The sequence below is a fragment of the Lactuca virosa genome, chromosome 7, assembly GCF_052849685.1.
Source record: "Lactuca virosa cultivar CGN04683 chromosome 7, Lactuca_virosa_CGN04683_v6, whole genome shotgun sequence".
Lineage (NCBI taxonomy): Eukaryota > Viridiplantae > Streptophyta > Magnoliopsida > Asterales > Asteraceae > Lactuca > Lactuca virosa.
The window spans coordinates 127,556,783-127,628,871 of NC_136432.1; the positions used below are offsets into that span (position 1 = coordinate 127,556,783).

Below are 72,089 nucleotides of genomic sequence, written 5' to 3' on the forward strand. Positions count from 1 at the left end.
GTCTTTGTCAACAGACATTTGCTGGTTCCGGTGATTGTTACTACGATTAGCATAACCGGCACCGTTTCCGCTTCCGCTGGCGTTATTAGCATTGAAATATGCCATGACGGCTGTCACAGCAGCTGTGACCGCAGCCTGAAAAGTGGCGGAGTCTATTTGCAGAATTGGTGACTCGCCTGTTGGTTGGTTTCCTTCTTGTGAAGACATGATTCAGTTGCATGGCGAAGAAAGATCTCATGAGTAATGATGGTCATCACTAGATGTATCCCATCAACTTAAATGTATTTAAACAATCTCACGCTTTACTGGATTATTCTGAATGTTTTTGTCAACATTCCTGAGATATGTCCATGATAGTAAGTAGAAGTGGGTATTGTACGAGTGATATTTGAACTAAGTTATCCTTGTTTCCTAGTGTATCTGGTTCTGACTTTCATAGGGTTCTGTAAAATAATTCATAATGGAAGTCCGTATATAAGATAAACTCCATGAATCAGAAGTGGTTATCCTCGAATGAATTTTTGTGAACTGATTATCTGTTACTGGCTGCAAGAAAAGTAATAATCTTAACACATAGTATGAGTAGTGTATTCACTAACTCACTAAGTCAATTAAGGTTATTATTTATTAGTGTGACGCATAGGATGTTTTAGTTTTCTCTGGCTAATCCTTCTCTGAAAACTTCTCATAAATCTATTTCTTGTTCCTCATTGACTCTTCTGCTGACCGCTATGAGGAAGTGGTTACATCCATCTGGGTTCGTCGTGCGAGAATGGAAATGTCTAAAGAACTTATGAGTTTAAGTGTAACATTATGGGGTGATCCTTTACAGGTCTTCCTATAATTGCGCAATGTATACAAGTTGTATATAATTTAAGATTAAATAGACCTTCGAATAAGTGATCTTACTCCAAAACCACAACCAAATATGGAACAAAAAGTGGAGCATAGATAACAAATTCTAAGCCTATAAAATCTCAATTATATATAAGACTTTGGAAGTACACACTCCAGAATCATAGACCTACCAGAAGGGTCTTTTAAGTTCTCACATAAGTTGTTTATAGTGCCTAAAATACTCCTATAGTATTTTAATGTATTGAACTTGATATGTTTTATACTTGTTGTTGCCTTATAGGATCATAAAATACTTCCATAGTATTTTAACTTTATGTTCTGATCTAGAAATCCCTTGAATAGAGTTAAGTAAGTTTTAAGGTTGTTGCAACACCACATCACTCGCAAACACATGTCGGTCTCATCTCAAATGAATATAGTTGATCAGGCTATATTGATTCCAGATGTGATTACATAATTGTACAGGTTTGACCGCAATGTTCAACCTTTAAATACTTTTGTTCTGTTCTTCTTGTGATACTTGCTCTAGTATGTATGTATACTGTTATAAGGTATTGCTATACCTTTAAAATATATTATTATCCAGAGCACTTCGGCCCCATTGTATTTTTAGTTGTATATCTTTTATAGGTTGATATACTTAGTTCACTATAAACAATGCTCTGATACAAATCTCTCACACCCCCAAACCGGAACGGCGGAAACGTTCGGGGGCGGAGGACGTCATGTTTAGTATCACAAGACATGCATCATAGTAATCAAAGTAATAAACAACCATTGTATTAATACTAAAGGTTTTACAAAGTATGTGTTTCACATAAGATAGATTACAAAAGTAAATGACAAAACAAGACATGAAGCTACTATGCTCCATTTTCTGAATCCCAGCACGAGTACCTGTCTACTAGTTACCTGAGAATACAAGTTATTTTGAAAAAGTAGATCAACATTTAAGCTGGTGAGTTCATAAGTATTTAAGTGATGTATTAGTAAGTTGAAAGCCCTTTTAGAAAAGTTCGTCTGTTCCTCAGAATATCCTATACCTTCTGATATGATGAAAAATAAGTATAAATGACTCTACAATCCAACTAGTAAGGCACAAATCCTGCATATAGACTCTACTACTTTTCAAGCTGCGGTCACGGCAGCCGTGATAGCCGTCATGGCGCAACTCAATGCTAACAATGCCAACGGAGACGAAGGCGGTGTCAGCAATACTATCCGCAGTAACGGTCAAGAACACCAGCGGGTGTCTATCAACGAAGGTGCCTCAGGTCACAAACCTAAGAGCAAGAAACGAGAGTTTTGGGACAAAAAAAAGCGCAGCCTATCTCAAAAACGCGCTAAAAGACAAAAATTTGTGGCTGCCCCTGCAATTACAACAGCAGTCACGACACGTGCCTCGACATTAGCCACAACATATGTCACTCAAGCACCGGCCAGACGATATATTGGGACACTTCCAAAGTGTAACAAGTGTAACTACCATCACAAGGGGGTTTGCCGAGTGTTGCACTGTAAAAACTGCAACAGGAACGGGCATACTACCTGCTTCTGCAGGACCCAGACCCAGCACATCGCTTCAATCACCAATACCGGTGTAAGTCCAGTATGACACCTATGCGGCGAAACGGGACACTTCAAGAGGGACTGTGCAACCGAGAGGAATGACGGAGGGGCAGGAGGAGTGTGAAAAACGAACCAACAGAAGCAGCAAGGAACCTTACCAGGACTTTTTGGGGATATTTCAAAAACAAGAACATTCAAGTACCATATGTTTGTAATGTATATGGTATGTTGCTAAGATTACCGTCTTTTAAAGAGTAGTTAAAATACTCTCTCGTTCAAACAAATCAAAACACTTATATACATTGAGCGATCATAGATAAACCTGTTAGGGATCATAATATGAAGTATCATGGCTAACTATCAGAACACATTTACTATCAGTACTAGTTGCTGCAATGCGAATCATCTGCAGTGATAATAACACCGACCAACACAGAACGTACTAACAAGAAGCATAGGATGCTCTAACAAACATTTCGTACGAATACGACTTAACACATGTTCCACTGAGAGAATTCGATGACGTCATTCGATATGGGTTGGTTTGGTCATCACCCTACCAATTGCATGTGTTACAATAAGACCTTTCGCCTAACCAACTGAATATCAAAACCCTCGTCTCTCATATCCATAAATCTGACTCTGACCTTCGTGTCATCCCTTGTTAAGAAACCTCGAAGTACTCAAGAGAGGAGTATTATGCCATCCGAAACCTTTCCAAAGTAGTCCCAGCAGACCCTTCGGGAATATCACGCATGCAGCAGATAAAGATCAAGCACAGAGGCGTGGGACGAATGCAGTCAACCTATCACTACTAAGTGTATACGCAAGGACAATATATAATTAAGATTTTACGAACGTGGGATGTGTGTTTCCGTCCTAGTTCCTGTTCCTTGTCTGGTTGTGGACTTGGGGAAGAGTCACCCATTTGACTGTCTTACCAATCTTAATTATATACGACCTATATGCACGAGTTAATGATAGATGGACCAGGTATGAGTCCTACCATGAACTTCGGGACAAGGCTACCCAAGAGTACGAGTGGACGTTCTACCATTCGAATGAGTCTAGTCGCGTAAACCAAACGCTAAAGCAGGCCCTATGCAGTGCTCCGAGGAGAAGACATTACTTATGCCTCGAGATGACTAAAGACATACGGGGTCGGCTAGGTCACACATAACCTCGAACTAGGAGCAGTAGTATTCACCCTAGAGATCTGGAGGCACTATCTTCACGACACGAAATGTACAATTGTCGCCAATCATAAGAACCTAGAAGGCAAGAGCGGAGGGGCACGTTATCCCATGAACCAGATCTGGACACCGAAGTTGGTGGATTCGGAAACGTCGTCACAAACGACACGCACAAAACTCGCTACTCCGTTCATCCAGGCTCAGACAAGATGTATCTGGGCCTCAAAAAGTGATATGGGTGGCCGAATAGGAAAGCTGACATCGCTACATATGTGAGCAAGTATCTGACTTGTGCCAAGGTCAAGGTAGAATAACAGAAGCCTTCGAGTTTCCTACAACAACCAGTGATACCCAAAAGGAAGTGGGAGCGGATAACCATGGACTTCATGACCAAGTTACCCAAGACAATGGGTGGTCTAGATACCATTTGGGTAATCGTTGATAGGTTGAACAAATTTGCGCACTTCTTACCAATCAAAGAGATTATATGACTGCATGATGTGTCAATATCCATTACCTCTGACAGAGATAGTAGATTCATTTCGCGATTCCGGCAGCCCTTACAGGGACTAGGCTAGGCATGAGTACGACCTATCACCTACAAACCGACGGACAGAGCGAAAGAACTGTCCAAACCTTGGAAGATATGCTAATAGCTTGTGTGATTGACTTCGGTAAAGCCTGGGATACCCACTTACCGCTCATTGAATTTTCATACAACAACAGTTGTCACCCTAACATCAAGGTCGCTCCATTCGAAGCTCCCTATAGCCGCAAGTGCATATCACAGCTGCGTTGGGCTGAAATGGGAGATTCACACCTAGCAAAAGGGGCAAGTCCCTAACAGCACTCTCATTGGCCTTGAAATCGTAAGGGAGACTACGGAGAAGATCGTACAAGTTCAAGAAAGACTGAAAGCATCTCGAGAATCGACAAAAGATCTACGCAAGTAAGCGACGCAAACCCTTGGAATTCCAGGTTGGGGACCAGGTACTACTGAAGGTCTCAACAGGGAAAAGAATGATACATTTTGGTAAACGTGGAAAACTAAATCCAAGGTACGTTGGGCTGTTCGAAATCCTTTCCAGGATTGGCCCAGTAGCATACAAACTTCGACTACCACAAGAACTTAATAATGTACATCCGAACTTCCATGTGTTAAATTTAAAGAAGTGCTTGTCCGACGAGACTTTTGTTATTCCTCTTGACGAGATTGAAATCAACGAGAGTCTCCACTTCGTGGAAGAACCGGTAGAAATCGTGGATCGAGAGATCAAAAGAACAAAACAAAGTCGCATCCCTAGTGTGAAGGTCCGTTGGAACGTTAAAACAAGGACCCGAGTTCACCCGGAAACGCGAAAACCAAATACCCACATCTCTTCCCCAACTCTTGAAGTCCCGGTCAAAGTGCTAATTTCGGGACGCAATTCCTTCTAACGGGGGGATGATGTGACAACCGTCACGTTCTGGTCAAGTCAAAGTCAAAGAAAGTCAACAAGTCAAACCGATCAACTCAATTAACCCTTGTATATTAGGATTTACAATATGTTTTCTATTGTACAACGCACCACCTTAATACAAAGTATCGCTTAGAGGTTTCATGTGTTAAGGAAACCTAAGCCCTAATCAGAATAAGTGATGTAACGATTCGATAAAACACAACTACATACCTTACGAGAGCGTATAACACTCATACCGAGGCTTAACGGGGTTTTCAAACCATACATTTCGAAGCTAAACACTCACGAAGGTCACAAACATGGTCTCTCTCAATCTCTCTTACTTTATCTAAATCTCTCCCAAATCTTTCTCAAAATCTCTTTCAACTTTTTATAATCACCCGGGGAATCCCGACCCTTAACTTAGTCAAAAATCACTTGAAACGAGAAGTTTATTTGAAAATCAGCCATATAGAACTGAAACTAGCTTTAAGGACCGAAGCCCTAATAGAACTGAACCTCCCTTAAAGAACCGAAGCCTCCTAGACCCGAAACCTCCTAAGACCTAAGTCCCTCTTAAGGAACAAAGCCACCTTCGGTTTCGCCTCCTTGCAGTTCGGTTCGGCTCCAAGCAGTTCGGTCCATTTCGCCTTCGGTTCATTTCGCCTCCTCGACCAACTTCGCCTGCGAGATCCCTCGGACAGAAGCTACTTTCGGTTCCCAGCCCATAGACCGAACCTACCTTCGGTTCTAAGCTCCAAGGACCGAACCCTCACCTCAGACCTCGGAAGTTCGCCTCCTTTTCTCGGTTTTCGACCATTTTCACGTTTTAAGCCCGTTCTTGGTAAATTCAACGCGGGATTTTCATATAAATCCATATTTTATCATTTTCAACCCTCTAAGATCATAAAATATCCATATCCTAGATATTTCTAGGATATAATCCATAAAATTGTTTAGGATAAAAGTGCAAAGTACAAGAAGGTACTTTGACTTTTCCCATATAGCTATGACAACAAGCCATCTCCCATACCCACTCTATGACAACCTCCAGTCACTATTCACATCAGCCTTAGTCAACTATTTGTACTTTCACACCCTTCTCCAACAAGTTACATTAATCAAGTCTTGGAAAATCCTTATCTCTCCTCCAAGACTTCACTTCTCACCAAAAACAAACTCACTTCTCTCTCACCTTCTCTCTCTCTCCAAGAACTCGAAAAATCCAAGGCTGATCTTGAGCTTTCTTCCTCACTCTTGGTAAGTATCTTCACCCTACTCTTGAATATTCTACACTTCTTCACACAAATCATGGATTCCTTATACAAATATCGTCATATTTGTTCTTAGATGTTCAAATCTTCACGCAACTTCCAAGTGTTCTTGACTTAGAAACTTCTTTTCTTCAACATCCATCCCACAAAATCACTCAAGGTGAGTTCATACCCATACATTTTCATGTTTTCTTCGAGTTTTAGGGGGGGGGGGGGAATACAAGTTAAAACACCAACAACTTAACTAAACTCAAACATCAGCTTTCAACAGGAAAGTTTAGTCCTATTCACGGACTGTTTTGACCACGTTAAACTTAATATCTTTCAAAACTGTTTAATATGCGAGTAGTTCAGGTTTATATCTTTCTAATGACTACTTGCACATCTACATACGATTTTTCTACAATTTATGGTGATTTTTACAAAACTGCCTATCATTTCAGAAACGAATTCGGACCAGTATGTGAATATGAACATTTTCACACAAGTTAGAGACTTCTAAAAATCATAACAAAAAATATGAATAAACTAGACACATTTTCTAAACTCTTCGAGTTTACGGACTCAGTTTTCAACTTCGTATGATTTTTCTATGATTTTTCTAAAGCAGTGCAGAAAAGTTAAAAACTAGTTACATAGCTTACAATATTAACAACACTTTGTAGCATGTTGAGCAAATTGTATAACAATAAGTTTATAAATTTTGAATGTATTTCTTGTTAGTCTAACATCATAAACAGAAATTAGTCATTCATGATAAGGGTTTTTTATACACTTTAAATAAGTACAATAAACTATAATAAGTATAGTTTATGGATTTTTACAATACAATTCTACCACAGAAAAGGGTTTTACTCTCAATACAAACGGGTTTTCATTTACCACATGATAGACTATAATAGGTATAGTTTATGGATTTCACATTACAAACATACTACACGAAAAGGGATTTCAATTCTACCACATAAAAGGTTTTACACGCATACTACACGTAAACTCGTTATCGTAATTTGTGAGACTAGTCTTCATTGTACTCTTAGAGTACGAGTTAAAATTTCCTGAACAGTTATAACCAGAGTATCTTGTAGGGAGAGCGTGATAATTGTGTATAGATATATATTGGGATTGACAACCCACACCCATTCTGCTTGCAAAAGCCCGATCGGCCGATCGGGGGTGACAAATGTCATTTCGATTCCGACGCCTGAAGAACGTCGCAGCAGGCATCTCTGTTATAGTATGGTTATAGCGACTCACATAGGGAGATAACGACACATATAGTTTACGGGAATTTCTACTTTAAAAAGGGGTTTTACCTATTTTGAAATTGCTTACAAACACATTACAAGTACAAAACACACATACATTCAGTCTTGGAATTTAAGACTACATAACATTTTTATAAGGAAAATATTGGATTTTTCTTGAGTATACGTTACATTTACAAACAAAGGTTTTCAAACTCTACATCCAAAAGCTTATGAACTCACCAACTTAATTGTTGACACTTTTTTTGAAACTACTTGTATACTCAGGAAATCAGTAAAACAGGTAAAGTGCAACTTTTGAGGATGGGACGCTAAGGCGTCAAACAGTTCATTTTGTCATCATAGTGTAATTGATTTTAAAACATGTAAACTCATACTATGGTGTACATTTTTCAATTATATTATGATGGTTGTATTTGCTTTGGTCACTATTATACTCGTTGTTATGATACTATACATGAAGTCCGCCACCCCCGGACGTTACTGTCATCCTTGGTTTGGGGGTGTGACATAAAATTCTTGAACGTATTGGAGCCGTAGCCTATCGCCTCGACCTTCTAACATTTTTCAAACTTTGTATTCCGCATTTCGCTGTTATAACCAAGCTACACTCAGCAAGGGTTAGAAAAAATTTCACCTAAATGGATCACTGAAGAACCAAAACCAACATATACTCCTAAACATATCATGCATACCCGTACTTTTGCTAGCGTTCAAACTCAAGTACTCATCAAATGGCCAATCCGGACCTCTCATAATCTACATAGAAAGACAGTAGCGAATTAGAACAAAGATTTCCTAACCTCATGGACGAGGTCGTTTCTCATAGGGAGAGTATTGATATGACCCACATACAACCCAACCAAGAAGTACCAGTAGCAACTAGCCCAAAGATGCATCTTCGGCTCAAACACAATGTGAAAAAGCCTGTCTAATTTTTGGATTGATTCCCACATGATTACTTAGTCAAAGCTCGTGTGCTGTTTCATTTATTTTCTGAATAGACATTCCGATTAGTAGGTTAAAGCTTTATTGTTGCACCCACGATCTCTAAGATTTGTGTTAGCATTCCGTTTTCAATATATTTAAGTTTCATATTGCATGAATGAAAAACATCAAAAAATTGTGTGAGACTCTGTTTTTCTTTTTCGTATTCTTAGGAGATTAACCATCTTAAATAGCTCATTTTATAATAAGAAACAATTATCGATGAAATTTGCTAAACGTTAGATGCATTATTGTGTTTTTTTACCGAGTTTTACTTCTTTTTTGACTAATTGGGCCGGTTCATTATGGGCCTCCATGTTGGTAATCTTTTTAAGCCTATTTCTCTCATTCAAAATTAGAGGTGGCAATGGGTCGACCTGGGTTGGGTTCGGGTTCAACCCATTTAATAATTGGGTTGAAAATTTCAACCCAACCCAAGCTGTTTATTTAAATGGGTTGATATTTCCAACCCAACCCAACCTTTTAGATAAATGGGTTGTCACCGGGTTGACCTGTTTATATAGTTCCCGACGCAACCTATTAAATAAATGGGGTAAACTTGGGTTAACCCATTTAAAATCAATTAAATAAATTATATAAATAAATATTATACCATTTAAATTATAAAACGTAAATAAAACTTCATAATTATGAGAAAAGCACAACCCTAATTCATAAATACAAATAAATTGTTCAAATAACATGAAAAATGTTTAGTTTTACCGTGATTTTGGAGAGTGACCAGTATTATCAGCGCTAAAATAGGATGAAAATTAGGATTGAATTTTATTAACATAGATAATAATAATGCCACATTATAATTTACAAATTAATACTTATATTAATACATGATAATAATTAAATAATATTAAATTAAATATATATATTAAAGTTAAATGGTTTGACTGGTTGAAAACAGGTTGATAATTTTTACCCAACCCAACCTATTTAATTAAATAGGTTAGACGGGTTGACCCATTTAAGTTAAATAGGTTGAAAATCTCAACCCAACCCGCTAATTTTGGGTTGGTTCAGGTCAGTGGCGGATGTAGTGTAGAAACAGTGGTGTCCATCGCCCCACTTGAAAATAGGACGCATCTTATATATTAGGAAAAAAAAATTATTCTTTTAAATTTGTGCAGACTTCTCTTGGCACCCTCTTGATCATCTTCACTTATTTAAAAGAATAGTGTAATGGATATATTTTTACGCAATTTCAGTTTTCACCATTAGATTTTTTTCATTTTTTTTGAAAACTCATCAAAAATTTCATCTATTTTTATAACTCATAAGAAACCACATCAATTTGTTGCTTTCTTCCTACTGCCACCATTGCCGGAGGAATGCTACAGTTGCCGCCTAAGGTATATTCGGCCACCGTCGCCAGAAGGGACTATTGTTAGTTATAGGTTGGACCCCGGTTGATATTTATCCTGGATCCGCCACTGGTTCGGGTTGGGTTGGCGGGTTGGATCGATTTTTGGCGGCTTTATTCAAAATACATGTCAAGTGAATTAGCTTTCGGGGCACGTGCCCCCATATCTTAAAAGCAGTGCGTCCGCCCGTTGCTTACTTCTCCTCTCCTTCTCCTTCTCCTATCTGGCTATCTCCAGCTTCGAATTAACGCCTCCACTGATTCTACTACTTCGAAATTTGTACTTTTAGTTTTCTCCTTCACCTTCTCCGATTTCAAGCATTTTTATTTTTGTTTTTGCGTATCTGATACTTTTATCAGTATATTGAGATTGAGATTTATCTGATACTTTCAGTATATTGAGATTGTTACAGAAATGTTTGGATAGTTTCAGAAATGTATGGATTAGTTCAGAAATGCTCCAGAATTTTTAGAAAATTGGGGTTTTAATCTGTTGCAGTTTATGAGTTTTAAGCACGTAAATTTTTAAAAAATTTAGAGATTTTACTGTGTTCGGGTTTAAATCTTAGTAGCTTACTGTTTAATTTGTTTCAGAATTTTTAGATTGTTTCAGAAATGTTTGGCTTTTAATAACGTATATAGTTGTAGAAATAACCCTTCTGTTCACCCCATATTTATACTAGAAAATGTTGAGAAATAATGTTTATCATTCTTACATCATTCTTTTGAAGCTTTTGAAGTATTCATGGAAATCGGATCTTGCATTAAAGTTCAAAATGGCAGCTGTCCAACATTATACTTAACTCGTGCAAGTTACCTCCATGAACAATCTTATTCAACCCAAAACCGTATTTCAACTCCTTCATCTTATGTGACACTTCCTCGCAAAAATTGCACTTGCAAAGCAACTTTAAAGGAGGCCAATAGCAAGATTGAAGCTGTAGAAAAGGTAAAACCTTTTCCTAATTCCTATTACTTTATCTATTTACTATAATTTCTACATATGCTTCTTGTCTACATTTCCTGAAAAGTTACATATAATTTCAGGTAAAAGTGAAGCCTTCTGAATTTTCTTCTGAGCTTGAGCTCTCGAGTTTAACTGCTAAGTCTCTTAGATGGGCGTTATAGGAATAAAGTCGAAGATCTCGCCCACTATTTGAGTGAATATGGTCTTATCTACTATCGCACCCTGGTTGAGGTATCATTGTGAATAAACAAAATCCAATTCACTCAAAGTAATATAAAAATTTGTTTTGATGTTTTACTTTTTTTATACCTTAGGTAAAGTGGCTACTAAAGCTCTCACAGATTCCTCAAGTATCTGAGGTTCCAAGCTTTAGCAATGAATCCCAAAAGAAATTACAAGAACTAATTGATGGATTTAGCAATGGTGATGCAAGGCAAGTGAAGAATATCGAGAGAATAACTAATCATGATGTGAAAGCAGTCGAGTATTTTCTTAAAACAAAGTGTCAAGAAGATCCACAGATAGCTAAGGTCAGTGTCAATGTCAATGTCATATCTTTTAGGTTTAATGCAAGAAATATAACATTTTACTCTAAAAAACGTACAGGTGCTTGAATTTTTTCATTTTGGATGTACATCAGAAGACATAAACAATCTAGCTCATGGTCTAATGCTTAAAGAATCATTAAACTTGGTTATTCTTCCAGGGATGGCAAAAGCCAATGCTCACATTCCTATGCTTTCTCGAACTCATGGACAGGTAAAAAAAATCTTTTTTTTTTTTTTTTTTAATTATAACATCTATAAATTTAAAAGGGTAATTAATAATTTGTTTTATATGTTGTTCTATAGCCAGCTTCACCTACAACTTTGGGAAAGGAAATGGTGATATTTGCTGAAAGATTAAGCAGAGAAAGACACGATATTTCAAAAAGTAGAAATTTTGGAGAAATTTGCAAGAGCAGTTGTGAACTACAATGCACATGTTGTGGCATATAATGATGTAACACAAGTATGCTTTATTTTTATTCCTTAATCTGTATTATGTATACTGTAGTTGCTTACATTGTTTCTAAAACAACCCTATTTGTGACGCAGATTGAATCTCATGATTACATGGCAAAACTTTTCCATTCATTTATTCGATTTAATAACATCTTGCTTGATTTTGATAAAGACATATGGGGATATATCTCTGTTGGATACTTCAAACAGGTAAACTTTCCAGAATCTTTGTGAATTGTGATAAAGTGATAATCAATTGGGTCTTTTGACATTTTAAAACTATTGTGTAGGTGACTAAAGCTGGTGGAATCGACTATGCCTTACAAAGTCAACCCAATACATTGACTTTGAAAACAGTGAAGGAAATCTTGGAATTGCTAATGCAATTTTAGACCATTTAAGCATGAAGTTACCTATCTCCCGTTGGCAGGTATATAAATTTATGAGCAAATTGCAAAATTGGTCCCTGTGGTATTCCAAAGATTGCAGTTTGAGTCCTTTTTTTTTCTTTCGCATGGTCAGTCCAAAGTTGAAATTTCCATGCAGATTTGGTCTCTCGAGTTAACTGCCGTCTAAAAAGAAGACTCAAACTGCACTTTTTGGGATACCACAGGGTCTAATTTTGCAATTTAATGAAAAATGGACTCAAACTGCACTTTTTGGGATATCACAGGGACCATTTTTGCAATTTACTCCAAATTTATCATGTAAACATATTTTTTACCCTTGACCCCCCATTTTCGTTAAAATTACAGCGTGACTTGACTGATTCTACTGTTTTGAGAAACATTGGTGTGGGATTACAAGAGTGCACTTGCTGGAATCAGGAAGCTTCAGGTAATAAAATGAACAATTTATTTATTTATTTATTTTTTTAATTGGGTTAAGATTTTAATATTTTATTTGTATTTGAACATCTTTATGTTTGTGTGTTGTAGGTGAATGAAGCTGCCTTAAACAAGGATCTGGACAACTCATGGGAGGTTCTTGCTGAACCGATACAGACAGTATGTATCTGTATCTGGCTTTCAAATTTTATATTTTAATCGAAAATAGTTTTTATTTATTTATTTATTTTTGTGTTTGTGTGTAGGTGATGAGAAGATATGGTGTTGAGGAGCCTTATGAGAAACTGAAGGAGCTTATGAGAGGAAGAGTGGTTAATGAAGAGAGGATTACTGAATTCATTAAAGGGTTGGAAATACCGGTTGAAGCAAAAACAGAGCTTTTAAAGTTGACACCACATAATTATGTTGGGGTTGCAGCTCAATTGGTGGAGGAAGCGTGTTTTAGGGCTAATAATAATGGGATGTGGTGAATAGGTTGATTTTGAGGTGATTTTATTGGATTTGTGGTCAATGTGGTGATCCAACTGAGGTGTATGTTTAGAGAATGTTTTTGTTGCAAATGAGTTTGTGGTCAATGTGGTGATCCAAACCCGGGGTTTAATCAGTACTGTTTGACCTGTTAGCCAAGTGAAAATCGAGGGGAATAAGTTTAAAACCAACACGAGTTCCTTCACTTTGTTGCCATTTCCGTTATTTAATCGAGGGGAATAAGTTTAAAACCAACACGAGTTTCACATATATTGACAAACCCGTTATTTAATCAGTACTATTCAACGGAATTGTTTCACTACATCTTAATCCTCAACAATGGTATTTTCAGACGAATTCCTTCACTTTGTTGCCATTTCCGTCGCCACCAAAGCAATAACCCATATTTTGTGTTCATCGATTTCCTGCAATATCATGTAACTGACGGGATCTTTCATGCAGTTGGGAGATGTCAAAGAAATTGGGGCTAATATGAAAAGTGTAATCTTTTTCAATTTAATATTCATTTATTAAATAAAGCGGTATACATGTCTTTGTATTTATTATTATTATTATTATTATTATTTTAATTATCAAATCCTTCGTTCTTGCAAGATGTTGATGGAACCAAGTTTAGTTTACACTTGAACTTGCTCCATGATTTGTTTTGATTCCTGGAACAACCCAATGCTTCTTTGAAGCCTCACTCTCTCTTTGCCCGTGGATGATAGTTCCTCGGACATTTTTTCTATGCCTCCGCCATGCATCATCATCTCATTCACTATCTCCATCTCCATTTCCTTGTTCACCACTTTTTGAATCATAAACCGAAGCCGAAGCGCAGTACGATCCACCATTCGTTTCAGAACAATTTTCCAATAAGCCGTCATTCTCATTTTTAAATCAAATGCTTGATCCCTTGTATTTTCCGGAATACTAAATAGATGCTTAACGTTAACAGTGCCATCATGACCTTCCATACTTAGCTCTTCCAAATGATTGCACATTGCCTTCATAAACTTGTCGCGGTTGCTAATTAACATGTTCCAAGAAGCAACAAAATCAGGGTCACATGTATAGTATGTGGTCTTCTCCATCTCTATCATTTCAACAACTTTCTCCATAAACTCAAACTTCATTTTCTCGATCACATTATGAGTTGCTTTCCTCATGGAGGAAAGTAATTGTGGATAATCCCCATAGTGATCAATTAAAATTCTAGCACAAACAATTTCAAGATAACTCCACACTTGTTTCACGAAAAGAATGGCAAAAGTAGAGACATTATTCATTTTCCTCCTAATCCAAAATGAGTGAGGAAGGAAATGAGGCAACCAGATTCCATTAGTTTCCTCTAAAACCTGCATCTCCTCAACTAGGAAACTTTCAGAGAATTGGACACTCGAATGGAGGTTTTTTGAAAACTCATCTAGCATGTCAATTAACCGAGCATTGCAATGCATTTTCTTAAAATCCACGTACTCATTGTATTCTCCTTTTATGAACATCATTTGAAGAGTTTCCGTGAAGGACCTAATGATATGCATAAATGCAACCAGTCCATCAGCTTTACTCATAAAATTGTTGGGTAATTGGTTGAGCTCCAAATCCAAAATATTGATCCCCTCATTGATCTTATCCACAATGTCCGGAAAACATTTCAATATGATTACTAACTGAATTTGAACAAGCCTACTGGCCAAGGCAGGAATACCCACCATGGACTTTTCAATCTTGGACAACAAGGGGTGAGCTTCAAATAGTGTGGCTTCTCGGATTTGAGCTTCCTCGTGAGTTTCATCGTCAATTCTGTTTCTAACAAAGTTATACCCACCACGAACCTTGAGTTTAGTAAGAGCCTGAAAGACATCATCATCATCATCGAGGAGTTGGTCACATTTGGTAATTACGGCCAGCATCCTCTCTTCAGTATTGTCCACACTTCTTGACATGCTATATAACCATTTAGATGAGAGTTTATCATCCACAGAAGAAACACTTAAAATGATACTCTCCTTTGGCTTTATATACTCCATAGTGATATCTGCAGCAATAAAAACCGAATGTGCACAAACGTAAACATCAAATTAAGGTTATATTTGACTTTTTCAAGCCGTGATATAAACTTTCTATACGTTCATCAACTATCAAGATATGGAACAGGTTACTTTTGTAAGAATATTATTTACGATTAATTACTAATGAAAGTATGAAAAAGATGTCCACGTTACATAATTTTTATAGGCATGCAACTATTTAACCGTTAGTGTTTTCTAAAATTTTAATGCCATGTAAGCATGTAAGCGGCTGATGTACAAACTGCATATCACCAAAACTACCACCTCTTGGTCTTCGTCTCTAAATAAAAACGTCCTGCTGTTGTGATTTATCCTAAACCTGTATGTATATACCGTCTTCTTCCCTAGCTCCATATTTGTCCTTTGTGATCGTCTTCTACATCCTTGTCTCAAGTCGAAATGGAAGCTGCCACGCCATGTCCTTAATTGTCATCGTCTTCAACTTCTTCAAGAATTTCAATTTGAAAGATTACCCCATCCACCGATCCTAATTCCGTGTTCACTATTCTTTGTTTTTGAAATATATATTGCTTCAACAACATACATGTTTCCTGATAGAAATAGGAATTGCTGATTTTCGATTGAAATTAAAAATGTGGTGCGTAGGGAGATCAGAGAAGCCTGAAAAAATGGAATGGTTCCGGTGTACTGCAATGACGATCCTACATCTATGAATAACTATGCTTACCGGCTTGGACTCAATGTGTATTACTTCAATTTACAAGGTGTAAACTTATTTTATTGTTGTTCTCGATAATTTGTTTTTCCAATAGTTATGTTGAAAATAAGTTAGACGTTAGGATATTCTGTAACATCGTGATTATTGGAAACGTTGTGTCGGTTGGAAAGTGAGTTATGGTAGCTACTTAACCACCAAACATATGAACGGTTTTTCCGTTTGGTTCCCGTACATATAAGGGTATAATATGATTATACTGTATGCAATTAAAGGAAGGATGTTTGAGATGGTATGGACATTTCTTAAGGAGGATACCATCAACGCCATTAAGGAGGGTAGAATCAATTGTGATTGAGGGTGACAGGATGAGAGGACGCCCAAGATGGAAGTGGGAGGATAATGTGAGACTTGACATGGAGGAGTTTTCTCTTACCGAGGACATGACCTTAGATAAAGTGGTTTGTAGGCGAAAAATTAGGTTTGATGGATAGTCTCGCTTCTTTGTTTCTTAATCTTTACTTTTGATAACAGTTTCATGCTCTTATGTTACCTTTCTAGTTATTCATGATCTTATGGATACCCGAATGGTAGTTAGTTTTCACTAACTAACCAAGTGGGTAACACACTTCTTTTCTAGATATATATGTCATCTAGATGTATGTTTATTATTATATTGGGTTAATTTCGTGATAAATACAATATTATGATTTATTGGATTAGAACCTGTAAGGTTGGGATTGGTTGAGAGTTGTGGTGAATTGATATGCATGAACATTATAGTAGGTTATTGTTATGTGAAATTATAACGACGTGGGAATTTGAGAATCGATTTACTCTATGCAGGAGTAATAATAAAAAAGTTGTAGTTAACTGTGATACAATTTCGTGGATATAAAGCTTATCAAAAACGGATTTCATATGAGAAAGTTATGGCCATTCGAAGTTGGAATAGAAACTATGTTGCCATTCGAGAAAATTTGGCAAAAACCGAAAAGCGCGGTGTGCCTTTTTAAAAGATGTGGTGTGTCTGGTGCTGAGTAATGAAAGCACGTGTAGATCGAAGATTACACGTGGCAGTTAGGAAGGTGACAAATAGCTCAAGTCGCAGCACCACCTTATGGAAAGAACAACGCAGATCCCGATTTCTCAACCTATAAATAACGATAATTTGTCATTCATTGGACGTTTTTCTGAAGAATGCTCCAAGCAGTCACATGTCAACGTGTAGCCTTCAAAAGGTCGTTTTAACTTCAGTATGCAAGAGTTGAGATTTGAGTCGATGAGCGACGATTATGGCTTAGATACAGATGTCTAACAAGGGTACGATTGTCGTTTGGGCTAAGGTATCCTCTCGATTGTTAATGCGTAATTTCTTTTATGTAAATATTGAGTCATGAAGGGTTGATAAACCCAATATAGTATTTGAAACTCTTAACCCAATGTTGTTATGAGCTGACGGATAAAGAAATAGATAAAGAGTTTATGTGGTGGAACTCTCGATTGGATAATGAGGATTGTAAACCCTAGTTCACTAATTTGCCCGACACCGATTGTAAGATTGGACTATTGGCTTATGGAGTTAAGCCATTTGGTAATGGTTTTTAGGAGCTTAGTGATTTGGTAACAAATGGTTACCAAGCTGTATTAGAGATCAGGAAAAGGTCATTGTAATTGATATGATAAATAAGCTCCTAAGTGTATTAAGACAAGTTCTGAGGAACTTGGTATTTGTCCAGATAGGTTGGACCAGCGTTTGAACTAAGAGATAGAGTGAGGCTAGAAGCCAAATTGAAAGTTAGTCTTCACTAACTAGCGAGGTGAGTACATGTGGATTTTTCCTTTGAGGTACATGGCATATTAGTATAGTTTTTCTGTGAAAATATTTCTTGCTTCAAAAAGTAATAAATCCAAGATAGAAAGTAAACAAACTCTTTTTCTAAAGAGTTAGTTAAAGATTTTGAAAGGAAAATGTTTTCGAACAAATGAGCTCTTTTATGATCTATGGTTAGCTAGCTACGATTTGTTACATAAATTGTTGAAAAGGATTAAAGAACTACATTTTACAATTAGAGCATGTTCGACTATTTTACTATGCAATGTTATTAATGAAAGTGCATGACCATAACATCAATCATTTGTGTGTGATTGAGTAAGTAAAAGAAAGTAGTGATCATGCATCATGTGAGTGATTTGTATAGTCATGAGAAAGTGACGGCTAGTCCAAGGGGTCAGCGTGAGGACCAAAGTTGCCTAGTGGTTCACGTGGGAATCAATTACGGGGCCTTACATGGGTGATTTGATCCTCGATAAAGGCTAGAATTCTGAGTCACATATGTGACTAGCTCGTTCAACGTGTATTCAAGGGGCCTTAATTATTCAGTATATTCTGATGATGCTCAGCGTATCTGAGCCTAGGGGTGGCAAATCGGGCCATCGTGTTGTGTTTCTGTTTGACACGACACGACACGATAAGGTTTCATGTAAAACGAACACGACACGATGTCGTATTTTTTTAATTAACACGAAAACGAACCGATTAAAAAACAAAAAACACGACACGACACGACAAAGATGTCATAAAATAGCAACTGATTTATTTAATTAATATTTAATCATACAAAACACGAAAAACATGACATATAAATGCTAAATCGTGTTGAATCTTGAACACAAACACGAAACGACACGGCATTGTGTTTTTTACACTTGACACGAACATGACACGAACACGAATTCGAATTTCAGTTTCGTCGCAATTTCGTTTCGTGTAGTGCATTTTTGTTGTGTCGTGTCATCAATTGTCACCCCTATGTAAGCCTAATCTAGGGTGTTTATGTGCTGCTTTATGTGACCAGCCCAATTAGGGGTGTGAATGTTCTTGTCACTTATGTGACTAGCCTAATTTGGGGGTGGTCCTTATGGGTATTAGACTTGACAGATATCTGAGGCTCGGGAAGGCCCGAGAAGATTTGTAATGAGTGAGGAAATACATATCATGGGTTGCCTTTTGTTTATAAATGCATGTGAAATTATAATTTTATCAAATGATTTTGTGTCTAAACCCATGTAGCTCACAAGAAAGTTTTTGTCTTACGTATTTTTGCTTGAAACGTCATGTATTCTAGGTATTAAGATACAACCTAGAGAGCCGAGTAAAATAGCAGAGAGACAATGGATAGAAACTGGGCATAACTTTACTATGGTTTATTGTATCAGTTGTAATACCCAAAGGAATCTTTTTACTAATATATTTATAAATGAAATGAGAAAATTTTCGGGACCATATTTTATAAATGGGTTCCGTTGACAGAAAATGTTTTATAAGCCATAGTATTTTAATATAAAAGATCAGGTGTTACAAGTTTGTACCAGAGCCATATTTTAAGCGAATTAAGTTTGGTAAGTCCATACCTAGGCTTAAACCATGAGGTGCAAGAAGGAACCAGAGTGGTTTAGGGCCATTACTAGTGATATTAGTAGGTCCAATGAGTTATATCAAGGTTGCTCTTGTGTAAGAACGAAATGTCATTTTGCAAAATGAAATATGAGTTGGCTCTCCTCGTAAAGATATTGTGATTGAAAAAGAGGATTGATGTTATTCTTATTTTGATAGAATGATACATCAAAAGTGATGTGTGTCCTAGTGTGTGGATAATAAAGGATTGGATAGACATTTCTATCTCATTGTTAAGTGTTGGTAACTAGAAAGTTGCTAAGAGGACAGTGGGAGGCAAATTGATCTTGAAGAGCTTCAAGAGTAAAGCGATGAAGGAACCTCTAACACTAGCACTCAACTTGAGGAGGAGACTCCTGTTGAACCAGTTGACGAGTCCTTACCTCTGAGACGTTCCAGTAGAGTTAGTGTTCCACCTGTATTATATGGTTTCCATATAACTGCTGAGGGTGATACGTTTATTAGTGATAGTACACTGAGAAATATGGATGAACCTAACAACTACAAGGAAGCCATGGCGGGCCCAGAGTCTACGAAGTGGAAAGAGGCAATGGACAACGAGATTTCGTCCATGTATGACAATCAAGTTTGGAACTTGGTTAACAATGTACCGGGTCGTAAGACGGTCGAGTGCAAGTGGATCTTCAAGAAGAAGACCGAAATGGATGGGAAAGTGCACACGTTCAAGGCACGACTGGTTGCGAAGGGTTTCACTCAAACTCTAGGAGTTGACTATGATGAGACCTTCTCACCAGTGGCCAAAATCAAGTCTATTTGGGTCATGCTAGCCATAGCTACGTTTCATGATTATTAAATATGGCAGATGGACATCAAAACTGCTTTCCTTAATGGGAAGTTGGCTGAAGATGTTTACATGAGTCAGCCAGAGGTTTTTGTAGATGCGAAGTACCCGAATAGAGTGTGAAAGCTTGAGAAATCCATCTATGGATTGAAACAAGCATCTCGCAGATGGAATCTTTGTTTCGATGAGAAGGTCAAAGGGTTTGGTTTTTCGATCAGCGAGGATGAGTCTTGCGTATATGTCAAAACTAGTGGGAGTATAGTTAGCTTCCTAGTATTGTATGTGGATGACATACTGCTCATAGGAAACGACATTCCAACCTTGCTGGAGGTTAAGTCCTGGCTTGGGAAGTGTTTTGCTATGAAGGATCTAGGAGAGGCGGCCTATATTCTGGGGATAAGGATCTTGAGAAATCAGAGTAAGAGACTAATAGGACTTAGTCAAATTACTTACTTGGATAAGGTGTTGACACGTTTCAACATGGAGAAATCCAAGAAAGGGGAATTGCCTATCCAGAGCAATGCCAAAATGAGTAAGGATCAGTGTCCGAGAACTGAAGAAAAGATAGCGGATATGAGTCAAGTGCCATATGCTTCCGCCGTTTGCTCGATCATGTATGCTATGACATGTACTCGCCCTGATGTGGCTTTTTCTTTGAGCATGGTTAGTCGATATCAAGGGAACCCTGGTAGAGCTCACTAGACAGTAGTTAAGAACATTCTTAAGTATCTGCGAAGGACGAAGGACTAGGTCCTCGTACTTGGTGGAAGTGAAGACTTGAGAGTGAAAGGGTATAGTGACGCCAACTTTCAGACCGACAGAGATAACTTCCGCTCTCAGTCGGGTTGGGTATTTACCCTGAATGGAGGAGCAGTGACTTGGGAAAGTTCCAAGCAGGAGACCGTAGATGATTTAACGTGCGAATCAGAGTACATAGCAGCAAGTGAGGTGTCGAAGGAGGCGATATGGTTGAAGAACTTCATTGGAGACCTTGGAGTTGTACCAGCCATAAAGGAGCCTATGAAGATTTTCTGCTATAAAGAGGGAGCGGTTGCCTTGTCCAAGGAACCAAGAGATCATGGTAGATCCAGACACATCGACATAAAACACCACTTCATCAGACATCGGGTAGAAGAAGGACTCCTCGTAGTCAAGAGGGTATCGTCATAAGAGAACCCATCAGATCCCCTTATGAAGGGACTGAGTAGGGTTAAGCATCTGCAACATGCTAGGAACATTGGTCTGAAGGACGATATTAGTTTTAGTGATTAGATAGACAGTTAGAAACTTGTGACATTATAAATGTAATTTACATTTGATGATTAAGTAATGGATGATTTATTTATGAGTAAAGTTTACTATCTTCTGTCAATTGTTTATTTTGGGTTTCATTTTGCATGTTTTACTTCCTGAATAATAGGATTATTCGGATTATCCACAGCCAGACATAGCAAAGGTTGCTGCAACGTTCATGAGTACTCCTGAAATAAGAATTTGAGTATTAGAATAAACTCACGCTCATATGAATCACTTAATGGAATTTATCACGAGTGATTGTGAGACGATAATATCGTATATTCTTTAAACCGAGATATATTAGTTGTTGTTTACGAGTTGGTTGTACATTGATAGTGTGTAAACACATCAGTAACTTGATGTTATAAAATGCATTGTTGTGTACGATTTTATGAGTAAATAGTGCAAGCATATAAGTCAAAGTTTATCTGTTCCTTTTATCCTAAGAGGTTAAAAGCGATATCTTGGGCCCCTCGATGATTTTGTGTTGACTTATGTGCTGGGCCCGGTTAGGACTGAATTGATGTGTTCAATTAAGTTCTATGTCAAACAAATCAGAAATCGGGAAACAAACTGTTGGACATTGAGTATGACTCTATTCCATGTCTTTGTCCACCGGATATCTTGAGAACGGAGGATTATATGATCCCTTATCTAAAGAACGCGTCATTGACTAAGTCATAGTTCGACAGCGGCTTTTGAGAGTTACGATTGCTAATCGGATTTTGAATTCGTACTTTCAGATATAGTTATTAGACTTATCCAAGTGGGAGACTGTTGGATTAGCTGTCTAAGCCCATAACTATAATTGTTTTGTACTTGACCCAATAGTAGTATGGTCCTTTTGGGTTGCCTTCACCATAGCAATTTGATAGGATGAATTATGGAGAAAGAGGTAGTTTTATGATTTATTAATATATTATAAGAATAATATATTAATTGAGAAATCATATTATATAATTAGTATTGATCAGAAATTAATTTGGAAATAATTTAGTGATCAAAAGAGACTGATTGAAATAACGGGGACTGATTATGTAAATCAGTAATAGTTGTAGTTTGGGCTGATGGACCCTATTGATATGGGTTGGACGAAAATCTATGGGAAGCCCATAGAGTTTTCGTCCAAGGCCTATCATGTGGGGGGTCTGTGGATTGCTTAAGGCCTAAGCAAGGAAATTAGGGTTTCCAGAGATAACCCTAAGCAACCTCAACTATGAAAGGAACCCCAAGGCACCTAAAATCAAAAACTATGCTTCCATAAAGAACCCTAGCCGATTTTAGAGCCTCCCTCCTCTCTCTCTCTCTCTCTCTCATTCATCCATTGTTACTTGGTGTTTGTGACTCCATTAGAGGTGCAACAATTAAGGCACTAAGCTCTTGAAGGTCAAGATCAACAAGATACAAGAAAAGGTAATCTTCTAACTATGTTTAGTTATCAATTTCGAAAATTGTATGCTAGATTAGGGTTTGCTTTGGATAATTAATTTGCATGTATAACTTGAGAAAAACTTAGATCCAAAGCATTAGGGTTGCATGTGCATCATATGAATGTTGTAGTTCTCAAAACCCATCATTTATATCATGGGGCATACCAAGACGAATCTTTGAGGGAGGACCGAAGCAATGCGAGGGATTTTCGTTTCGACAATATATTATGGTAATATGGATAGAGAAATTCAAGGGAGGTTACAGATGGTTTGCTTCAAAGCTTTGATTTCTTCATTGTTGATATAAGAAATTATCATTGGCATCATACCCTATTGATTGGGCCATAAGTCATATAAGTAAAACTTCTCTATGTCCATCGCATCATGTTGCTTGGATCAGTAGAGGCAGGCAATCTGTCGACATTGGGATACTCAAAGAAGATTAAGGCGAAAACGAACACAATAAAAATTATCAATCCAATTTCACTTTGGATTTTGAAATGAGGAAAATGAAGACAAGATCAAGTATCAAAGAAGTGGATGGAAGATGTAATTTTCTGGTGCAAGGGGTGGAGTCCATATAAATCGCTACAAAGCATACCTTAATTTAGAGAGGGAAGGAGATGAGGTTGTGTTTTCCTAGTTAGAGACGAAGAAGGGAGGTGAAGTATTTTTATAATATGAAGTAAGTTACTTATTAACTATTTACTTGGTATTAAAATTAAAACCTAACTTCACTTCATACGTTTAACGGTTTCTGTCTCAGGTTAATCCATTGTGTGGTCTGGTGCTAGTTTATAACGTAGTTGTGTGTTGCGTACATAATATTTAACATTGCCACATAAATCTATTCTATACTATAAAAGAGATCATTCAAACTCATGTGGTTAGAGATAAATTGTTATTTCAAACAATATGGATTTGAAACCTATGCTTTTTCACATTCCCTAAATTAATGAAAAATACTAGAATAGTTATAAATTTCTAATAACTTTTTGTATTCCTACTTATGTATATATTTTATTACTTTAAAAAGGATCAATCATTATATACTTATAAAGGAAACATTTTTCTTTTCACCACATTCATTTGAAACTCTCATGTATTTTTCCTTTCACCACATTCATTTGAAACTACCAAGACTATTCAACTTATATAATTTAATTTATGATTAATTGAAATGTTGTGATTTGTAACTTCCAAAACTCTTAAAATCATGCTATGTAATTGATGGGTTAAATAAAATATTTAGCCTATATAAGAACATTGTAGCTTGCATATTGCGTGTATGTCAAAACAAAATGATAGATTAAATTGTTAGAGTTTTGAAGAGTTATGCGAATGGTTCCATGGATGTAAGAGAGCAATTGCAACTTTTCCAAATGTAAATGCAAGTAAATGAAAATTTGGTGCATGTAAAGTTTTATATATTAAACAAGCTTCAAATTTGGGTATGTGTGTAAAGGTATACTTGAGAGATTTTTTTAATTTTATGTGTTATGGATCTTTTTATAATCACAAGATGATGAAGTGAGACTGATAATTACTTCTCATGAGATTTTGGTAAATCAACATTTAAGCTATTTATCAGCTAGAGTAATTAACTTTGTTAATATGTATATATCTTTATGTTGCCTTTCTATTTTATGTTAAGACAATCCATTTTTCTATCCAAGAGAACATTATTCAACATGTATTTTATGCTATTAGTTATATTATATATATATATATATATATATATATATATTATATTAGTTTCTATCGTTTATTTTGTTATAAATAACATCAATGAAACTTTTGATAATTGATTTTGTTAAAAAGAGTTTACAATTATTATTCCAAATTGTTGGTGATAATGACGAATTAGAACGAATAATTTTAAATATGATATGTCTTTATTGTTAAAAATCAATGATTATTTGTGTTATAAAAATAAATTCATTATGTTATCGCAAAATTTATATGTGTGTATTTATTTTTTAAATGTTTTTATAGTAATAAAAGTAAGTACTCTATTATATCTTATTACATTAGTCAATTTCTATTTTCCTATTCATTTTTCACCATAAAGTTAAAGTAAAAATAAAGAAAATATTAATACATTTATAAGAAAATATAAGCCATAAAAATATAGTTTACGTGTAACACTCTCTACTCCCTAACTCATTCTTAACATGTTTTTTTTAAGATTGGTCTTAGTACTTAACAATTATTATAGCTTTAAAATTCAAATCACTATGTTACTTGGACCCTTCATTCACTTCCAATATTGCATAGCTTTAACCACAAAAGTAAAAGTATAGTACTTAAATACGATAACTTTTTAAAAATATAATAATGAAATTTTTTCAAACAAATATTTTTTAATTAAGTAAAAATAAGAATAGTTTAAAATAAAGTAAAACTACAAAATAGATTATATTATATTAAAAAATTATTGTTATTTGAAATAATAATAATAATAATAATAATAATAATAATAATAATAATAATACTTAAATAAATTATTTCGAAATCATTTAAAATTACCTATAATTATTATTAAATTAAAAATTTTATTTACTTCAATTCAAACACAACTTATTATATCTATCTTATCGTATACTTAAAATAATTATAAAATTAGTTACCACTTAGTGTATTTTAATGATAAATTCCAATAATATTGTTATTATGACATATAATTTTCAATATTTATATTACATTATTGCATACAACTCAAGTGTTTGAAACTCCTATGCAACTCAAGAGTTTTCTATTTTACATGTAGTTTTGATTCCAAATTTAATGTATTTTGTCATGCCTTTTTATCTTCTACTACATTCAAGAGTTTTTTTTAAGTTATGATTATTAATGTTCAATGCTTTTTTATTTTCCACTTAATTATACATACTATAACTATATTTGTACTATGATCAAAATATATATGAAAAGAGTTGAAAAAATGAGGTTTGTCGCATCAATGGTTATTTCAATTTGGGTTTTTTTTATAACAATCTTTCTATATATCAAATGTATGTTGATTTCTAAATATTCCTTTATAATGACTTATAAGTGTTTAATAAATTTTGTTTGATGTAAATGTTAATGTAGTAATGTTTTTTTGTTGTTAAAAGTTGTATAATTTTTCCATATTATTTCTTATTTGTTTTATATACAAATCAACATATGTTTTATATATAATTGCACAAATTAAAACTGTCTATAAAATCATCAGAAGTTATAGTATTTATTTTTTCACACTACTTTGTTATTGATATATAGAAAGTAACATATGTTTGATATGCAATTTACACAACACAAAACAGTCTATAAAATCATCAATTAATAGTAGAAATAATCAATAATATAAACTTACTACAATTAATAAAACTAATAGGTTAACTGTATGTTTTATTATGCTACTGACATTGGTTTTTGCATGTATAAATACTAAATCACAATTTGTAAAATTTTATTATTTTAATTAAATAATTATATTCGCGCGCAATGCACGAGGATTCGCCTAGTCATTTTAGTAAACACACTCACACACAAATCACAGTACCATAAAGGAGGCCATTCAAACTCATGTGGTTAGAGATAAATTGTTATCTCAAACCATATGAATTTGAAACCTATGCCTTTTAACAATCCTAATTTATTGACAACTACTACAGTAGTTATAAATTTCTAATAATTTTTTATATTCATACTTGTGTATATATTTTATTAATATAAAAAGGATAAATCATTTTAGTAAACACACCCACACACAAATCACATAAACCAATTTAGAGATAATAGGAAGATAAAAAGTAATAGATCAACAAGTTTGAAGGTTTTTGAAGTGTTGATTTCTAAAAGTGTTAAATGGTGAAGTATATCGGGTAGTGCTCAAAGCAGATATCATAATCAAGGTTTTGAAATACTAAGAGCTATATGATGTTATTTTCTCACTTTTTAATTTATTTTGATATATTGTTCCTTCTACTTTCTTTACATTTCAAGAAAAAATTTATTGTTGTATATTTAGAGACAAAAGAAAAATATGACCACATTTTAGTTTAACTGTTACAATTTCTTAAAGATGTATGCTTTTAGTTTACAATTTCTTATATAATTGTTTGATTGAGTTTCGTCGTTGATTATGCAACTAATATAATTACAAAAGTAGAATTATATTATTAAAGAATATATTACTAGAATTTATATATATATATATATATATATATATATATATATATATATATATATATATATATATATATATATATATATACATATATATATATATGTTCTATGGAAAACAAGAAACCCTAAAAATCATAAAAATGCATAAAAAAAATACTTAGAGATCACAATTTTTTTTTTTTCATTTTATATTATGAAAAAGTGAATATACCCTTAAAGGTATATAAGGTTAGGTACTCAAACGAACCATAATACGTCGTCTTGTATCATATATACATTATAATATTTTTAAACTTCAATCCCTAACTTGATTTACTTTCAAGATTTTCGAAATTACACTATTATCTTCCTCTTACATTACATCTTTCTGCCGAACACCTACCCAACAATATATATTATTATTGAAAATGAAAATTGTGTAAGAGGAAGATAATGGTGAAATTTATAAAAATCTTGGAAGTAAATCAAGCCAGGAGTTGAATTTTTAGAACTTTGGACGATTACAATGCATATATGATACAAAATGACGTACTATGATGAGTTTGGGTACTTAAGCTTATATTCCTTTAAGAGTATATTCACTTTGCACATATATATATATATATATATATATATATATATATATATATATATATATATATATATATATATATATATATATATATATATATGGAGAGAGAGAAAGAGAGAAAGATATGTAGGTTATTTTGAAAATACCCGGAAGGTTGAAAATACGAGAATGGATCAGAGCCATCCAAATATTAAGATCAACAACTAAAAAAATAGTTCCACTTATACCTCCAAACCACCATCAATCCCCGTCTTCAATCCTATATCTTCATTTGTTCATACTGCCAATAGCAACCACAATCACCACATCTCTGATTACCTTATACCTACCATTACCGATCCATATCTCACCCACTATATCTTTTCACCATCTTTGAAGAATCCCACGATAACCACGCCTTCCCCTGCCATCATTTGATCACCACATTCGTCACCCACCTTCATCCCCACATCACAGCCTTTTGATTCTTAACTGATGCGTAAAAGAAGGAAGAAAAGAGCGATAATTGTTTGTTTCAAAAACTAGTTACACACAATAGGTAGTGAGTTTCTTTTGATGAGGATGAGAAGACAAAACATTCAAAAGGTGGCGTTTCTTTAACTTTTTTCAAATTATTTATTAATATTTATATTTATTAAATAAGGAAGAAATGAGTTGTATTTTTTTTTGTTTCTAAAACCATTCACATACTACAAATTTTTTTTATCTTTTTTAAACAACGAAATTTTATTAAACCTCTAGCAAGCAGCAAAAGGCCAGGAAAAAAACTGGAAAAAAAAACATTACATTTAGCTTTAAGAGACAGCAAATGGAAAAATACACTATGAAACCGAATTTTGGGAGATCATTTTCCCTCTATTTTTCACCCAAAGAAATGTAGTCTCTTTTATATCTACAATCACCCGAACCTTAGAGGATGGAACTTTGTTGAAAATCATGTCATTTCTAGCTCTCCAAATTGACCATGGAGCAGACATGATCACCACATTACAACTTAAATAGAGTTTTTATTTCCACGATGTTTTTATTCATTTTTTATTACAACTAAAATACATTTTTTATTTCCAAATTGTTGTTTATTTATTTATAATTACAAATTGTTCATTGTAACAAAGAAGAAAGCAGGGTAAGGCAACGACACTCAACACCAACGATCAACAATGAATTTTCATGGGTTTGACGGTCATCGGGATCACTAAGGCAATGCTTATAGGGGTGATGGGTTAACAAAAACTACATGACATTTTGCTTTAATCATCAATGATTAAAACCAAAATATATTTATTTTATCTATGTATTATCTAATATTCATTGAAGATTATAGTTATTTTTTTTATCAATAGATTGTCCTTTATTCTTTATAAGTATACATGTGTTGTACAATAAATTGTGTTTTATTCATTAATGATTAATGATTATAATTGTGTGATTATTGTTATAATGTTATTTATTCATTTTATATTTACAAATATATTCATGATTATTAGTGTATTTGGATTGTTCATCTCTAAAAATATAGTAAAAAACCTAATTCATTTTTTTTATAAAACTACATTGTGATTTATTCATTTTAGAATGAAATCATATGAATTCATTTATGAATGAAATCAAATGGAAATCATGGAATAAAAATTGATTTTGTTGATATATGAAAAAAAAAATCAAATGACTTAGTTTAACATGATTTGAATTTTAATTGATAGAAAAAATAGTAAATTCCTGTATTTTAGAAGGAAATTCATTTGATTTAATTGTTTTATATTAACAAAAAAAACATAAATATTTTTGGAAAAAAGTTAGAACTAGATGATTGCAAAATTTTAAGAAACTATCATTTAATTAAGTTGACTATTTCACTAATATAATTGTACAATTTCTATACTACCACTTAGAAAATGATTGGTCCATAATCACTCTCGCGTTCTCAACCATTTTACATTCTCAATATAACCTCTCCAAATATATATATATATATATATATATATATATATATATATATATATATGTATATATATATATATATATATATATATATATATATATATATATATATATATATATATATAGGTTCCGTTAGGATTCTAAAAAATAGAGATCTTGAAATTCAACATCAGCCACCTATTTCTCATTTGCCGCTCTAGCGCTCTGGTGTACTCAAATACACTACATTCACATACATTCACATATCTTGTTTTTAAGTTTTTAATTATCAAATAAACTTAAATCGCAATGCTTTTGTATCTCAACTTTTCGCATATTGAGTTGACAACTTATGTTAAAACTTTCCCAAAGAAATGGCATTACCAAAATTACAAAATAAAGTTAACCAAATTTAATTATTTAAATGTCATAGGACTTAAGTCGTAAACAATATTTTTCAAAATACGAATATTATTATTTATTATTTTCTTCAGAAAACGAATGTTGTTATTTAGTATTTTCCCCCTAAATAAACATAAGTACATAATCAACCGAGCAGGGTTATGTTTAAGGGTTTTTGTTATTCCGTTCGGCTATGTTTACACTCATATTAATAACTTGCCGGATATTTTAACATTAGATAATTGAAAAGAAATTTCATATGTATTTTTACAAATTGCGATATGTTTTAACGTTCAATTACAAAATAATTTCCATACATATTTGCACAAATATAAATCTCAATATTGACACCATAAGAAAATAAAACTTAAATCAAGCAAATCATCATTCTCATGATTCTTATTGTCGTGTTTGTATTTTTACAATTAGGTGGCTTCTGTTGATATTGAAGTTGATTCTTTGAAAAATCTTGTATCTAATCCTCAATAACACAAAAGAAGTGTCAGCTTCCACGATTGTGTGAGGAGTCTACTGATGATATTCCTACTTGACTTTAAAGTAACTAATCATTAGATTTCACTTTTTGTCTTTAACTTAATTTCATTTCATTGTATTTTACTCGATTGCTATGGTTTTTATTTTATGGTCTTTCTTATGATTTTTTTCATTCATATGCTATTTATTTGGGTAGATTTTTCATTCTGCAATGCATGGTAACAAATGATATAATTATGATATAGAACAACATAAAAGCTTTATTATTATTATTATTATACCGGTCAACCGTCCACCAGACGGGTATGACACTAGTTACTATTGTGATCGAACATTATCAAATAGTTTAACTTCGACTTTAAAATTATACAAGCCTTTGACATAAAATCCAACCCGCTGATATGACCCACATAAAGCCCAACCAAGACGTACCAGTAGCAACTAACCCAACAATGTAGCACTTCTCATATCTCGACCAAGTTGGTCATTGGTTATCGTCTAACGAAAGACCTCATAACATGTGACAACCGAGACAAAAGCGTCACCAACCGTCATGACAAATCATCGAAAACCAATAACTGTAATAGGTTAACAATGTGATAGTTGATATATAAATAAATATATTTACCAAACACAGTTATCACGACAATTAGGCTAAAAAATAAGTGCGCGAAAAAATGTGTCATCTTATGAGCGGGTTAACATATTCGGTCCTTATGATTCCAAAAATTTAAACTTCGTAAAATCCAACATATCATGCATGAGATATAGTTTTTGCTATATATATAAACATCAACCACGCATAAAAAGTTAAAACGTCAAAAATCACGAAGAGAATGGTCGATTTTAAGCAAAAGCAACAAACAGAGGAATCATAGTACTTCTCAAAGTAGGAATTTTAAGACTAAGAACGACAAGAACGGAACCCGTATGAGAGAATTATGATTTTTTTTTCAAAATCATTACGGGTATAAATTTTAGGCCAAAAACTAAAGTTACAAAATCTGCTAAAACAAACAAAAGGAAAGTGGTAGTGCACATTAATACCTACGCAGAGATATAATAAATTTCGGAAAAGGAACGCGAACGCAGAAGTTATGGAATTTAGAAAAATCAAAGTTTATTACGCACGCGCCACCGTGCGCCACACATGGCGCGCGTTCTGACACACAATTCGTGCAGAGATTGGATGAAGTGGCCAACAGAAAAAAAAGTGACACATGTCCAGATCTGAAAAGTGCCACGATGCAAGCACGCGAAGCGCGCCCTAAGACGCCGCACACACCACTAAATTTTTGACTATAAGTAGAGGTCTCAGCCACCTCATTTCTCACACTAAACCCTCTGACCCCTCTATCTCTCTCTCTCTCTAAATGGAATCTGCCTTTCCTTTGAGCTATCTCCAAGCTTCTGAAGTTCCGACACAACGCACTGAATGCACAAAACACGCTTCAAGGGTGAGTTCACGACCCCACATTTACGATTTTAAATGTTTTACTCATTGTTTTATAAGTATTATAAATTTTATAATATTAGTGATATAATTAGAGGTGTAAACGAGCCGAGCCGAGCCCGAGCCTAACCAAGCTCGACTCGTGAACTATTTAGTGAGCTCGCGAGCCTAAACGAGCTTAAACGACCATATATATATATATATATATATATATATATATATATATATATATATATATATATATATATATATATATATATATAGAGAGAGAGAGAGAGAGAGAGAGAGAGAGTGAGGCTCGTTTAGGCTCATTTAGGCTCGCAAGCCCATTAACTGAAGCTCGGCTCGAGCTCGTTTAATAAACGAGCCTCATATTTAGGCTCGAGCTCGGCTCGGGCTCATTTAATTCGATCCCGAGTCGAGCTTTTAACGAGTCGATCCCGAGTAGCTCGCGAGTAGCTCGGCTCACTTACACCCTAGATATAATTATGTCTAGAACGTTAGGATAATATTATGTGAGGTAGATACCCTTCCCAAACTTTAGATAATATTATGCGTAGATGTTTCTAGGAAACTGTTGCATTTAAGTGCCTACCATCCCTATATGGATTGCCAAATGGAGGTCGTTAATCGTTGCTTAGAATCTTATTTACATGCATTCTTCTAAGAGGAACCACATACATGACAACGACACCTCTACCTTGCAGAGTGTTGGTATGACACAAGCTTCCATTCCTCCATTAAGATGACCCATTTAAAGCAATGTACGGAAGAGACGCTACAACTATATGTGTATATACACTAGGAAGCAACTCCACTCCATCATACGACACTTCCTTAGTAGAGCACCAGAACCTCATTAATCTCTTGAACGCATCTCTTCAGAGGGCACGAGAGAAGATGACCCACCAAACAAATAAGAAACGATATCACAAAGAATTCCAAGTAGGTGATTTTGTCTGTCTCAGGCTACAAAACTACCTCGCCACACATCTGTTGAAAATCATGACAATCACAAACTCTCCAAACGATTCTTCAGGCCATATAAATATAAAATGTGACAACCGTCACGTTCTGGTCAAGTCAAAGTCAAAGAAAGTCAACAAGTCAAACCGACCAACTCAATTACCCCTTGTATATTAGGATTTACAATATGTTTTCTATTGTACAACGCACCACCTTAATACAAAGTATCGCTTAGAGGTTTCATGTGTTATGGAAACCTAAGCCCTAATCAGAATAAGTGATGTAACGATTCGATAAAACACAACTACATACCTTACTGGAGCGTATAACACTCATAACAAGGCTTAACGGGGTTTTCAAACCATACATTTCCAAGCTAAACACTCACAAAGGTCACAAACATGGTCTCTCTCAATCTCTCTCAGTTTATCTCAATCTCTCCCAAATCTCTCTCAAAATCTCTTTCAACTTTTTATAATCACCCGGGGCATCCCGACCCTTAACTTAGTCAAAAATCACTTGAAACGAGAAGTTTATTTGAAAATCAGCCATATAGAACCGAAACTAGCTTTAAGGACCGAAGCCCTAATAGAACTGAACCTCCCTTAAAGAACCGAAGCCTCCTAGACCCGAAACCTCCTAAGTATAGTTTATGGATTTTTACAATACAATTCTACCATAGAAAAGGGTTTTACTCTCAATACAAACGGGTTTTCATTTACCACATGATAGACTATAATAGGTATCGTTTATGGATTTCACATTACAAACATACTACACGAAAGGGGATTTCAATTCTACCACAGAAAAGGTTTTACACGCATACTACACGTAAACTCGTTATCGTAATTTGTGAGACTAGTCTTCATTGTACTCTTAGAGTACGGGTTAAAATTTCCTGAACAGTTATAACCAGAGTCTCTTGTAGGGAGAGCGTGATAATTGTGTATAGATCTATATTGGGATTGACAACCCACACCCATGTTGCTTGCAAAAGCCCGATCGGCCGATCGGGGGTGACAAATGTCATTTCGATTCTGACGCCTGAAGAACGTCGCAACAGGCATCTCTGTTATAGTATACTTATAGCGACTCACATAGGGAGATAACGACACATATAGTTTATGAGAATTTCTACGTTAAAAAGGGGTTTTGCCTATTTTGAAATTGCTTACAAACATATTACAAGTACAAAACACACATACATTCAGTCTTGGAATTTAAGACTACATAACATTTTTATAAGGAAAATATTGGATTTTTCTTGAGTATACGTTACATTTACAAACAAAGGTTTTCAAACTTTACATCCAAAAGCTTATGAACTCACCAACTTAATTGTTGACACTTTTTTTGAAACTACTTGTATTCTCAGGAAATCAGTAAAACAGGTAAACCGCAACTTTTGAGGATGGGACGCTAAGGCGTCAAACAATTCATTTTGTCATCATAGTGTAATTGATTTTGAAACATGTAAACTTATACTATGGTGTAACTTGTTTAATTATATTATGATGGTTGTATTTGCTTTGGTCACTATTATACTCGTTGTTATGATACTATACAGGAAGTACGCCACCCCCGGACGTTTCCTCCATCCTTGGTTTGGGGGTGTGACAGATTGGTATCAGAGCACTGTTTATAGTGAACTAAATATATCGAACCACATAAGATATACAACTATAAATACTTTGGGACTAAAAGTCTCTGATTAAACATTTTCAAATAACTATACTTTTAGAAATAAATAGTTTCTTGTTAAAAGTATGAGTACATGCACACATGCGAGTATAGTGTCATATCTAGGTCGATACAAAAAGTAAAATGAGGAGTTTGACACTACGGGTAGACCTTGCGATATGTAACCAGACTTGGGATGAATATAGTCTGATCAACTATATTTATCCGAGGTGTGACTAATGTATGCTGGGGAATGGTCGTAGTGAGCAACAAGCCTAAAAACTTACCATACAAGAAAATCGTTAAGAACAAAACATAACATTTAAAATACTATAGGAGTATTTTGTGGTACTATAAATTATGTGAAAACTAAACAGATTCTTGCTAGTAGGTCTATAATCACTAAGTGGATACGCTGAAGTATTATATAACTTAGATATCATAGACTTAGAATCTGTGATCGTTACTTTACTACCTGTTCCTTGTTTGGTTGTGGTCTTAGAGTATGATCACTTATTCGAAGGTCTATCATATCTTTTGTTAAGTATATAACTGGTATGCACTATGTCATTATAGAAGTGACTAATGAGAATCAAAACCCTATAATTATTTCTAGGAATACGAGTATATAATATGTCTCTTACCCCTTCTATTCTCGCACGAACATCATGGCAAGATTCTACTTACCAGGCAACCCCTACTTTCCGAGCCCGAGAAAGGGTGGATAGTTAGGAGAAGAACCAGAAGAGGATCCCAAAGAGGTGTTCGAGGAAAGAGCCCGAAGAAGACGAGGGGGAAGAGTCGGAAGTGGAGCCAGAGGTCATCAACTATCCGTGCATAGGCAGGGTTCTCGCGAACCGTCTCGACTACATCGGACATGTGCCCCGTTGGGCAACATTGATCGAGGGGTGGAGTCGCCATCAGCGACAACGATCACCATTTGGAGACCAACGAGGTTGAAATGACCTCAACCATGGGGGACCGGCTGACGGAGCCCTCCCGGTGATGACCCAACAGATCCGAACATCGGGGACCAAAACAGGGAGACTGCGAATCGAGTTCGGGAACTGCGTGCTGCTACAGACGCTACCATTTCATGTAACCAAGACTTAGGAAGAGACTTCTATTTAGGGACCAACTTCTTAAGGACCTTGTCTCCGCTCGGGCGGAGGCAAAAGAGTATCAGAATAGACACTCGACACTCGAAGAGAGAGTGTTTGCAGCCGAGCGTAGGTTAGCAGAACTACAGGGCGCATCGACTTCGCCTCAAGCACCACCGGGAATGGATCGTCGTGAGTAGAGTTCATGCTACTCACAAGACCTTGTAGATTAGGTTCATGAGTATGCGTTGGTGCTACTCTTTTCTATGTATAGACTCGACCCTACGATTTAGTGTTCACATTGGTCGAGGGATTTATTTGTTGTCCGAACTTTTCCTTGCAATGATGTGGTGTAGACCTGCATCAAGGTCAAAATTTTCTCTAAAACTATATATATACTAGAATCATATTAACAAAATGGGCTTAGGGCAGACCCATTAGATTCGAAGGTCTATTAAGTCTAAATTATACATAACCATGCATACATCAATTGGTGGTAGGAAGGACCTAGTATGGATCAAGTTGCAAGATTTCATTGGGACAGTTCTACTAAAAATTCATAAGTTTATTATATATAGACTTTCATTATGAATTGTTTTCAGAACACCATAAAAATCGGAATGCGATACATTTAGAACTAAGATAACTTAGTTAGATAACTCACGATGTATAGCCCTTTCTAAAGACTCATTATCATCTCACATTTTAAACATTATGGTTGAAAGGTGCCTTCTTCGTAGACCTATAGGGTGCGATCATACCAGCACTAATGCACCGGATCCAATCAGAACTCCGCAGTTAAGCGTGCTTGGGCGAGAGTAGTATTGGATGGGTAAAATTTAACATTAGTACAACACCTGCTTCACCTATTAACATAACTCCGTCACAAGAATGTTTAGCATGAACATCGAGAATAGTTAAGTAAAGTGCGAAGTTTATATATGTTTATATAAATTGTAAGGATATAACTAGAGATGATCATCCCCACCCACGAAATCGTTCTCACCATGCAACAGAGTTATGTCTTCACAAGGAGTTAACCAGCTGTCACACCCCCAAACCGGAACGGCGGAAACGTTCGGGGGCGGAGGGCGTCATGTTTAGTATCACAATACATGCATCATAGTTAATCAAAGTAATAAAAAACCATTGTATTAATATTAAAGTGTTTACAAAGTATGTGTTTCACATAAGATAGATTACAAAAGTAAATGACAAAACAAGACATGAAGCTACTATGCTACATTTTCTGAATCCCAACACGAGTACCTGTCTACTAGTTACCTGAGAATACAAGTTATTTTGAAAGAGTAGATCAACATTTAAGCTGGTGAGTTCATAAGTATTTAAGTGATGTATTAGTAAGTTGAAAGCCCTTTTAGAAAAGTTCGTCTGTTCCTCAGAAGATCCTATACCTTCTGATATGATGAAAAATAAGTATAAATGACTCTACAATCCTTTCTATGAATACTAAATGAATATAAGTTATATAGAATACAGACCAAACAAACAATCGATTGTGTGAATCTGCCCTAAGCCCACAACCAAACAAGGAACAGGGAATGAGGCGGAAGTCACACATCCCATTGTTTGTTAGAACTTCATTGTATATAACTCTGGTGCATTCATTTGGTACTTACGGAATTAACTGTAATAGTTTCTTTAGTAAAAATGGTAACCACCATAGTACCTTCTATAATCACTTAGTTTACACTAGTTATATATGATCTAATATCGAACAGATAGTTAATTGTGTGAATCTGCCCTAAGCCCACAACCAAACAAGGAACAGGAAGTAACACGGAAAACACACATCTAACTATCTGTCGGATATTACATATATATAACCCAGATGTGTAAACTAAAGTATTGTAGAATTAACCACTTAAGGTCCTTTAAGTTGTACTGGTTTAATAAAATGGATTAAACCTTTCACTGTTAAGTTTCTAGTTTAGTTTACTCAATGTTCTATCTGAAAATATGTTTTTGTACTAGAAAACGATGTATTAAATTTATATACTATGACCTGACCTATACCTGGTACTCCTTATGATTACTTGGTGTATACGAAATATATATATATATATATATATATATATATATATATATATAGTCAAGATCGAATAGATAGTAGACTGAGTGCATCTGCTCTAAACCCACAACCAAACAAGGAACAGGGAATGAAGCGGAAAGCACACATTCTACTATCTGCTGGACTCAATTAATATATATCCTTGATGTATTTACGAAGAAATTATAAAGTTAGCATTATAAGTCACCTTCTAACTCAATGTTTATGTTACACATTTTACTTATGTTTAATGTTTTTCCTTGTATCATACATCGTGTTTGCTAACCCTAGTACGTTGTATTTGTACCTTTGTTATTGAAACCCGGTATGATGTCGTACCTCGTGTTTGCTAACCCTGGTACGTTGTATTTGTACCATTGTTTGTGCAAACCCAGAATGATATGGTATTACTTCGTATTTGTTTACATGAGTTTTATATATATTTATATGTTTCTTGTATCATACTTCGTGTTTGCTAACCCTGGTACGTGGTATTCGTACCTTTGTTATTGAAACGCGGTATGACGTAAGTGTCATTCTTCAAGTTTGCTAACCCTGGTATGTTGTATTTGTACCTTTGTTATTGAAACCCGGTATGACGTTGTACCTCGTGTTTGCTAACTCATGTACGTGGTATTCATACTTTGGTTTATGCAAAAACGGTATTCCTGTGTAATTTCATGATTTGTTCTTCTGTTATAGTTATTGTATGTTCCTTCTGTTATAGTATGTTCCTCTCTGTACTAGTTATAGTATGAACTGAATCCCTAAACTATACCTATTATAGTTTACTAGTATGTTTGTTTGAATTGTTACTACCTTGAAATAAAGATTCATTTATCTACTAAGTTATGATTTCACTTTAAAAACGGAGTTTTATAAACCATAAAGTAACATAACTTTTTAAAAGAGTTTTTGCAATGAATTGATCACTTAATAACACATAAGTAATCCTTAAAATGATGTTTATCACAAAACATTTACACATTTATCATTGTGTTCTACTTGTATTCCCCCCCCCCCTAAAAGCATTTAAAACATTTAAAAGATTGATTATAGGGGTATGAACTCACCTTATGTGGGTGGTTCTATTGCAGCTTCGCGTAAGGATGAGAAGTTCCACAAATGAAGTCCCGAGACACAAACGGATCCTAAATGACATATAATAGCATATATTGGTATGAATATAGGGTTTAGAAGCAACTAAACGCAAGGAAACACCTTCCGGGACTAGGAAACACTTGGATTAAGTGTTAGAATCACATGTGATTCATCAAAGGGATGTTTATGGGCACCAATTGGTGTTTACGGCCATGGAGTTTATGGTCGTAAACTCATGGTAAAATGTGCACAAGAGGGTGATTGAATGATAGGGAAACTTGTGCGACTATGGTTCAACAAGAGGATGAGCAAAACTAACCTTTTAGAAGGTTTTGAGGTGTTTACGGCCACACCAAGTGTGTACGACCGTAAACACTCCAAATGGTGTCATTTTGGGTTTTAAAGGAAAAGGGGTTTCAAAGGTTCAAGTGTTCTAATGGATAGCAAGTGTCTAGAAGTGTTTAAGACTCAAGACATGACCAAAACAAGGGTTTACAGCCATAACCAAGAGTTTATGGCCGTAAACTCTTGAAGTTTATGAGATTGATGATGTTTCAAGACTATAATCTAGTGTTTAACATGTATAACTAGATGATAGATGGAATACTCACACTTTTGAGGGCCTTTGAGGAGTTTTCGGCCACCAAGAACAAGTGTGTGTTCTTGGTGAAAGATGATGACTATGGAGATCTAGACAAAAGAGTTGATTTTTGTGGATGGAAGCAAAGGATGATACATGATTAAGAAGAATAACAACTCAAAGATGGAAGAAACACTTACGTTTTTGAAGATTTAGGATGAAAGGCTTGATGATACTTGAGAGAGAATGTATGTTCTTGACTTGAAAGTGTAAGAATGAAAGAAAAGTGAAGGAAATGAGACTTAAGGGGGGAGTTTACGGCCAACCTTGAGTTTACGGCCGTAAACTCATGTGTTATGGCCGCGAACTCCTTTTGGTGGTGATTAAGGCTTGAATGTTGCACAGTGACTCTAGCAGGTACTTCCTAACACTCATTCCTTGAATGTACTAGGCTTAAAATTCATTAGAATGACCCTTAACAAGGCTAGAAGGTAATGAACTTAAGTCTGACTTTTGGTTGATTGGCTTGACTTTACAAGGCAAAAAATTTCAAGTTGTCACATCATCCCCCCGTTAAAGGGAATTTCGTGCCGAAATTAACTTTCTTACAGTACTATTGTTCCTCTGACTGGTAGGATACTCACTCGTAGATCTTGCAACTTTGCCCTAATATCCATGATAGGATTCATACTTGGTCCATCTATCATTACCTTGTGTATACAAGTCGTAGATAATTAAGATTAGTTAGACGGTCGGATGTGCAACTCTGCCCCAGGTCCACAACCAGACAAGGAACAGGAGATAGGGCGGAAATACACATACTAAATCTACATAATCATAATTATATACCACTCTCGCGTATACACTTAATAGTGATAGGTGGGCTGTATTCGTCCTTAGCCTCTGTGCTTGAACTTGATGTGTTGGACGAGTGGTAATTCTGAAGGTTTGCTGAATATACGGCGGCAAGGTTTCGGAGGGCAAAGTACTCTTCGCATGAGTACTTCGGGGTTTAGAATACGAGGTAGACGATTCTGAGGTCTGGATATGAACTTAATATGGTGAGGACCACGTCAATTCAAGAGGAAAGATGACATCGGACTCTTTACAGAAATTAATGTTAGGCCGATTTGAAAGAAATGTCTGTGATATGATGATGTACCCCTAGTGTGCTCGACAATGTACTCTGTGTAAACGTTCTAGTGTTTTTTGTTTTCTCCTTGATGTTAACACTTCTACGTATCGTACCGCGATGAGCAAGTACATACATTGAAAGTGCTTTGATAACTAGTGTCAGTACTTTAGGTTTCGATCCTCTTTGGTACTTCTATGATCGATTGGCATGTACAAATTATGTATAATTAAGATGAATAAGACGGTTGACTGAGTAACTCTGCCCTAAATCCACAATCAGACAAGGAACAGGAATTAAGGCGGAATTACTCACTCTAAGTCTGCAAAATATTAGTTATGCACAACTCTAATGTATATACTAAGCCATCATAGCTTCCCTGAACGGATCTTTAGTTCTCTTGTGAATACTGTGACTTGAACAAGTTATTACAACTACTTTTAAATGTTATCCCCAAGTTTTAATCTTATATAAATATAAATTAAAATTTTAAAGTAGTTTTATTTAGAAGATGTACCAAAGTTTCAAGAGAGGGGTCATTCGTTATTCCTTTATGTCAAGTCGTTAGATTCCTCCTTCTCCCCCGTCACCTCTCTCTGTTGGACAGTCTTTCTTGGCATGGCCCATTTCACCACATGCATGGCATACCTGAACGATACTAGCATCGGTGGTTGAAGTGATATGTTGAGTCGGAGTTCTGCAGAAGCGAACTCCTTCGTCATTTCTCTCCGTTGGACATTCTTTTCTGAAGTGTCCAAATTCGCCGCACATGAAACATACTTGTTTTACTTGGGGGATTGGCTGTGTCGGCGCCCTGCGGAAATGGGCAGTGTGCCCCTTTCTGTTCCAATTTCTACATTGTAACTCTCGGAAAGCTCCGTTGTGGTGGTAGTTGCATTTGTTGCACTTTGGGAGATTTCCAGCATATCGCTTGACGGGGGTTGTAGTGGCAGATGAAGTACCAGATGTTGTGACTCTTGTTGTGACCACAGGGGTAGTCAGAGGCTGTCGTCTCTTGTTAGAACCTTGAACCGACTTTTTCCCATTTTTCTTTCGTTTCTTATTCTTAGGTTTATGGTATGGGGTGTCTTTGTCAACAGACATTTGCTGGTTCCGGTGATTGTTACTACGATTAGCATAACCGGCACCGTTTCCGCTTCCGCTGGCGTTATTAGCATTGAAATATGCCATGACGGCTGTCACAGCAGCTGTGACCGCAGCCTGAAAAGTGGCGGAGTCTATTTGCAGAATTGGTGACTCGCCTGTTGGTTGGTTTCCTTCTTGTGAAGACATGATTCAGTTGCATGGCGAAGAAAGATCTCATGAGTAATGATGGTCATCACTAGATGTATCCCATCAACTTAAATGTATTTAAACAATCTCACGCTTTACTGGATTATTCTGAATGTTTTTGTCAACATTCCTGAGATATGTCCATGATAGTAAGTAGAAGTGGGTATTGTACGAGTGATATTTGAACTAAGTTATCCTTGTTTCCTAGTGTATCTGGTTCTGACTTTCATAGGGTTCTGTAAAATAATTCATAATGGAAGTCCGTATATAAGATAAACTCCATGAATCAGAAGTGGTTATCCTCGAATGAATTTTTGTGAACTGATTATCTGTTACTGGCTGCAAGAAAAGTAATAATCTTAACACATAGTATGAGTAGTGTATTCACTAACTCACTAAGTCAATTAAGGTTATTATTTATTAGTGTGACGCATAGGATGTTTTAGTTTTCTCTGGCTAATCCTTCTCTGAAAACTTCTCATAAATCTATTTCTTGTTCCTCATTGACTCTTCTGCTGACCGCTATGAGGAAGTGGTTACATCCATCTGGGTTCGTCGTGCGAGAATGGAAATGTCTAAAGAACTTATGAGTTTAAGTGTAACATTATGGGGTGATCCTTTACAGGTCTTCCTATAATTGCGCAATGTATACAAGTTGTATATAATTTAAGATTAAATAGACCTTCGAATAAGTGATCTTACTCCAAAACCACAACCAAATATGGAACAAAAAGTGGAGCATAGATAACAAATTCTAAGCCTATAAAATCTCAATTATATATAAGACTTTGGAAGTACACACTCCAGAATCATAGACCTACCAGAAGGGTCTTTTAAGTTCTCACATAAGTTGTTTATAGTGCCTAAAATACTCCTATAGTATTTTAATGTATTGAACTTGATATGTTTTATACTTGTTGTTGCCTTATAGGATCATAAAATACTTCCATAGTATTTTAACTTTATGTTCTGATCTAGAAATCCCTTGAATAGAGTTAAGTAAGTTTTAAGGTTGTTGCAACACCACATCACTCGCAAACACATGTCGGTCTCATCTCAAATGAATATAGTTGATCAGGCTATATTGATTCCAGATGTGATTACATAATTGTACAGGTTTGACCGCAATGTTCAACCTTTAAATACTTTTGTTCTGTTCTTCTTGTGATACTTGCTCTAGTATGTATGTATACTGTTATAAGGTATTGCTATACCTTTAAAATATATTATTATCCAGAGCACTTCGGCCCCATTGTATTTTTAGTTGTATATCTTTTATAGGTTGATATACTTAGTTCACTATAAACAATGCTCTGATACAAATCTCTCACACCCCCAAACCGGAACGGCGGAAACGTTCGGGGGCGGAGGACGTCATGTTTAGTATCACAAGACATGCATCATAGTAATCAAAGTAATAAACAACCATTGTATTAATACTAAAGGTTTTACAAAGTATGTGTTTCACATAAGATAGATTACAAAAGTAAATGACAAAACAAGACATGAAGCTACTATGCTCCATTTTCTGAATCCCAGCACGAGTACCTGTCTACTAGTTACCTGAGAATACAAGTTATTTTGAAAAAGTAGATCAACATTTAAGCTGGTGAGTTCATAAGTATTTAAGTGATGTATTAGTAAGTTGAAAGCCCTTTTAGAAAAGTTCGTCTGTTCCTCAGAATATCCTATACCTTCTGATATGATGAAAAATAAGTATAAATGACTCTACAATCCAACTAGTAAGGCACAAATCCTGCATATAGACTCTACTACTTTTCAAGCTGCGGTCACGGCAGCCGTGATAGCCGTCATGGCGCAACTCAATGCTAACAATGCCAACGGAGACGAAGGCGGTGTCAGCAATACTATCCGCAGTAACGGTCAAGAACACCAGCGGGTGTCTATCAACGAAGGTGCCTCAGGTCACAAACCTAAGAGCAAGAAACGAGAGTTTTGGGACAAAAAAAAGCGCAGCCTATCTCAAAAACGCGCTAAAAGACAAAAATTTGTGGCTGCCCCTGCAATTACAACAGCAGTCACGACACGTGCCTCGACATTAGCCACAACATATGTCACTCAAGCACCGGCCAGACGATATATTGGGACACTTCCAAAGTGTAACAAGTGTAACTACCATCACAAGGGGGTTTGCCGAGTGTTGCACTGTAAAAACTGCAACAGGAACGGGCATACTACCTGCTTCTGCAGGACCCAGACCCAGCACATCGCTTCAATCACCAATACCGGTGTAAGTCCAGTATGACACCTATGCGGCGAAACGGGACACTTCAAGAGGGACTGTGCAACCGAGAGGAATGACGGAGGGGCAGGAGGAGTGTGAAAAACGAACCAACAGAAGCAGCAAGGAACCTTACCAGGACTTTTTGGGGATATTTCAAAAACAAGAACATTCAAGTACCATATGTTTGTAATGTATATGGTATGTTGCTAAGATTACCGTCTTTTAAAGAGTAGTTAAAATACTCTCTCGTTCAAACAAATCAAAACACTTATATACATTGAGCGATCATAGATAAACCTGTTAGGGATCATAATATGAAGTATCATGGCTAACTATCAGAACACATTTACTATCAGTACTAGTTGCTGCAATGCGAATCATCTGCAGTGATAATAACACCGACCAACACAGAACGTACTAACAAGAAGCATAGGATGCTCTAACAAACATTTCGTACGAATACGACTTAACACATGTTCCACTGAGAGAATTCGATGACGTCATTCGATATGGGTTGGTTTGGTCATCACCCTACCAATTGCATGTGTTACAATAAGACCTTTCGCCTAACCAACTGAATATCAAAACCCTCGTCTCTCATATCCATAAATCTGACTCTGACCTTCGTGTCATCCCTTGTTAAGAAACCTCGAAGTACTCAAGAGAGGAGTATTATGCCATCCGAAACCTTTCCAAAGTAGTCCCAGCAGACCCTTCGGGAATATCACGCATGCAGCAGATAAAGATCAAGCACAGAGGCGTGGGACGAATGCAGTCAACCTATCACTACTAAGTGTATACGCAAGGACAATATATAATTAAGATTTTACGAACGTGGGATGTGTGTTTCCGTCCTAGTTCCTGTTCCTTGTCTGGTTGTGGACTTGGGGAAGAGTCACCCATTTGACTGTCTTACCAATCTTAATTATATACGACCTATATGCACGAGTTAATGATAGATGGACCAGGTATGAGTCCTACCATGAACTTCGGGACAAGGCTACCCAAGAGTACGAGTGGACGTTCTACCATTCGAATGAGTCTAGTCGCGTAAACCAAACGCTAAAGCAGGCCCTATGCAGTGCTCCGAGGAGAAGACATTACTTATGCCTCGAGATGACTAAAGACATACGGGGTCGGCTAGGTCACACATAACCTCGAACTAGGAGCAGTAGTATTCACCCTAGAGATCTGGAGGCACTATCTTCACGACACGAAATGTACAATTGTCGCCAATCATAAGAACCTAGAAGGCAAGAGCGGAGGGGCACGTTATCCCATGAACCAGATCTGGACACCGAAGTTGGTGGATTCGGAAACGTCGTCACAAACGACACGCACAAAACTCGCTACTCCGTTCATCCAGGCTCAGACAAGATGTATCTGGGCCTCAAAAAGTGATATGGGTGGCCGAATAGGAAAGCTGACATCGCTACATATGTGAGCAAGTATCTGACTTGTGCCAAGGTCAAGGTAGAATAACAGAAGCCTTCGAGTTTCCTACAACAACCAGTGATACCCAAAAGGAAGTGGGAGCGGATAACCATGGACTTCATGACCAAGTTACCCAAGACAATGGGTGGTCTAGATACCATTTGGGTAATCGTTGATAGGTTGAACAAATTTGCGCACTTCTTACCAATCAAAGAGATTATATGACTGCATGATGTGTCAATATCCATTACCTCTGACAGAGATAGTAGATTCATTTCGCGATTCCGGCAGCCCTTACAGGGACTAGGCTAGGCATGAGTACGACCTATCACCTACAAACCGACGGACAGAGCGAAAGAACTGTCCAAACCTTGGAAGATATGCTAATAGCTTGTGTGATTGACTTCGGTAAAGCCTGGGATACCCACTTACCGCTCATTGAATTTTCATACAACAACAGTTGTCACCCTAACATCAAGGTCGCTCCATTCGAAGCTCCCTATAGCCGCAAGTGCATATCACAGCTGCGTTGGGCTGAAATGGGAGATTCACACCTAGCAAAAGGGGCAAGTCCCTAACAGCACTCTCATTGGCCTTGAAATCGTAAGGGAGACTACGGAGAAGATCGTACAAGTTCAAGAAAGACTGAAAGCATCTCGAGAATCGACAAAAGATCTACGCAAGTAAGCGACGCAAACCCTTGGAATTCCAGGTTGGGGACCAGGTACTACTGAAGGTCTCAACAGGGAAAAGAATGATACATTTTGGTAAACGTGGAAAACTAAATCCAAGGTACGTTGGGCTGTTCGAAATCCTTTCCAGGATTGGCCCAGTAGCATACAAACTTCGACTACCACAAGAACTTAATAATGTACATCCGAACTTCCATGTGTTAAATTTAAAGAAGTGCTTGTCCGACGAGACTTTTGTTATTCCTCTTGACGAGATTGAAATCAACGAGAGTCTCCACTTCGTGGAAGAACCGGTAGAAATCGTGGATCGAGAGATCAAAAGAACAAAACAAAGTCGCATCCCTAGTGTGAAGGTCCGTTGGAACGTTAAAACAAGGACCCGAGTTCACCCGGAAACGCGAAAACCAAATACCCACATCTCTTCCCCAACTCTTGAAGTCCCGGTCAAAGTGCTAATTTCGGGACGCAATTCCTTCTAACGGGGGGATGATGTGACAACCGTCACGTTCTGGTCAAGTCAAAGTCAAAGAAAGTCAACAAGTCAAACCGATCAACTCAATTAACCCTTGTATATTAGGATTTACAATATGTTTTCTATTGTACAACGCACCACCTTAATACAAAGTATCGCTTAGAGGTTTCATGTGTTAAGGAAACCTAAGCCCTAATCAGAATAAGTGATGTAACGATTCGATAAAACACAACTACATACCTTACGAGAGCGTATAACACTCATACCGAGGCTTAACGGGGTTTTCAAACCATACATTTCGAAGCTAAACACTCACGAAGGTCACAAACATGGTCTCTCTCAATCTCTCTTACTTTATCTAAATCTCTCCCAAATCTTTCTCAAAATCTCTTTCAACTTTTTATAATCACCCGGGGAATCCCGACCCTTAACTTAGTCAAAAATCACTTGAAACGAGAAGTTTATTTGAAAATCAGCCATATAGAACTGAAACTAGCTTTAAGGACCGAAGCCCTAATAGAACTGAACCTCCCTTAAAGAACCGAAGCCTCCTAGACCCGAAACCTCCTAAGACCTAAGTCCCTCTTAAGGAACAAAGCCACCTTCGGTTTCGCCTCCTTGCAGTTCGGTTCGGCTCCAAGCAGTTCGGTCCATTTCGCCTTCGGTTCATTTCGCCTCCTCGACCAACTTCGCCTGCGAGATCCCTCGGACAGAAGCTACTTTCGGTTCCCAGCCCATAGACCGAACCTACCTTCGGTTCTAAGCTCCAAGGACCGAACCCTCACCTCAGACCTCGGAAGTTCGCCTCCTTTTCTCGGTTTTCGACCATTTTCACGTTTTAAGCCCGTTCTTGGTAAATTCAACGCGGGATTTTCATATAAATCCATATTTTATCATTTTCAACCCTCTAAGATCATAAAATATCCATATCCTAGATATTTCTAGGATATAATCCATAAAATTGTTTAGGATAAAAGTGCAAAGTACAAGAAGGTACTTTGACTTTTCCCATATAGCTATGACAACAAGCCATCTCCCATACCCACTCTATGACAACCTCCAGTCACTATTCACATCAGCCTTAGTCAACTATTTGTACTTTCACACCCTTCTCCAACAAGTTACATTAATCAAGTCTTGGAAAATCCTTATCTCTCCTCCAAGACTTCACTTCTCACCAAAAACAAACTCACTTCTCTCTCACCTTCTCTCTCTCTCCAAGAACTCGAAAAATCCAAGGCTGATCTTGAGCTTTCTTCCTCACTCTTGGTAAGTATCTTCACCCTACTCTTGAATATTCTACACTTCTTCACACAAATCATGGATTCCTTATACAAATATCGTCATATTTGTTCTTAGATGTTCAAATCTTCACGCAACTTCCAAGTGTTCTTGACTTAGAAACTTCTTTTCTTCAACATCCATCCCACAAAATCACTCAAGGTGAGTTCATACCCATACATTTTCATGTTTTCTTCGAGTTTTAGGGGGGGGGGGGGAATACAAGTTAAAACACCAACAACTTAACTAAACTCAAACATCAGCTTTCAACAGGAAAGTTTAGTCCTATTCACGGACTGTTTTGACCACGTTAAACTTAATATCTTTCAAAACTGTTTAATATGCGAGTAGTTCAGGTTTATATCTTTCTAATGACTACTTGCACATCTACATACGATTTTTCTACAATTTATGGTGATTTTTACAAAACTGCCTATCATTTCAGAAACGAATTCGGACCAGTATGTGAATATGAACATTTTCACACAAGTTAGAGACTTCTAAAAATCATAACAAAAAATATGAATAAACTAGACACATTTTCTAAACTCTTCGAGTTTACGGACTCAGTTTTCAACTTCGTATGATTTTTCTATGATTTTTCTAAAGCAGTGCAGAAAAGTTAAAAACTAGTTACATAGCTTACAATATTAACAACACTTTGTAGCATGTTGAGCAAATTGTATAACAATAAGTTTATAAATTTTGAATGTATTTCTTGTTAGTCTAACATCATAAACAGAAATTAGTCATTCATGATAAGGGTTTTTTATACACTTTAAATAAGTACAATAAACTATAATAAGTATAGTTTATGGATTTTTACAATACAATTCTACCACAGAAAAGGGTTTTACTCTCAATACAAACGGGTTTTCATTTACCACATGATAGACTATAATAGGTATAGTTTATGGATTTCACATTACAAACATACTACACGAAAAGGGATTTCAATTCTACCACATAAAAGGTTTTACACGCATACTACACGTAAACTCGTTATCGTAATTTGTGAGACTAGTCTTCATTGTACTCTTAGAGTACGAGTTAAAATTTCCTGAACAGTTATAACCAGAGTATCTTGTAGGGAGAGCGTGATAATTGTGTATAGATATATATTGGGATTGACAACCCACACCCATTCTGCTTGCAAAAGCCCGATCGGCCGATCGGGGGTGACAAATGTCATTTCGATTCCGACGCCTGAAGAACGTCGCAGCAGGCATCTCTGTTATAGTATGGTTATAGCGACTCACATAGGGAGATAACGACACATATAGTTTACGGGAATTTCTACTTTAAAAAGGGGTTTTACCTATTTTGAAATTGCTTACAAACACATTACAAGTACAAAACACACATACATTCAGTCTTGGAATTTAAGACTACATAACATTTTTATAAGGAAAATATTGGATTTTTCTTGAGTATACGTTACATTTACAAACAAAGGTTTTCAAACTCTACATCCAAAAGCTTATGAACTCACCAACTTAATTGTTGACACTTTTTTTGAAACTACTTGTATACTCAGGAAATCAGTAAAACAGGTAAAGTGCAACTTTTGAGGATGGGACGCTAAGGCGTCAAACAGTTCATTTTGTCATCATAGTGTAATTGATTTTAAAACATGTAAACTCATACTATGGTGTACATTTTTCAATTATATTATGATGGTTGTATTTGCTTTGGTCACTATTATACTCGTTGTTATGATACTATACATGAAGTCCGCCACCCCCGGACGTTACTGTCATCCTTGGTTTGGGGGTGTGACATAAAATTCTTGAACGTATTGGAGCCGTAGCCTATCGCCTCGACCTTCTAACATTTTTCAAACTTTGTATTCCGCATTTCGCTGTTATAACCAAGCTACACTCAGCAAGGGTTAGAAAAAATTTCACCTAAATGGATCACTGAAGAACCAAAACCAACATATACTCCTAAACATATCATGCATACCCGTACTTTTGCTAGCGTTCAAACTCAAGTACTCATCAAATGGCCAATCCGGACCTCTCATAATCTACATAGAAAGACAGTAGCGAATTAGAACAAAGATTTCCTAACCTCATGGACGAGGTCGTTTCTCATAGGGAGAGTATTGATATGACCCACATACAACCCAACCAAGAAGTACCAGTAGCAACTAGCCCAAAGATGCATCTTCGGCTCAAACACAATGTGAAAAAGCCTGTCTAATTTTTGGATTGATTCCCACATGATTACTTAGTCAAAGCTCGTGTGCTGTTTCATTTATTTTCTGAATAGACATTCCGATTAGTAGGTTAAAGCTTTATTGTTGCACCCACGATCTCTAAGATTTGTGTTAGCATTCCGTTTTCAATATATTTAAGTTTCATATTGCATGAATGAAAAACATCAAAAAATTGTGTGAGACTCTGTTTTTCTTTTTCGTATTCTTAGGAGATTAACCATCTTAAATAGCTCATTTTATAATAAGAAACAATTATCGATGAAATTTGCTAAACGTTAGATGCATTATTGTGTTTTTTTACCGAGTTTTACTTCTTTTTTGACTAATTGGGCCGGTTCATTATGGGCCTCCATGTTGGTAATCTTTTTAAGCCTATTTCTCTCATTCAAAATTAGAGGTGGCAATGGGTCGACCTGGGTTGGGTTCGGGTTCAACCCATTTAATAATTGGGTTGAAAATTTCAACCCAACCCAAGCTGTTTATTTAAATGGGTTGATATTTCCAACCCAACCCAACCTTTTAGATAAATGGGTTGTCACCGGGTTGACCTGTTTATATAGTTCCCGACGCAACCTATTAAATAAATGGGGTAAACTTGGGTTAACCCATTTAAAATCAATTAAATAAATTATATAAATAAATATTATACCATTTAAATTATAAAACGTAAATAAAACTTCATAATTATGAGAAAAGCACAACCCTAATTCATAAATACAAATAAATTGTTCAAATAACATGAAAAATGTTTAGTTTTACCGTGATTTTGGAGAGTGACCAGTATTATCAGCGCTAAAATAGGATGAAAATTAGGATTGAATTTTATTAACATAGATAATAATAATGCCACATTATAATTTACAAATTAATACTTATATTAATACATGATAATAATTAAATAATATTAAATTAAATATATATATTAAAGTTAAATGGTTTGACTGGTTGAAAACAGGTTGATAATTTTTACCCAACCCAACCTATTTAATTAAATAGGTTAGACGGGTTGACCCATTTAAGTTAAATAGGTTGAAAATCTCAACCCAACCCGCTAATTTTGGGTTGGTTCAGGTCAGTGGCGGATGTAGTGTAGAAACAGTGGTGTCCATCGCCCCACTTGAAAATAGGACGCATCTTATATATTAGGAAAAAAAAATTATTCTTTTAAATTTGTGCAGACTTCTCTTGGCACCCTCTTGATCATCTTCACTTATTTAAAAGAATAGTGTAATGGATATATTTTTACGCAATTTCAGTTTTCACCATTAGATTTTTTTCATTTTTTTTGAAAACTCATCAAAAATTTCATCTATTTTTATAACTCATAAGAAACCACATCAATTTGTTGCTTTCTTCCTACTGCCACCATTGCCGGAGGAATGCTACAGTTGCCGCCTAAGGTATATTCGGCCACCGTCGCCAGAAGGGACTATTGTTAGTTATAGGTTGGACCCCGGTTGATATTTATCCTGGATCCGCCACTGGTTCGGGTTGGGTTGGCGGGTTGGATCGATTTTTGGCGGCTTTATTCAAAATACATGTCAAGTGAATTAGCTTTCGGGGCACGTGCCCCCATATCTTAAAAGCAGTGCGTCCGCCCGTTGCTTACTTCTCCTCTCCTTCTCCTTCTCCTATCTGGCTATCTCCAGCTTCGAATTAACGCCTCCACTGATTCTACTACTTCGAAATTTGTACTTTTAGTTTTCTCCTTCACCTTCTCCGATTTCAAGCATTTTTATTTTTGTTTTTGCGTATCTGATACTTTTATCAGTATATTGAGATTGAGATTTATCTGATACTTTCAGTATATTGAGATTGTTACAGAAATGTTTGGATAGTTTCAGAAATGTATGGATTAGTTCAGAAATGCTCCAGAATTTTTAGAAAATTGGGGTTTTAATCTGTTGCAGTTTATGAGTTTTAAGCACGTAAATTTTTAAAAAATTTAGAGATTTTACTGTGTTCGGGTTTAAATCTTAGTAGCTTACTGTTTAATTTGTTTCAGAATTTTTAGATTGTTTCAGAAATGTTTGGCTTTTAATAACGTATATAGTTGTAGAAATAACCCTTCTGTTCACCCCATATTTATACTAGAAAATGTTGAGAAATAATGTTTATCATTCTTACATCATTCTTTTGAAGCTTTTGAAGTATTCATGGAAATCGGATCTTGCATTAAAGTTCAAAATGGCAGCTGTCCAACATTATACTTAACTCGTGCAAGTTACCTCCATGAACAATCTTATTCAACCCAAAACCGTATTTCAACTCCTTCATCTTATGTGACACTTCCTCGCAAAAATTGCACTTGCAAAGCAACTTTAAAGGAGGCCAATAGCAAGATTGAAGCTGTAGAAAAGGTAAAACCTTTTCCTAATTCCTATTACTTTATCTATTTACTATAATTTCTACATATGCTTCTTGTCTACATTTCCTGAAAAGTTACATATAATTTCAGGTAAAAGTGAAGCCTTCTGAATTTTCTTCTGAGCTTGAGCTCTCGAGTTTAACTGCTAAGTCTCTTAGATGGGCGTTATAGGAATAAAGTCGAAGATCTCGCCCACTATTTGAGTGAATATGGTCTTATCTACTATCGCACCCTGGTTGAGGTATCATTGTGAATAAACAAAATCCAATTCACTCAAAGTAATATAAAAATTTGTTTTGATGTTTTACTTTTTTTATACCTTAGGTAAAGTGGCTACTAAAGCTCTCACAGATTCCTCAAGTATCTGAGGTTCCAAGCTTTAGCAATGAATCCCAAAAGAAATTACAAGAACTAATTGATGGATTTAGCAATGGTGATGCAAGGCAAGTGAAGAATATCGAGAGAATAACTAATCATGATGTGAAAGCAGTCGAGTATTTTCTTAAAACAAAGTGTCAAGAAGATCCACAGATAGCTAAGGTCAGTGTCAATGTCAATGTCATATCTTTTAGGTTTAATGCAAGAAATATAACATTTTACTCTAAAAAACGTACAGGTGCTTGAATTTTTTCATTTTGGATGTACATCAGAAGACATAAACAATCTAGCTCATGGTCTAATGCTTAAAGAATCATTAAACTTGGTTATTCTTCCAGGGATGGCAAAAGCCAATGCTCACATTCCTATGCTTTCTCGAACTCATGGACAGGTAAAAAAAATCTTTTTTTTTTTTTTTTTTAATTATAACATCTATAAATTTAAAAGGGTAATTAATAATTTGTTTTATATGTTGTTCTATAGCCAGCTTCACCTACAACTTTGGGAAAGGAAATGGTGATATTTGCTGAAAGATTAAGCAGAGAAAGACACGATATTTCAAAAAGTAGAAATTTTGGAGAAATTTGCAAGAGCAGTTGTGAACTACAATGCACATGTTGTGGCATATAATGATGTAACACAAGTATGCTTTATTTTTATTCCTTAATCTGTATTATGTATACTGTAGTTGCTTACATTGTTTCTAAAACAACCCTATTTGTGACGCAGATTGAATCTCATGATTACATGGCAAAACTTTTCCATTCATTTATTCGATTTAATAACATCTTGCTTGATTTTGATAAAGACATATGGGGATATATCTCTGTTGGATACTTCAAACAGGTAAACTTTCCAGAATCTTTGTGAATTGTGATAAAGTGATAATCAATTGGGTCTTTTGACATTTTAAAACTATTGTGTAGGTGACTAAAGCTGGTGGAATCGACTATGCCTTACAAAGTCAACCCAATACATTGACTTTGAAAACAGTGAAGGAAATCTTGGAATTGCTAATGCAATTTTAGACCATTTAAGCATGAAGTTACCTATCTCCCGTTGGCAGGTATATAAATTTATGAGCAAATTGCAAAATTGGTCCCTGTGGTATTCCAAAGATTGCAGTTTGAGTCCTTTTTTTTTCTTTCGCATGGTCAGTCCAAAGTTGAAATTTCCATGCAGATTTGGTCTCTCGAGTTAACTGCCGTCTAAAAAGAAGACTCAAACTGCACTTTTTGGGATACCACAGGGTCTAATTTTGCAATTTAATGAAAAATGGACTCAAACTGCACTTTTTGGGATATCACAGGGACCATTTTTGCAATTTACTCCAAATTTATCATGTAAACATATTTTTTACCCTTGACCCCCCATTTTCGTTAAAATTACAGCGTGACTTGACTGATTCTACTGTTTTGAGAAACATTGGTGTGGGATTACAAGAGTGCACTTGCTGGAATCAGGAAGCTTCAGGTAATAAAATGAACAATTTATTTATTTATTTATTTTTTTAATTGGGTTAAGATTTTAATATTTTATTTGTATTTGAACATCTTTATGTTTGTGTGTTGTAGGTGAATGAAGCTGCCTTAAACAAGGATCTGGACAACTCATGGGAGGTTCTTGCTGAACCGATACAGACAGTATGTATCTGTATCTGGCTTTCAAATTTTATATTTTAATCGAAAATAGTTTTTATTTATTTATTTATTTTTGTGTTTGTGTGTAGGTGATGAGAAGATATGGTGTTGAGGAGCCTTATGAGAAACTGAAGGAGCTTATGAGAGGAAGAGTGGTTAATGAAGAGAGGATTACTGAATTCATTAAAGGGTTGGAAATACCGGTTGAAGCAAAAACAGAGCTTTTAAAGTTGACACCACATAATTATGTTGGGGTTGCAGCTCAATTGGTGGAGGAAGCGTGTTTTAGGGCTAATAATAATGGGATGTGGTGAATAGGTTGATTTTGAGGTGATTTTATTGGATTTGTGGTCAATGTGGTGATCCAACTGAGGTGTATGTTTAGAGAATGTTTTTGTTGCAAATGAGTTTGTGGTCAATGTGGTGATCCAAACCCGGGGTTTAATCAGTACTGTTTGACCTGTTAGCCAAGTGAAAATCGAGGGGAATAAGTTTAAAACCAACACGAGTTCCTTCACTTTGTTGCCATTTCCGTTATTTAATCGAGGGGAATAAGTTTAAAACCAACACGAGTTTCACATATATTGACAAACCCGTTATTTAATCAGTACTATTCAACGGAATTGTTTCACTACATCTTAATCCTCAACAATGGTATTTTCAGACGAATTCCTTCACTTTGTTGCCATTTCCGTCGCCACCAAAGCAATAACCCATATTTTGTGTTCATCGATTTCCTGCAATATCATGTAACTGACGGGATCTTTCATGCAGTTGGGAGATGTCAAAGAAATTGGGGCTAATATGAAAAGTGTAATCTTTTTCAATTTAATATTCATTTATTAAATAAAGCGGTATACATGTCTTTGTATTTATTATTATTATTATTATTATTATTTTAATTATCAAATCCTTCGTTCTTGCAAGATGTTGATGGAACCAAGTTTAGTTTACACTTGAACTTGCTCCATGATTTGTTTTGATTCCTGGAACAACCCAATGCTTCTTTGAAGCCTCACTCTCTCTTTGCCCGTGGATGATAGTTCCTCGGACATTTTTTCTATGCCTCCGCCATGCATCATCATCTCATTCACTATCTCCATCTCCATTTCCTTGTTCACCACTTTTTGAATCATAAACCGAAGCCGAAGCGCAGTACGATCCACCATTCGTTTCAGAACAATTTTCCAATAAGCCGTCATTCTCATTTTTAAATCAAATGCTTGATCCCTTGTATTTTCCGGAATACTAAATAGATGCTTAACGTTAACAGTGCCATCATGACCTTCCATACTTAGCTCTTCCAAATGATTGCACATTGCCTTCATAAACTTGTCGCGGTTGCTAATTAACATGTTCCAAGAAGCAACAAAATCAGGGTCACATGTATAGTATGTGGTCTTCTCCATCTCTATCATTTCAACAACTTTCTCCATAAACTCAAACTTCATTTTCTCGATCACATTATGAGTTGCTTTCCTCATGGAGGAAAGTAATTGTGGATAATCCCCATAGTGATCAATTAAAATTCTAGCACAAACAATTTCAAGATAACTCCACACTTGTTTCACGAAAAGAATGGCAAAAGTAGAGACATTATTCATTTTCCTCCTAATCCAAAATGAGTGAGGAAGGAAATGAGGCAACCAGATTCCATTAGTTTCCTCTAAAACCTGCATCTCCTCAACTAGGAAACTTTCAGAGAATTGGACACTCGAATGGAGGTTTTTTGAAAACTCATCTAGCATGTCAATTAACCGAGCATTGCAATGCATTTTCTTAAAATCCACGTACTCATTGTATTCTCCTTTTATGAACATCATTTGAAGAGTTTCCGTGAAGGACCTAATGATATGCATAAATGCAACCAGTCCATCAGCTTTACTCATAAAATTGTTGGGTAATTGGTTGAGCTCCAAATCCAAAATATTGATCCCCTCATTGATCTTATCCACAATGTCCGGAAAACATTTCAATATGATTACTAACTGAATTTGAACAAGCCTACTGGCCAAGGCAGGAATACCCACCATGGACTTTTCAATCTTGGACAACAAGGGGTGAGCTTCAAATAGTGTGGCTTCTCGGATTTGAGCTTCCTCGTGAGTTTCATCGTCAATTCTGTTTCTAACAAAGTTATACCCACCACGAACCTTGAGTTTAGTAAGAGCCTGAAAGACATCATCATCATCATCGAGGAGTTGGTCACATTTGGTAATTACGGCCAGCATCCTCTCTTCAGTATTGTCCACACTTCTTGACATGCTATATAACCATTTAGATGAGAGTTTATCATCCACAGAAGAAACACTTAAAATGATACTCTCCTTTGGCTTTATATACTCCATAGTGATATCTGCAGCAATAAAAACCGAATGTGCACAAACGTAAACATCAAATTAAGGTTATATTTGACTTTTTCAAGCCGTGATATAAACTTTCTATACGTTCATCAACTATCAAGATATGGAACAGGTTACTTTTGTAAGAATATTATTTACGATTAATTACTAATGAAAGTATGAAAAAGATGTCCACGTTACATAATTTTTATAGGCATGCAACTATTTAACCGTTAGTGTTTTCTAAAATTTTAATGCCATGTAAGCATGTAAGCGGCTGATGTACAAACTGCATATCACCAAAACTACCACCTCTTGGTCTTCGTCTCTAAATAAAAACGTCCTGCTGTTGTGATTTATCCTAAACCTGTATGTATATACCGTCTTCTTCCCTAGCTCCATATTTGTCCTTTGTGATCGTCTTCTACATCCTTGTCTCAAGTCGAAATGGAAGCTGCCACGCCATGTCCTTAATTGTCATCGTCTTCAACTTCTTCAAGAATTTCAATTTGAAAGATTACCCCATCCACCGATCCTAATTCCGTGTTCACTATTCTTTGTTTTTGAAATATATATTGCTTCAACAACATACATGTTTCCTGATAGAAATAGGAATTGCTGATTTTCGATTGAAATTAAAAATGTGGTGCGTAGGGAGATCAGAGAAGCCTGAAAAAATGGAATGGTTCCGGTGTACTGCAATGACGATCCTACATCTATGAATAACTATGCTTACCGGCTTGGACTCAATGTGTATTACTTCAATTTACAAGGTGTAAACTTATTTTATTGTTGTTCTCGATAATTTGTTTTTCCAATAGTTATGTTGAAAATAAGTTAGACGTTAGGATATTCTGTAACATCGTGATTATTGGAAACGTTGTGTCGGTTGGAAAGTGAGTTATGGTAGCTACTTAACCACCAAACATATGAACGGTTTTTCCGTTTGGTTCCCGTACATATAAGGGTATAATATGATTATACTGTATGCAATTAAAGGAAGGATGTTTGAGATGGTATGGACATTTCTTAAGGAGGATACCATCAACGCCATTAAGGAGGGTAGAATCAATTGTGATTGAGGGTGACAGGATGAGAGGACGCCCAAGATGGAAGTGGGAGGATAATGTGAGACTTGACATGGAGGAGTTTTCTCTTACCGAGGACATGACCTTAGATAAAGTGGTTTGTAGGCGAAAAATTAGGTTTGATGGATAGTCTCGCTTCTTTGTTTCTTAATCTTTACTTTTGATAACAGTTTCATGCTCTTATGTTACCTTTCTAGTTATTCATGATCTTATGGATACCCGAATGGTAGTTAGTTTTCACTAACTAACCAAGTGGGTAACACACTTCTTTTCTAGATATATATGTCATCTAGATGTATGTTTATTATTATATTGGGTTAATTTCGTGATAAATACAATATTATGATTTATTGGATTAGAACCTGTAAGGTTGGGATTGGTTGAGAGTTGTGGTGAATTGATATGCATGAACATTATAGTAGGTTATTGTTATGTGAAATTATAACGACGTGGGAATTTGAGAATCGATTTACTCTATGCAGGAGTAATAATAAAAAAGTTGTAGTTAACTGTGATACAATTTCGTGGATATAAAGCTTATCAAAAACGGATTTCATATGAGAAAGTTATGGCCATTCGAAGTTGGAATAGAAACTATGTTGCCATTCGAGAAAATTTGGCAAAAACCGAAAAGCGCGGTGTGCCTTTTTAAAAGATGTGGTGTGTCTGGTGCTGAGTAATGAAAGCACGTGTAGATCGAAGATTACACGTGGCAGTTAGGAAGGTGACAAATAGCTCAAGTCGCAGCACCACCTTATGGAAAGAACAACGCAGATCCCGATTTCTCAACCTATAAATAACGATAATTTGTCATTCATTGGACGTTTTTCTGAAGAATGCTCCAAGCAGTCACATGTCAACGTGTAGCCTTCAAAAGGTCGTTTTAACTTCAGTATGCAAGAGTTGAGATTTGAGTCGATGAGCGACGATTATGGCTTAGATACAGATGTCTAACAAGGGTACGATTGTCGTTTGGGCTAAGGTATCCTCTCGATTGTTAATGCGTAATTTCTTTTATGTAAATATTGAGTCATGAAGGGTTGATAAACCCAATATAGTATTTGAAACTCTTAACCCAATGTTGTTATGAGCTGACGGATAAAGAAATAGATAAAGAGTTTATGTGGTGGAACTCTCGATTGGATAATGAGGATTGTAAACCCTAGTTCACTAATTTGCCCGACACCGATTGTAAGATTGGACTATTGGCTTATGGAGTTAAGCCATTTGGTAATGGTTTTTAGGAGCTTAGTGATTTGGTAACAAATGGTTACCAAGCTGTATTAGAGATCAGGAAAAGGTCATTGTAATTGATATGATAAATAAGCTCCTAAGTGTATTAAGACAAGTTCTGAGGAACTTGGTATTTGTCCAGATAGGTTGGACCAGCGTTTGAACTAAGAGATAGAGTGAGGCTAGAAGCCAAATTGAAAGTTAGTCTTCACTAACTAGCGAGGTGAGTACATGTGGATTTTTCCTTTGAGGTACATGGCATATTAGTATAGTTTTTCTGTGAAAATATTTCTTGCTTCAAAAAGTAATAAATCCAAGATAGAAAGTAAACAAACTCTTTTTCTAAAGAGTTAGTTAAAGATTTTGAAAGGAAAATGTTTTCGAACAAATGAGCTCTTTTATGATCTATGGTTAGCTAGCTACGATTTGTTACATAAATTGTTGAAAAGGATTAAAGAACTACATTTTACAATTAGAGCATGTTCGACTATTTTACTATGCAATGTTATTAATGAAAGTGCATGACCATAACATCAATCATTTGTGTGTGATTGAGTAAGTAAAAGAAAGTAGTGATCATGCATCATGTGAGTGATTTGTATAGTCATGAGAAAGTGACGGCTAGTCCAAGGGGTCAGCGTGAGGACCAAAGTTGCCTAGTGGTTCACGTGGGAATCAATTACGGGGCCTTACATGGGTGATTTGATCCTCGATAAAGGCTAGAATTCTGAGTCACATATGTGACTAGCTCGTTCAACGTGTATTCAAGGGGCCTTAATTATTCAGTATATTCTGATGATGCTCAGCGTATCTGAGCCTAGGGGTGGCAAATCGGGCCATCGTGTTGTGTTTCTGTTTGACACGACACGACACGATAAGGTTTCATGTAAAACGAACACGACACGATGTCGTATTTTTTTAATTAACACGAAAACGAACCGATTAAAAAACAAAAAACACGACACGACACGACAAAGATGTCATAAAATAGCAACTGATTTATTTAATTAATATTTAATCATACAAAACACGAAAAACATGACATATAAATGCTAAATCGTGTTGAATCTTGAACACAAACACGAAACGACACGGCATTGTGTTTTTTACACTTGACACGAACATGACACGAACACGAATTCGAATTTCAGTTTCGTCGCAATTTCGTTTCGTGTAGTGCATTTTTGTTGTGTCGTGTCATCAATTGTCACCCCTATGTAAGCCTAATCTAGGGTGTTTATGTGCTGCTTTATGTGACCAGCCCAATTAGGGGTGTGAATGTTCTTGTCACTTATGTGACTAGCCTAATTTGGGGGTGGTCCTTATGGGTATTAGACTTGACAGATATCTGAGGCTCGGGAAGGCCCGAGAAGATTTGTAATGAGTGAGGAAATACATATCATGGGTTGCCTTTTGTTTATAAATGCATGTGAAATTATAATTTTATCAAATGATTTTGTGTCTAAACCCATGTAGCTCACAAGAAAGTTTTTGTCTTACGTATTTTTGCTTGAAACGTCATGTATTCTAGGTATTAAGATACAACCTAGAGAGCCGAGTAAAATAGCAGAGAGACAATGGATAGAAACTGGGCATAACTTTACTATGGTTTATTGTATCAGTTGTAATACCCAAAGGAATCTTTTTACTAATATATTTATAAATGAAATGAGAAAATTTTCGGGACCATATTTTATAAATGGGTTCCGTTGACAGAAAATGTTTTATAAGCCATAGTATTTTAATATAAAAGATCAGGTGTTACAAGTTTGTACCAGAGCCATATTTTAAGCGAATTAAGTTTGGTAAGTCCATACCTAGGCTTAAACCATGAGGTGCAAGAAGGAACCAGAGTGGTTTAGGGCCATTACTAGTGATATTAGTAGGTCCAATGAGTTATATCAAGGTTGCTCTTGTGTAAGAACGAAATGTCATTTTGCAAAATGAAATATGAGTTGGCTCTCCTCGTAAAGATATTGTGATTGAAAAAGAGGATTGATGTTATTCTTATTTTGATAGAATGATACATCAAAAGTGATGTGTGTCCTAGTGTGTGGATAATAAAGGATTGGATAGACATTTCTATCTCATTGTTAAGTGTTGGTAACTAGAAAGTTGCTAAGAGGACAGTGGGAGGCAAATTGATCTTGAAGAGCTTCAAGAGTAAAGCGATGAAGGAACCTCTAACACTAGCACTCAACTTGAGGAGGAGACTCCTGTTGAACCAGTTGACGAGTCCTTACCTCTGAGACGTTCCAGTAGAGTTAGTGTTCCACCTGTATTATATGGTTTCCATATAACTGCTGAGGGTGATACGTTTATTAGTGATAGTACACTGAGAAATATGGATGAACCTAACAACTACAAGGAAGCCATGGCGGGCCCAGAGTCTACGAAGTGGAAAGAGGCAATGGACAACGAGATTTCGTCCATGTATGACAATCAAGTTTGGAACTTGGTTAACAATGTACCGGGTCGTAAGACGGTCGAGTGCAAGTGGATCTTCAAGAAGAAGACCGAAATGGATGGGAAAGTGCACACGTTCAAGGCACGACTGGTTGCGAAGGGTTTCACTCAAACTCTAGGAGTTGACTATGATGAGACCTTCTCACCAGTGGCCAAAATCAAGTCTATTTGGGTCATGCTAGCCATAGCTACGTTTCATGATTATTAAATATGGCAGATGGACATCAAAACTGCTTTCCTTAATGGGAAGTTGGCTGAAGATGTTTACATGAGTCAGCCAGAGGTTTTTGTAGATGCGAAGTACCCGAATAGAGTGTGAAAGCTTGAGAAATCCATCTATGGATTGAAACAAGCATCTCGCAGATGGAATCTTTGTTTCGATGAGAAGGTCAAAGGGTTTGGTTTTTCGATCAGCGAGGATGAGTCTTGCGTATATGTCAAAACTAGTGGGAGTATAGTTAGCTTCCTAGTATTGTATGTGGATGACATACTGCTCATAGGAAACGACATTCCAACCTTGCTGGAGGTTAAGTCCTGGCTTGGGAAGTGTTTTGCTATGAAGGATCTAGGAGAGGCGGCCTATATTCTGGGGATAAGGATCTTGAGAAATCAGAGTAAGAGACTAATAGGACTTAGTCAAATTACTTACTTGGATAAGGTGTTGACACGTTTCAACATGGAGAAATCCAAGAAAGGGGAATTGCCTATCCAGAGCAATGCCAAAATGAGTAAGGATCAGTGTCCGAGAACTGAAGAAAAGATAGCGGATATGAGTCAAGTGCCATATGCTTCCGCCGTTTGCTCGATCATGTATGCTATGACATGTACTCGCCCTGATGTGGCTTTTTCTTTGAGCATGGTTAGTCGATATCAAGGGAACCCTGGTAGAGCTCACTAGACAGTAGTTAAGAACATTCTTAAGTATCTGCGAAGGACGAAGGACTAGGTCCTCGTACTTGGTGGAAGTGAAGACTTGAGAGTGAAAGGGTATAGTGACGCCAACTTTCAGACCGACAGAGATAACTTCCGCTCTCAGTCGGGTTGGGTATTTACCCTGAATGGAGGAGCAGTGACTTGGGAAAGTTCCAAGCAGGAGACCGTAGATGATTTAACGTGCGAATCAGAGTACATAGCAGCAAGTGAGGTGTCGAAGGAGGCGATATGGTTGAAGAACTTCATTGGAGACCTTGGAGTTGTACCAGCCATAAAGGAGCCTATGAAGATTTTCTGCTATAAAGAGGGAGCGGTTGCCTTGTCCAAGGAACCAAGAGATCATGGTAGATCCAGACACATCGACATAAAACACCACTTCATCAGACATCGGGTAGAAGAAGGACTCCTCGTAGTCAAGAGGGTATCGTCATAAGAGAACCCATCAGATCCCCTTATGAAGGGACTGAGTAGGGTTAAGCATCTGCAACATGCTAGGAACATTGGTCTGAAGGACGATATTAGTTTTAGTGATTAGATAGACAGTTAGAAACTTGTGACATTATAAATGTAATTTACATTTGATGATTAAGTAATGGATGATTTATTTATGAGTAAAGTTTACTATCTTCTGTCAATTGTTTATTTTGGGTTTCATTTTGCATGTTTTACTTCCTGAATAATAGGATTATTCGGATTATCCACAGCCAGACATAGCAAAGGTTGCTGCAACGTTCATGAGTACTCCTGAAATAAGAATTTGAGTATTAGAATAAACTCACGCTCATATGAATCACTTAATGGAATTTATCACGAGTGATTGTGAGACGATAATATCGTATATTCTTTAAACCGAGATATATTAGTTGTTGTTTACGAGTTGGTTGTACATTGATAGTGTGTAAACACATCAGTAACTTGATGTTATAAAATGCATTGTTGTGTACGATTTTATGAGTAAATAGTGCAAGCATATAAGTCAAAGTTTATCTGTTCCTTTTATCCTAAGAGGTTAAAAGCGATATCTTGGGCCCCTCGATGATTTTGTGTTGACTTATGTGCTGGGCCCGGTTAGGACTGAATTGATGTGTTCAATTAAGTTCTATGTCAAACAAATCAGAAATCGGGAAACAAACTGTTGGACATTGAGTATGACTCTATTCCATGTCTTTGTCCACCGGATATCTTGAGAACGGAGGATTATATGATCCCTTATCTAAAGAACGCGTCATTGACTAAGTCATAGTTCGACAGCGGCTTTTGAGAGTTACGATTGCTAATCGGATTTTGAATTCGTACTTTCAGATATAGTTATTAGACTTATCCAAGTGGGAGACTGTTGGATTAGCTGTCTAAGCCCATAACTATAATTGTTTTGTACTTGACCCAATAGTAGTATGGTCCTTTTGGGTTGCCTTCACCATAGCAATTTGATAGGATGAATTATGGAGAAAGAGGTAGTTTTATGATTTATTAATATATTATAAGAATAATATATTAATTGAGAAATCATATTATATAATTAGTATTGATCAGAAATTAATTTGGAAATAATTTAGTGATCAAAAGAGACTGATTGAAATAACGGGGACTGATTATGTAAATCAGTAATAGTTGTAGTTTGGGCTGATGGACCCTATTGATATGGGTTGGACGAAAATCTATGGGAAGCCCATAGAGTTTTCGTCCAAGGCCTATCATGTGGGGGGTCTGTGGATTGCTTAAGGCCTAAGCAAGGAAATTAGGGTTTCCAGAGATAACCCTAAGCAACCTCAACTATGAAAGGAACCCCAAGGCACCTAAAATCAAAAACTATGCTTCCATAAAGAACCCTAGCCGATTTTAGAGCCTCCCTCCTCTCTCTCTCTCTCTCTCTCATTCATCCATTGTTACTTGGTGTTTGTGACTCCATTAGAGGTGCAACAATTAAGGCACTAAGCTCTTGAAGGTCAAGATCAACAAGATACAAGAAAAGGTAATCTTCTAACTATGTTTAGTTATCAATTTCGAAAATTGTATGCTAGATTAGGGTTTGCTTTGGATAATTAATTTGCATGTATAACTTGAGAAAAACTTAGATCCAAAGCATTAGGGTTGCATGTGCATCATATGAATGTTGTAGTTCTCAAAACCCATCATTTATATCATGGGGCATACCAAGACGAATCTTTGAGGGAGGACCGAAGCAATGCGAGGGATTTTCGTTTCGACAATATATTATGGTAATATGGATAGAGAAATTCAAGGGAGGTTACAGATGGTTTGCTTCAAAGCTTTGATTTCTTCATTGTTGATATAAGAAATTATCATTGGCATCATACCCTATTGATTGGGCCATAAGTCATATAAGTAAAACTTCTCTATGTCCATCGCATCATGTTGCTTGGATCAGTAGAGGCAGGCAATCTGTCGACATTGGGATACTCAAAGAAGATTAAGGCGAAAACGAACACAATAAAAATTATCAATCCAATTTCACTTTGGATTTTGAAATGAGGAAAATGAAGACAAGATCAAGTATCAAAGAAGTGGATGGAAGATGTAATTTTCTGGTGCAAGGGGTGGAGTCCATATAAATCGCTACAAAGCATACCTTAATTTAGAGAGGGAAGGAGATGAGGTTGTGTTTTCCTAGTTAGAGACGAAGAAGGGAGGTGAAGTATTTTTATAATATGAAGTAAGTTACTTATTAACTATTTACTTGGTATTAAAATTAAAACCTAACTTCACTTCATACGTTTAACGGTTTCTGTCTCAGGTTAATCCATTGTGTGGTCTGGTGCTAGTTTATAACGTAGTTGTGTGTTGCGTACATAATATTTAACATTGCCACATAAATCTATTCTATACTATAAAAGAGATCATTCAAACTCATGTGGTTAGAGATAAATTGTTATTTCAAACAATATGGATTTGAAACCTATGCTTTTTCACATTCCCTAAATTAATGAAAAATACTAGAATAGTTATAAATTTCTAATAACTTTTTGTATTCCTACTTATGTATATATTTTATTACTTTAAAAAGGATCAATCATTATATACTTATAAAGGAAACATTTTTCTTTTCACCACATTCATTTGAAACTCTCATGTATTTTTCCTTTCACCACATTCATTTGAAACTACCAAGACTATTCAACTTATATAATTTAATTTATGATTAATTGAAATGTTGTGATTTGTAACTTCCAAAACTCTTAAAATCATGCTATGTAATTGATGGGTTAAATAAAATATTTAGCCTATATAAGAACATTGTAGCTTGCATATTGCGTGTATGTCAAAACAAAATGATAGATTAAATTGTTAGAGTTTTGAAGAGTTATGCGAATGGTTCCATGGATGTAAGAGAGCAATTGCAACTTTTCCAAATGTAAATGCAAGTAAATGAAAATTTGGTGCATGTAAAGTTTTATATATTAAACAAGCTTCAAATTTGGGTATGTGTGTAAAGGTATACTTGAGAGATTTTTTTAATTTTATGTGTTATGGATCTTTTTATAATCACAAGATGATGAAGTGAGACTGATAATTACTTCTCATGAGATTTTGGTAAATCAACATTTAAGCTATTTATCAGCTAGAGTAATTAACTTTGTTAATATGTATATATCTTTATGTTGCCTTTCTATTTTATGTTAAGACAATCCATTTTTCTATCCAAGAGAACATTATTCAACATGTATTTTATGCTATTAGTTATATTATATATATATATATATATATATATATATATTATATTAGTTTCTATCGTTTATTTTGTTATAAATAACATCAATGAAACTTTTGATAATTGATTTTGTTAAAAAGAGTTTACAATTATTATTCCAAATTGTTGGTGATAATGACGAATTAGAACGAATAATTTTAAATATGATATGTCTTTATTGTTAAAAATCAATGATTATTTGTGTTATAAAAATAAATTCATTATGTTATCGCAAAATTTATATGTGTGTATTTATTTTTTAAATGTTTTTATAGTAATAAAAGTAAGTACTCTATTATATCTTATTACATTAGTCAATTTCTATTTTCCTATTCATTTTTCACCATAAAGTTAAAGTAAAAATAAAGAAAATATTAATACATTTATAAGAAAATATAAGCCATAAAAATATAGTTTACGTGTAACACTCTCTACTCCCTAACTCATTCTTAACATGTTTTTTTTAAGATTGGTCTTAGTACTTAACAATTATTATAGCTTTAAAATTCAAATCACTATGTTACTTGGACCCTTCATTCACTTCCAATATTGCATAGCTTTAACCACAAAAGTAAAAGTATAGTACTTAAATACGATAACTTTTTAAAAATATAATAATGAAATTTTTTCAAACAAATATTTTTTAATTAAGTAAAAATAAGAATAGTTTAAAATAAAGTAAAACTACAAAATAGATTATATTATATTAAAAAATTATTGTTATTTGAAATAATAATAATAATAATAATAATAATAATAATAATAATAATAATACTTAAATAAATTATTTCGAAATCATTTAAAATTACCTATAATTATTATTAAATTAAAAATTTTATTTACTTCAATTCAAACACAACTTATTATATCTATCTTATCGTATACTTAAAATAATTATAAAATTAGTTACCACTTAGTGTATTTTAATGATAAATTCCAATAATATTGTTATTATGACATATAATTTTCAATATTTATATTACATTATTGCATACAACTCAAGTGTTTGAAACTCCTATGCAACTCAAGAGTTTTCTATTTTACATGTAGTTTTGATTCCAAATTTAATGTATTTTGTCATGCCTTTTTATCTTCTACTACATTCAAGAGTTTTTTTTAAGTTATGATTATTAATGTTCAATGCTTTTTTATTTTCCACTTAATTATACATACTATAACTATATTTGTACTATGATCAAAATATATATGAAAAGAGTTGAAAAAATGAGGTTTGTCGCATCAATGGTTATTTCAATTTGGGTTTTTTTTATAACAATCTTTCTATATATCAAATGTATGTTGATTTCTAAATATTCCTTTATAATGACTTATAAGTGTTTAATAAATTTTGTTTGATGTAAATGTTAATGTAGTAATGTTTTTTTGTTGTTAAAAGTTGTATAATTTTTCCATATTATTTCTTATTTGTTTTATATACAAATCAACATATGTTTTATATATAATTGCACAAATTAAAACTGTCTATAAAATCATCAGAAGTTATAGTATTTATTTTTTCACACTACTTTGTTATTGATATATAGAAAGTAACATATGTTTGATATGCAATTTACACAACACAAAACAGTCTATAAAATCATCAATTAATAGTAGAAATAATCAATAATATAAACTTACTACAATTAATAAAACTAATAGGTTAACTGTATGTTTTATTATGCTACTGACATTGGTTTTTGCATGTATAAATACTAAATCACAATTTGTAAAATTTTATTATTTTAATTAAATAATTATATTCGCGCGCAATGCACGAGGATTCGCCTAGTCATTTTAGTAAACACACTCACACACAAATCACAGTACCATAAAGGAGGCCATTCAAACTCATGTGGTTAGAGATAAATTGTTATCTCAAACCATATGAATTTGAAACCTATGCCTTTTAACAATCCTAATTTATTGACAACTACTACAGTAGTTATAAATTTCTAATAATTTTTTATATTCATACTTGTGTATATATTTTATTAATATAAAAAGGATAAATCATTTTAGTAAACACACCCACACACAAATCACATAAACCAATTTAGAGATAATAGGAAGATAAAAAGTAATAGATCAACAAGTTTGAAGGTTTTTGAAGTGTTGATTTCTAAAAGTGTTAAATGGTGAAGTATATCGGGTAGTGCTCAAAGCAGATATCATAATCAAGGTTTTGAAATACTAAGAGCTATATGATGTTATTTTCTCACTTTTTAATTTATTTTGATATATTGTTCCTTCTACTTTCTTTACATTTCAAGAAAAAATTTATTGTTGTATATTTAGAGACAAAAGAAAAATATGACCACATTTTAGTTTAACTGTTACAATTTCTTAAAGATGTATGCTTTTAGTTTACAATTTCTTATATAATTGTTTGATTGAGTTTCGTCGTTGATTATGCAACTAATATAATTACAAAAGTAGAATTATATTATTAAAGAATATATTACTAGAATTTATATATATATATATATATATATATATATATATATATATATATATATATATATATATATACATATATATATATATGTTCTATGGAAAACAAGAAACCCTAAAAATCATAAAAATGCATAAAAAAAATACTTAGAGATCACAATTTTTTTTTTTTCATTTTATATTATGAAAAAGTGAATATACCCTTAAAGGTATATAAGGTTAGGTACTCAAACGAACCATAATACGTCGTCTTGTATCATATATACATTATAATATTTTTAAACTTCAATCCCTAACTTGATTTACTTTCAAGATTTTCGAAATTACACTATTATCTTCCTCTTACATTACATCTTTCTGCCGAACACCTACCCAACAATATATATTATTATTGAAAATGAAAATTGTGTAAGAGGAAGATAATGGTGAAATTTATAAAAATCTTGGAAGTAAATCAAGCCAGGAGTTGAATTTTTAGAACTTTGGACGATTACAATGCATATATGATACAAAATGACGTACTATGATGAGTTTGGGTACTTAAGCTTATATTCCTTTAAGAGTATATTCACTTTGGCACATATATATATATATATATATATATATATATATATATATATATATATATATATATATATATATATAGGAGAGAGAGAAAGAGAGAAAGATATGTAGGTTATTTTGAAAATACCCGGAAGGTTGAAAATACGAGAATGGATCAGAGCCATCCAAATATTAAGATCAACAACTAAAAAAATAGTTCCACTTATACCTCCAAACCACCATCAATCCCCGTCTTCAATCCTATATCTTCATTTGTTCATACTGCCAATAGCAACCACAATCACCACATCTCTGATTACCTTATACCTACCATTACCGATCCATATCTCACCCACTATATCTTTTCACCATCTTTGAAGAATCCCACGATAACCACGCCTTCCCCTGCCATCATTTGATCACCACATTCGTCACCCACCTTCATCCCCACATCACAGCCTTTTGATTCTTAACTGATGCGTAAAAGAAGGAAGAAAAGAGCGATAATTGTTTGTTTCAAAAACTAGTTACACACAATAGGTAGTGAGTTTCTTTTGATGAGGATGAGAAGACAAAACATTCAAAAGGTGGCGTTTCTTTAACTTTTTTCAAATTATTTATTAATATTTATATTTATTAAATAAGGAAGAAATGAGTTGTATTTTTTTTTGTTTCTAAAACCATTCACATACTACAAATTTTTTTTATCTTTTTTAAACAACGAAATTTTATTAAACCTCTAGCAAGCAGCAAAAGGCCAGGAAAAAAACTGGAAAAAAAAACATTACATTTAGCTTTAAGAGACAGCAAATGGAAAAATACACTATGAAACCGAATTTTGGGAGATCATTTTCCCTCTATTTTTCACCCAAAGAAATGTAGTCTCTTTTATATCTACAATCACCCGAACCTTAGAGGATGGAACTTTGTTGAAAATCATGTCATTTCTAGCTCTCCAAATTGACCATGGAGCAGACATGATCACCACATTACAACTTAAATAGAGTTTTTATTTCCACGATGTTTTTATTCATTTTTTATTACAACTAAAATACATTTTTTATTTCCAAATTGTTGTTTATTTATTTATAATTACAAATTGTTCATTGTAACAAAGAAGAAAGCAGGGTAAGGCAACGACACTCAACACCAACGATCAACAATGAATTTTCATGGGTTTGACGGTCATCGGGATCACTAAGGCAATGCTTATAGGGGTGATGGGTTAACAAAAACTACATGACATTTTGCTTTAATCATCAATGATTAAAACCAAAATATATTTATTTTATCTATGTATTATCTAATATTCATTGAAGATTATAGTTATTTTTTTTATCAATAGATTGTCCTTTATTCTTTATAAGTATACATGTGTTGTACAATAAATTGTGTTTTATTCATTAATGATTAATGATTATAATTGTGTGATTATTGTTATAATGTTATTTATTCATTTTATATTTACAAATATATTCATGATTATTAGTGTATTTGGATTGTTCATCTCTAAAAATATAGTAAAAAACCTAATTCATTTTTTTTATAAAACTACATTGTGATTTATTCATTTTAGAATGAAATCATATGAATTCATTTATGAATGAAATCAAATGGAAATCATGGAATAAAAATTGATTTTGTTGATATATGAAAAAAAAAATCAAATGACTTAGTTTAACATGATTTGAATTTTAATTGATAGAAAAAATAGTAAATTCCTGTATTTTAGAAGGAAATTCATTTGATTTAATTGTTTTATATTAACAAAAAAAACATAAATATTTTTGGAAAAAAGTTAGAACTAGATGATTGCAAAATTTTAAGAAACTATCATTTAATTAAGTTGACTATTTCACTAATATAATTGTACAATTTCTATACTACCACTTAGAAAATGATTGGTCCATAATCACTCTCGCGTTCTCAACCATTTTACATTCTCAATATAACCTCTCCAAATATATATATATATATATATATATATATATATATATATATATATATATATATATATGTATATATATATATATATATATATATATATATATATATATATATATATATATATATATATATATATATATATATATATAGGTTCCGTTAGGATTCTAAAAAATAGAGATCTTGAAATTCAACATCAGCCACCTATTTCTCATTTGCCGCTCTAGCGCTCTGGTGTACTGACACGGTGGGAGACTTATAATCATAAATGATTATGCAGCGACGCCTGTTCGTTTTTTCCCGGTTGCCTTCCCTACCAACACAAACACCACCACCACCACCACCACCACTGCCACTAACCGACCCACCGCTGCCACCTTCCTTACCTCTACTACTGTCACCTCTGTCATCTCCACCTCCTCAGCCACCAACCACCGTAATCACATATGATTACATACTTTGTGAACAGACATATATGTATAATCATTTATGATTAGGTATATATGTATAAACATGTATAATCATATATGATTACACCTCTCTGCCATATAATCATTTATGATTAGGCATATCCCGATGTTGCCTATACGTTGGAGTGTTAAAGTGGCAAATGAGAAATATGTGGCTAATATTAAATCTCAAGGTCTCTATTTTTTTAAATCTCATTGGAGTTGTCCCATATATATATATATATATATATATATATATATATATATATATATA

The 72,089-nt window shown here is 35.0% G+C and overlaps 2 protein-coding genes and 2 pseudogenes across 2 annotated transcripts in view; 2 read left to right on the plus strand and 2 right to left on the minus strand.

Annotated features, from left to right (window-relative positions):
- Positions 1–10,206: 10,206 nt before the first annotated feature.
- Positions 10,207–13,669, plus strand: LOC145124746 (uncharacterized; annotated as a pseudogene).
- Positions 13,670–13,888: 219 nt separating this feature from the next.
- Positions 13,889–41,926, minus strand: LOC145127125 (dynamin-related protein 4C-like). Its single transcript, XM_079062378.1, has 2 exons — positions 41,596–41,926; positions 13,889–15,294 (listed from the first exon to the last, which is right to left on the minus strand). The coding sequence occupies exons 1-2, from the start codon at positions 41,924–41,926 to the stop codon at positions 13,889–13,891; spliced, it is 1,737 nt and encodes a 578-aa protein (XP_078918504.1).
- A 9,999-nt stretch (positions 41,927–51,925) lies between these two features.
- LOC145123306 (uncharacterized) lies at positions 51,926–55,388 on the plus strand (annotated as a pseudogene).
- A 128-nt stretch (positions 55,389–55,516) lies between these two features.
- The window catches only part of LOC145123305 (dynamin-related protein 4C-like), a 20,535-nt gene continuing 3,962 nt past the window's right edge, over positions 55,517–72,089 (minus strand). The window contains exon 2 of the mRNA XM_079058522.1: positions 55,517–57,013. Coding sequence (XP_078914648.1) covers positions 55,608–57,013 — 1,406 coding nt within the window. The 3' untranslated portion in view covers positions 55,517–55,607. The remainder of the gene's footprint in view (positions 57,014–72,089) is intronic.

What these genes read in the sequence shown, in the direction of transcription:
- LOC145127125 (XM_079062378.1), bottom strand. Translation starts at nt 41,926, where the DNA reads ATGTCTTCACAAGAAGGAAACCAACCAACAGGCGAGTCACCAATTCTG. An exon ending in AACAAGAGTCACAACATCTG is followed by an intron (nt 15,295 to 41,595) that starts GTACTTCATCTG and finishes TTATTGCTGCAG; the next exon opens with ATATCACTATGGAGTATATA.